Here is a 72,089-nt window from a genome sequence, read left to right as displayed (position 1 = left end):
TCTTATTTTCCCGACCTTAGTGCTTTAAATTATTAATTTTTTCAGTTATATTTGTTGCAATAATCTTTAACTAGCCGAACTCGGTTACTTGTCGAACACGTCGTCATTAAGTTGGTGTGCTTGAGAGGACATCCGCTTTGCCCTGGTACGGCACTGAACACATATCCCTATAGGGGGGTGTGTGTCAAGCTAACCCCGTGGCATGTGGATTCCCTAGGTAACCATGATACTACTTAAGTACGACTGCACTTACTCTCACTTTTGGTAAGCGTGTGGGCAGAAATCGATCTCCATTGCTATTAATAACCCAGGCTAAGTTTGCAGAAGTCCGTTCAAAACCGAAAAGGCGAATTCGCAATTTGTAAGGAACTAAGTCGATGTCCCGCCGGGTCGAACATGTCGGAGTTGGCTACCAGCGGCAAAAGTGGCATGAAAAGGATGATGGTGCTGGCGAAGTAGTCTCGAACTCAAGCTGCCTCAAAGATAAATATTTGGCGAATACTAGCGTGAGCTCTCATCAACCCTAACTTAGGCGTTTTGGGTGAGCTAGTATTTTTCCGGCTGAAGTGGCTCTCATTGAAGAAGCAATAGACATACTGTTCAAGGGGGTTTAAGGTCACTAACGGAGGAAAGTAGATGCTTTTATACTGAGGGCGAACTGAAATTCGAACAGGTGGTGGGTGGAGTCAGTGTGAGCACCACTTATAAATAACATGTGATCAATTCTTCGACAGATGAGCCTGACCTCAGCTCAGCGAACTTTCGCGAAAACCAGTAGTGGTTGCTGTCAAAACTCAGGTGGTATAACAAAGAGCAACGTCTGCAAGGTCCATGTGTATCCCTCCGGCGCGGACGAGCCATTCGCGCAAAGTAGGATAGAGAAATGCCGTCCTAACGCTAAATTTAACCTCAAAAGGTTGTTTAGTTAGATAAGATAGAAAAAATAACAATCATAAAATTACGGTTAATTACAAATTATGATTTTAAACAATTGTAAGTACTTGTGGCAGCTGCTCTAGCCGAGTGGTTAGAGGTGCATAGTGCCACTTCGCTGAACCAAGGTTCGATCCCTGGTCAAATCCGCATCCGTCTGCTTCATTGGCTGTAGAGACGTGTTTAAAACTCCGATGGAGTTAATTATTACAGGCTTTAATGTTACCACAAATGAACCCATTTGGCAGTAATGAATTCCCCTATAGAAGATCCGTTTGTCTATATATATATTTATTACCATCGACAGAATAATCAATAAACGCGTGCGATGCTTACTACAATTGCTATTGTTATAACCATTTATTACTATTAGTTTTATTTTGTCATATTCAACTCTTTAAAAAACAGAAAGCACGGCAAAGAACACCAAAACCGAACAACGAAAAATGCTCATTACTATGCCACATCGAACACAACGCTCTCAAATTTTTATCGAAAACCGCACAACAACAACCAAAGTGTTATTCATACAGAAGCAAATGGTAGTCCACGTAAAATAAAGAAAAATGAAATAAATACAAAACTTATACTGACTCCATAAAAGTAGTCAGTCGTGCGTTCAATGTTTGTATAGACTATATTTTCGTTTTCGTTTTTTTTTTGTTTGCCTGATTTTTGTTATTTCGCGTTGTTATCTATCTAAGCATGTCATAAACGTAAAAAACTTATCAGAAATCATACGAGCACGCGTTTTGTTCGTCTTTTAATCAAAATGAGTTTCAGCTGCTTTTTTTTTTTTTTTTTGTCTGTGCGACGGTGGCTTTGAACTTTTTGCTGCTTGCTTTTACTGGCTACAAAAAATATCTGCCAGCGACTATAGCTGGGCGCAGACAAAAGGACTGGCGATAGACGGACGGACGGACGGACGGACGGGCGTACAAACGAGTGGATCTTAGTACTTTTTAATAACAAACATTGCATTTTAACTACAATACTAGACATTAGTAGGCGATTGTTGTTGTGTTTGTTGTTGTAATTGTTGCTGCTGTTTTGTAGCGCCATAAAAGCAAGCAAAGTAGCCATTTGCTGTTGGCGATACATACTTAGTACTCCCAGTAAGCAACCGCGAAAGCAGTAGTACTCGCCCATTTGTAGCAGAAGAAGCCATTGCAAGTAACTTCGGCGGAGTGGAGCGGTTTTGCGCTGTGCCATCAGCAACATGATTATTGTCATGTCTTCGTATGATTATTACCGACATTTGATTGTCATAATGCTAAGCATAAAATTATATTCACCTTGTACGTGTCGAGAATCTGTAATGTGCGCTGGCAGTGCTGGCCAACAGTGGGTAGGGTAGGCGGAGTGTAGAGGAATGACTCTGGCAAGAAAACTATTGAACAGGTTAGTGGAGGGAAAAACCGGAGGCGTGCCCTGCTTTTCATATATGTATGTATGTATTTCTATACGCTCTCTTTTGCCTTCTTCGTGCAGCGCTGGCATTCGCATTCATAACTTAATTATTGCGTTTTTTCTCGGACGCACGTTTGGTTAGTTTTTCTTGCAACGCATCGAAGCGTTTCCTGCATAGGGAAGTAGGTAAGAGAAATGGCAGTTATATAAGTACATACATATGTAAAAATAAGATTATTAAAATGCTTGCCATAATGGCAAACAACAAAGCATTTTTCAACTAACATATACGCATACATACCTGTGGTCATAAGCAATAACCGCCTAAGTCGACTTAAGAAAAAATTGAGTTTTATATGCTGGCGTATGCTGCAACTACTATTCCATTCTCGCCAGCTAAGCCATTTAAAAGGTTATAGTCCACCATTTTTTGGTTTCTCCATAAGGATGACATTACAATCCAAATGTTTAAAACGTTTTTTGCTCGAACTCAGGTTTTTCGACTTCGGCAGTTATTGCTTATGACCACAGATACACACATATATACATACTTACATTACTTATTTTTGCAAACCCTATTCAAATAGCAATTTCAAAAGCCCTTTGGGGTTGCAAAAGTTCATTGTTTTTCTTTCTTCTATGTTGTTTTTGGTTTATAAAAACCCGTTATTAACGCCTTTTGAGGTATTTCCGCCTCAACAGCATTTCGTTTGGCGGAAGTCAAATACGGCCTAGCTGAGACACGGGCTTTCTTGTCGTTTTTTTTTGCCACACATTGTTATATTATCCAACACTGCGTGTGGTAGAGAGACACGTATTCCCATTTATAAACGCGTTATACCAAAATAATAAACGAAGAGTAGGTTCTAATAATATGGTAGGTCCATATTTTTGTGTTTTTATTTACTTGAAGTTCTCATTTTGGTGTTAGTTTATAACTTTTTCATAGTGTGGCAACTTCCTTTTTGGCTTTATATAATAGTGTCACCTGGTAATAAAAACACATTTTCCCTGCTTTTATTATATGATGTGACTTGAAATTGAAATGGACGGGAGTGTACTCAGTTGCATACATAAATATCTAATAGTGAATATCAAAGCACTTATTTTAGGTTAGATTAAGAGGAAAGCTCCATACTTACTTGGAGCATCGGTGCAGTGGCACAGTGTCCTAAGATGATACCGGTAAGATTCTTACTGCCGATCTGTTAAGTTTCAGAAGTTCTGCTGTCTTTTTCCTATGCGGCCATATTGACCTTGGGGCCTCGCAATTATTTTGTTCAGCTTTAAATTATTTTGTAATGGCTCTAGTGTTTACACATATTTTTCTAATATGAACTGTAGTTTCAAAAACTTTGAAATTGCAAATTTTCGAAGTCCAGAATTTTTGAAAGAAAGCTTTAAAATCCTCGGATTCCAAAATATAAATGCGTATATTGGCGCAGCAGTATTGAATACCAAAATTTTTAGTCGAGATTTAAAAAAAAGAATACTGAAATCACAAACTTACTTTTAATCTTGTTATAAAATAATTGTCATAATAGTTTTTATGTATTTAATTTGTGTTTAGTAGATTCATTGATTCACCACAACTCATTGGGTCCACCTTTGGGGGCTTTTAACATGTCCACAGAGCTTATTTTCGGTCTTCTTAATCTTAACTGCAGAGTAATTTATATTTCTCAAGTAATCCAAGTAAATTTCTAACCCCATCCAGTTCAAAAATATTTCCAAACAACTTAACTGCATTGCTCGACTCCGTCTACACATAAGCGGCTTAGTAACACCTGCCAAGTAGTCGCAGATAGGAATGTGGCGCGCATATCAATGTGCCACACACAACACAGTGGCCTTAAATTATTTCGAAAATAACAAAGAACGCCAAACAAAAATCCAAGATCAACTACCGCTCACTCACCCTGCGGCACTGCAACACTTGAGAGTCTTTGAACATTTCCAGTGAGCTTAAGGGTGCAAAAAGCGAAATTTGTCAGCCCTCGAATACCACTTTTCAGTCAGATAAAAGCAAACTAGACAGCTTGACTTAGCTAAGCTTACCTTTGTGTTGCATGCCTCACCGCTGAACGCGCACCGCCCGCCCTTTTCTGTGCCACCACAAAAGCCATGCGGGCATGCCAGGCATTTTTTGTCTGCAGTCGAGCAAATTTTAAAGAAAAAAATCGGTAGCTAAATAAAATAAATTGTACCAGTAATGCCTCGAAAACGCTTTTGCTGCCCGTCTACTGCCGGCTTGTCGTTGACACTGAATTTGCCGAAAATTAATGCAAATTCCATTGTAAATTCCTGCTTTGCCTTTCGTGTCACCATCGCCGCTCCGCCGCTGGCACTGCTTCCAAATTTCACGTGTGTGATAAAGAGCCGATTTGCATGCCTCTAAATAAATGAAATTCCCAGCGTTGAATGGCGCGTATTTACATTGTTGCTGCTGCCTAGCTTGGTTTATCAACACCTGAAAAATACGCTTTGCAAGCAGGATGGATTGTGGCCATGGAAGGTCAGCTGGGAAGCAGAAACCCATTGCTTTTGAATTTGACTTCAACAACAGCAACAATAATGCTTACTTAAGTACAAAGGCTATGTATGTATCGTCGCCTGGGTAAAAGATTGTCGTATGTTACGCATGTACGTATGACGCTTACGACAATATTTTACCGAGGCGACGGTATGTAGAAGAAGCCAGCTGAAAGCGATTACCGAAGCGATTACCAAACACACTAGCGTCGCAAATTCGATTCGTTAGGGTTGAGAAAACGTTTTGTCTACGATGGCTGTGTTCACTCGCTGTAGCTTGCTACGACTTGAAACTGCCATTCACCTCTAAATCGAGTACGAGCTTCTGTTGTTGTTTAATTTTCTTTATTTCATAAACATTTTTGAATTACAACAACAAGAAAAAAATAAATTATAAATTATTACGCACCTACGAGTAAAGCAAATTGAGAATTTTTTATAAATATGTGCAGCATTTCACCGTAGAAGAAGTTGGAAAAGTCTTGGCAAGCTGCAGAAGAAGCCGAAGAAATTATAGTACTTAAGAAGAATGATCGCAATTTCCATTTATTGCAGTGAATTAAATGCGAATTAGCGTAACATTTAGTATATGTACATTAAAATTTTGTATGCGAGGGTGAAATAGGGGAGCCACAGAGTTATGTTGAAACAGTCGAGGGAGGGTTAGGTAAAAAAAAATTGGTTTGTGTGGCGTTTATTAAATTCACATACATACGTACGTACATTTACACATTAGCAAGTAAAACTAATTTTACGGATTTGCATTAATTTTAATTTGAATATTTTCTAATTTTCTTTTTAGGTAAGAAACAACACCACTTTACATCTCTGGTTATTGAATAAGTTTGAGCAAACGCTGCAAGAACGGTTAACATTTTTTGTAAGTATTTAAGTTAACATCTAAACTATAAAAGAACTTTTCACAGAACATTCAAACATTTTGAAAATAATTCAACAGTTGATTTGGGATTGATAAGCGAAAATGCTTTAGAACCTCGATGGACGTAAATCACTAATTAACTAAAAACGGTTTACGATGGGAGAGGGGTGGGAGTTAATAAACGATTGCACAAGCTCACTAAAAAATAAAAATAAGTTAGAAAAATTTTTAATATACAACAGTTTTGTAAATGGACTAAAACGTAGAAAATAATATTTCTCAGTCCCATAGATTTTGAAATTTTAGCAAAAAGGATATTTAGCTCACCAAAAGCTGCATGCTTCAAGCCCTTATCCATTTATACTAAAATATCGATTCTTAGACATAAGAAAAAGAGATAATTAGGGATAAAAGAGAGAACCGTTTTGAAATGGGACTAGCTTTGCTCTCACCTACAAAATCTTAACAACCACACATACGAAGTTTTTCATTTTCTTGATACGCGGTTTTGTACTTTAAACGATGATATCTGTACATATGTATGTACATACATACGAGCACCAACTAATTTCAATTAAATAAATGGCGTGTCGTCCATTTCCGCTGTAGCGTACGTAGTACATAGGGCGACATCTACCTCTCAACCGACGAGGTTGATGTCTAGACTTTATAGGAATTTTGCAAAGCAAAGGTTTTACAGCTGCTTGGACACACAACATTGCAATTTGATAAAAGCGTGGTAAAAAGGAACCCTACGAACGTAACGTCTCTCTCTCTGGAATCCAGCTAATTCTTGTCTAATCCATGTCTTGTTCTTACTACTTACTTTAGTAATCCTTACTACTTACTTTATTTTATTTATTTTTTAATTCCGAATGGTTTTGTTATTGCATAGGACCATCAGTATATCCGTACGTATGTGTGTACATAGTTATCCAGGTTATTTGAAAAATCGGTCGTTATTCGTCAAACATAGTATAAAACATTCTGCACTGATGATATTGCAACTGCAGCAGCCGCTATAATCCCATATTTGGCTCAATGAAACTTCAAAAAGTTATACAAAATCGCTGGCTAGATGGAAGAGTGGCAAATAAAATACTATGTCCGTATACCAAATAACGAAAGCAAATACCTCGACGTATACTTGAACAGAAGGTTAATCTGGAAAACATATTTACGAAACGAACGACTCCAGGTCAAAAACTCGCAAGTGTACATTCGGTTTGAACCGATATTCTCAGTTATAAATTGACAATAAACTACTCCAGTATTCGAGAGTTATAAAACCGATCTGTAGCATGGGACAATGCAGCAAACTCGAATATTGAAATATTACAAACATTCCAATAAAAACCTACCAAACTGGTTGTAAATCGTCCTTACTAGTATGTACTAGTATAGCTTCATCGTTATCCCAAAGTTCCAACGATATGATGGTGGCTCTTTATAGTTCATTGTTGAAGCTTTATTATCTTGAGACTAACAAATCATAGCAAGAAATATTCCTTTGAATAGTGGCATACCTATCCAAGTGGAGTATAAACAACTCTCATTTGTGTAAATATTCTTAAATACATAACAGTCTAAAATAAAATACTCCACTCTGCCACAGTGCGCGCATGCAACATGCATACGTAGTAGTTATTTGTGGCTCTTCAAAAGTGCAACATTAAATTCCACAGCGGCAAAATGGGGGCGGAGCTTTGTGTTCTCGCGCGGAATCACTGTCAACGCTGTTTTGTTAAGTAGTTCATTGTGGCTGTGCGCTGAGCCGCATAGCAAACAAAATGGCATTTGCAACATGCAACAAATGTGCGGTGGCATGCAAACTGTGCGCAGGCAGGTGGTAAATAAAGATGCCGCAGCTAAACTTGTTCAGCGTTTGTGGCCCACACATACATATGTATGTACATACGTACGTATGTAAATGGGAAGAAGTGCAATTTATTTGTACTTGCATATTTGTAGGTGTGTGCGATTACATTAGGGTAGGGCGGCTTGTACGGAATCAGGAATCGGTTATTAAGTAAAAGTTCAGCAGATGATTGCGCACAGGAATTCTTTAGAAACCAGCAGCATTAATTTATTTTATTTTTTTGAATAATTCGCTAAATATATGTATCTATTTAATATCGAAAATTCGTTATTTATTTCGATTTCACTGCCGGCCTCAGCGTTTTTCCCATTCACATTTTCTTTTTTCCATTTATTTTACATTTCACACACTAAGCGCGCGCGTTTTGCTGAAACTTATGTAAATGAAAAGAAAGGCTCCGCAATTTGTGGCAACATTAGTTGCAACGCAAATACATTGAAAACCTGGTTGTGCGCTTAAAATTCGCCGAGTTGCAGCGCTAACTTTAAAACTAAATAACTAACTTTGTATGCATTTAATTGTATTTGATGGTGCGTATATACATACATACATATGTACATACATCTATAGGTAAGTGCGTGTTTACGTTTTGTTTGTATTTACACGAGCAGGCATTTGTCCTGGCAGTTGGCTGTTGGCTGTTGGCAGTTGGCACTTTGTCGCCATGTTGCAAATGTTGTGCAAAACTCGCATACGCTTCGCTCAGCAACCCAAAATGTAATTAGGTTGTGGCACTACAGAAACAAAACCAAAAATGGAAACTAACAACAAAAAACAAATGAGTAAAATAAAGTATAGTCGAATAGTATTCTGCAAAAGTTTTGTTCGCTCTTTAAAGTTCTTGGCAATTAAAGGCACACATGCACGCAGGCGGCAAGCAAGCAGGCCCACCCACAATTAACAATGAGCAAGCAAGCGAACGCATGTGGCATGCCACAATGAGCACAGGCTCACTAAAACATAGAAAGAAAAAGTTTGTATTTTGGCCGCATGGGTGCAATTGTATTGCCCTTAGTAATTGGTATTTATATTGCGCCTAATTTGTGCGCAAAAATTAAGCTTTTTAAAATTAAATTAAAAAGTTTTTCGTTCTTGGTTTTTATTTTGCTTTGCATCCTCTTGCATTGTAAATACATATATCGCCTGGCTTGACCTTCAGTGTAGTCATAAACTACGTTAATCACCAGCAATTGATTTAAATTGCCTTTTTATTGAATTCCAATGAATAAATTGCAAAAATCACCCAATGCCCGTCAAAGAAAAAAAATATTCAACAAATCATTTAAAAAAATACCGAAACTTTTGCTGGAAATATTTAATTGAGCGCTAGTAACGACGAAATTGAATTTGAAGAGAATAAAAGAGAAATATTTCCCAGAAGGATTGATAAATTTTATTAGCACAGTTAAAGAAGATAATAAAATATCAAAAAAAAATTAAGAAATTCATATTGAAATTCTGCGAATGTTTATGCCGCAAAAATGAGAATCAAAAGCACAGAAAATTATTTGCACACTTGGTTGGTATTTTGCAATACTAGAAATTGATAATTGTCGTGGAAATTTTTTTTATATAATTATGTATGACTTTTAGTTGCAAATGGATACCCTCAAAATTTAAAGCACCATTTATTTATGCTAGTTGGGAGCTAACTCGAAAGCTGCCTAGGACCATAGTGATGCCCTGAAGGGAATTTTGCCAGACATGTTCGTATGTATATGCCTTGTCCTGAAATCCAAGTATATCCTCTAACGAAGTTTCTCCAATTTGTCTAGGTTATGGAAGCAGCATTTCCCCAGAAATTAAAGGCAATTTCTTTGGAATGTGTTGCAGGTGCATAGGAAGTGCTGCATGGAATATTTCTCGTCCTCATCTCTAAAGAAATCGTTATGTGAAAATCCATACCTTGCTGCCGTTAGTATTCCATCAAAATGTCGTGTCAGCGGCCAAATCGAGCTTGATACGGTGCAAGATTTGACCCGCGTCCCTTAATTCTATCACATATCCCTTTCTGTCGGAATACCATTGGTTCCGGGGACCCAGTAGAGATGACTCAAAATATGCTGCGGGAGAGATTGAAGGAATCTTTCATCAATTACACATATTTCCTTTGCCTCTAGTACGCTGTAGTAGCCTAGGAGTTAACGTCCACATATACATATCGCATCTGCAAATACATCTGTCCATACGTACATATGTATATATTTCACTTAATGCTTTTAATCCCTTTCTGTGTATGCTGATGTGCTGCAATTTTAAATTCTACACTATAAAATATTCATAGACTTTTGGCACTCAGCCATTGCTGTGGCAATATTTTATTTAATCATAGTTGAGCGATAGCATTTTTTACACTTTAGACATTTCTGCACTTACCAGTCGGAAAACTTTTTCATTGATCATCAGTTAGAAAAGGTGCGAATGGTCTACATACTTGATAGACCTATGTACATAATATTAGGCAGGTTAATACGGTGAAACAAATTTTACAAAATTCACTTGTCAGTTGAGAATTGCAAATAAGTGCCAATTACACAAACGAAATAATAAGCCAACATCAATAGTTAACGTAGCAACAGCGAAAGTCTTCTATTCCTCAGATGCTTTATTGAGCATGCGCACTCTTTTCAATAGCTCTATGAAACTGTTTGCATTTTTGCAGATATAAATTTTCCAGTTTGGATGCTGGCGTGCAACATTAACCTATAGGTACATAGACATACATACATACATACATACATACATACTTGTGATGAGAAACATACACATGCATATTATTTATGTAGTTGTACGTATGCATGTATTTGCATACTTAAATTTATAGATATTTGCTCGCATTTTGCTATGCATAATTTATTTGCTGTGAGCGACTTTTTATTGCTTTTTTAATGGAGTCACCTTACAACTACATACATACAACTGTCATTCGCTCCCTCTGTCTCACTCAATGCCATGCCTTCAATTTACACCACCCTCGCTGTTCATTGTAAATACGAATTTAATCCTGTTTAAGCCGACGCATTTGCAGTTTGACTCGTTTGTAGCCAACAAAAAAACAAAACAAATAAAATTGAAAAGGAATCGAATTAAATAAAAAATGAATTGTCGCAAACTGAATTGCTGAAACATTCATTTTCAAGCGCCTACACCGCCTCACTCTCGTTATCTATCGTTGTTGTTGGCGACACGCTATGCGCGTTTGCATATTTTAAGGCGTATATGCGTTGTATTTCTACTTTTTTTTTATGCATTCGAATTATTCAAATATTTAACTTAATTTTTTCTGTAACTTTTGGAGCTACGTTTGTTTTTTTTTTTTTGTTTATAAATTTCTATTTTTTGATTTATTTTATCACTGGCTTTGTTTGATTTGTTTGGGGCAGAATATACCTTTTTGTGCAAATTTCTAAGTATTTTCGATTTTTATTTTCAAATTGTTTGATTCGAATTATTGCGGATTTTCTGCCGTCAGCAATATTTATTTGCGCAGTCAATATGACAGGACACACAATGGCGCTTTTCCGCAAAAAAAAAAAACAAAAATACATATGCAAGGCTAAGCCCTTGTTTCGCTCAAATCCGGCGTGTTATTCACCCCGCGGCTATTTAAGCTTTTAGTAAATTGAAAACTAAAATTAGAATTGTATGGCAAATATGTAAATATGTATGTATAAAGCTTTTGTCAGCGTGTATATAAAAAAGAAACGAGATTAAACGCGAATAATGGGCTCAGACAGCATTCAAAACAGCTAAAAAATATCTATTAAACAAAAGGTTTAGAATTCTTCTAGTGTCAGCATTTTATATTAGCGATAGGAAACATTTTTGATTGGACTAAATTGTATAGAAAAATATACGCAGACGCTTTAAAACATTGGCTTCCAAAATATCCAGCAACAAAATAAACGTTTCAATTTCTAAGAATGCTTCAAGAATTTTCATTGTAAACAAGATTATCTTTTCAGAAATTCAGAAATAAATTTTTCTGAAATACGGGTTAATTTTCTCTTCTCGATCTTTTATTGCTGTTTCGTAACATATTTAAATTTTTTTATATTTTTATTGAAGCTACTTTCTACCAACTTCTGTGCTTAACTGCAAAATCAGCTGTCCAACATCGTTCCATTCCATTCATAAAATAACAACAAAAAGTTAAATGAAAAAATATAAAAAAGCGTAACAGCTTACGACGCTGACATGAGCGCATTTTTCATTGTCACGGCAAAGCGATTTTTATGGATTTTGATGCGCCAATTTGAGTTTTAAAGTTTTTTATGAGCTACCAACAAGCACGGCATCAGCAGCTGCAGCAACACGAAAGCAATCGAGCTTGCAATGAAAGTGGAAAAATAGAGACAGGCAGCAGCGGGCGATGAATATGCAAGGAAAAGCCAATAAATTCAGGCAGCCTCCCGTTCTGCCACTCCTCCGCACAGCACCCTAATTGTGAATGCGTTGCACATAACACCCACTCCAGTTTCGGCGCCGACATCTCCACCTTCGCCTACTGACGCGATGGCGCTGGCGATGGCGATGGCGCTGGCGCTGGCGCTGGCGCTGTGACGAATGTTGCATGCTGCATTTAATTTTTTTCGTTCCCTGTTCACCTTTTCCATGCATTTTTTTTTTGGTTTTAATTTTTTTTTTTGCATTTCTTTTTTTACGTTTGCTGCCAACTTGTGTTTGTTGCCTTTTTTGCTGCGTAAAAATTTTCCAGTCTATAGGTTGCAACGCCTGAATGGTTTGCCGTTGCAACATTTCTCTGCGCATAATTTTAAGCGAGTGATTTGCTTCCGTTGAACTTTTTGTTTCAAATTATTTCCGTTTTTTTTTCAACAATTCTCGGTTGCATTTTATTCGCTTTGGTTTTTTTTTTATGTTTGCGTTTGTATTTTTTTTTTTTGTTAGTAGCGGTCAAAGTTGAATACAGCTCGCTGATTATGGCTCGTAGTAAATGGCTAGAAAAAGTCCCTTGTTGAGTTGAATTATCATTGCTGAAGTGCTCGTTGAACTGAACCCTTTTTATGTGGTATTAAAATATTCCGCACTTTTTCATAAAATTAAAACAATAATAATTTAAATATTTTCTGCATCAAAGTGATTTTTTCAGTGTGGTATACATTTACAATTTAATTGTTAGTTTAACAGCGGAAAAGTTTTCTGATGCTTTTCTATTAATTTACATATACAGGACTACAGTAGTCAGAATAAAAACAGGTACACATAAATGCATTTTTTAACGGCTGCCACATTTTTTTTTGTTGTCGCCAGTGAAACCGTCGTATTTATGAGATTTCAACACGAAATCTTGTATCAATTTTTATAAGAATTTACTGCCAACAGGCCGAAATTCTTGATAAGTATTTTATTAGAAAAAACATTTTTCAGTAATTTTATGTTTGTGGATCTTCGTAGATTCGTGCGTGAGTTCGCATTTGTCTGGTCGAGTTTTTCCAAATGTCACAGTCAGCAGTAATTTGCCTGCTAAGCACAAAATCATGTCCTCGGAAGCAGTTCACTAATGCCTCGCTATGTAGGTGGTGTTTAAGCGGCATCAGAAGGCTTTTCAGTGCGGGGTGTGTGGCTCCAACAGATCTGGAGTCTCTTCCAGGTGAGGTTTGATCTCTTGAGTGTACTAACTGTCGTGCCCATAAACTATCTTTAGCGGCTATTTAATTTAAGGGTACTAAAAATTCTTCAAAAATTGCACTTTTTTCTAAAGCAGTTATGGGCAGAGAGAGCTTATACTCTGCTGTAAACTAGTGACAACTGATAGTTAAAAAGTGGGCATAGCCTTTTAAGTTTTCTATAGATTTTATATAGATTCGCGGAGGGCAAAAGTGCTGTCTACTCATCTCTGCTGTTAATATGAAGAAAACGATAGGATTTCAATTACCCTGGTAGCCAAAATCTAAAGGAGTGCATGGCTTAATTATTGTTGGGTACAAAATTTCTGAATGGCTGAATTTCGTTCCGTTTGTGTTTGAATTATTCCTGATGAACTGCCTTGGTAGGGCAGACTGAGCTGGGTTTAACGAACAGAAAGCAGAAATAACAATCTTTTTTGCACATTGCCGGTTGCTCATTGGTAAATGGATTTTTTTTTTTTGTACTCTCAACTGAAAGTGACTTTTTAAGTTAAAAAACAAAAAAAAAATTTAATTATGAACAAAAACGAGTAATTTTTAAGCAAAAAACAAAACCGACTTCAGATTATCGTTAATCTCTTTATGATCCAGAGATCGGATTTAAACCAAATTAGAATGGGACCACCTGTAGGGTAACACCTTTCCTTTAAAAATAAATAATAAAAAAGAATTATAGAAATCGGTTAACGTGGTCCAAAGTTATGCTGTAAAATACATTGCAAAAAAAAAATAATCCGACGAATTGATAAGCTTCCTCCTTTTTGTGAAGTGAAAGCTTATTATTATCTAATTTGATTGCCTCTGTCTGCAAACAATACGAATATTATATGCGACAAAATTGTACAAAAAATAATCATTCACTCGCGAGACAAAAACAAAACGCAAAACGTTTAAATACCTACGTACATATAAAAATGTGAACAAAAGGACGAAACAAAAGAGAGACAACCGATAAAGTCAATTCAATCAATTGAATTGATTAACTCCAAATTTATGACTCACTAAAACACAGCCACATACGCAGCTACTACAATACTTGATATACGTAAGATAAAGTAGCAATAAATGAACTTATTTATTGCCTTCATTTGCTGCGGCGAATATTCATAATTTTTCCGAAGAAAACAGCATTCGAAGATGCGATATTCCGCAGCGCTTTAATTGAGACTTTCATTGGCGATTGGATATGAGATGATGCAGCGGCCATATTAAACAACCTCATCGCACTCATATCTATGTACAGAAAATATCGTGGATATAATATAAAAATATAGTAGCTACCACACGTTTTGAGGTAATGGCAGTTAAAATCCGTAAAAGCAACGTGAGCGTGTAATTTAGATAAGCGGAACGCTGAAGCGATGCCGATGAGAAATGAAAAATTTAAAAAAGCAGAAATGTTTGTATGTAAATTAGGGTGTTCCAAAGATACGTGCGCGGGAAAAATGTTTAAAATGTTAAGCTCTCACCCCTAAGATGTTTTTTAAATGGAATAAACAAATTCCCGTACTCTTTTGTTTAAAAAAAAAGATATTTAGAACTGTCTCAAATCCCATGAAGTTTTCCATGTATTTTATATGGGCAATAAAATGGTAGCGAATTTTTGAAAATCAATCCGCCCTATTATGGTCATTTTTCGACAGCAAAACAACCGTAATCAGTCCAACTCCCGTTACGCTGACCACAGTAGTTGTGCGAGGAACACCTTCCAGCAAAAATACTGTGGCCACTGTAGCGGGTGTTGGACTTACGAGGGCAATTTTTTGACGAAAATATGACATCTACGTAACAGGGCCGAATATTGTTCAATCGAAAAATTTCGTTTCTCTTTAGGAGACTTTCAATAATAATACCCAGTTGTTTATTTCACGTTTTTTTAGTACTAACTCTTTTTTATAGGTTCCTCAAAGCACCCAAAAAATGCAATGGGAGGACCCATAAAAATCGGGGCGTTTTTTTATTCCATTTAGGAAAACTCCTGTGGGGTGTGGAGTTTCACATTTGAAACTTTTTTGTGCCACGCTAATGCATTGAATATATGTATGTATGTACATATGTACACATTTAGTATATATGGGGTTTGCATATTTACTTAGCAAACTGTAATGGTGTGTGTTTATATGTAGTTCGATAAACCAGTTTCGGCCGCTGAAAAATTATGATTAATTTATGTATCTCACAAGCCTGAAATATCTGTAACAGCCAAAAGCGGCTAAAAATTTCCAAACTTACGCATTTTCGTGGTGAATAATATACTCGCTCGTATTTTTTGTGTAAACCATTAAATTTTGATAAATATATTTATTACAGTTTTTGTGATGCGGAGGCTTAAAGCCATAAATTAGCTGTCAATGGGCGAAGAAGCTGGGCCTGCGTTTTTTGCTATATTTTTAAATTTTGGTTTATAGTGTAAGGCAGCTAGTAGTGGCGGAGGCGAGGCGTACTCCCAGTAGTGGCCGCAGGCGTTCCAAGGTAGGTTCATTTGATAGGGGGTATGTATTAAAAAATGGGGGTTTTCTTGGATACATCATTCTTTTTATTATTTAGCAATTTATAGGTATTTATATTTTAACAAGTTCGTATACAAATATTTAAATTTTTTATGAACTATAATTTTACCTCAGAGGCATATGACTGCAATTATTAGCACAAACTGCGAAATTGTATAGCAAGAGCTAATAAAAAGCCGTTTGCCAATATTTATTTTAATAGATATATATGTATGTAGATATAGAGTAGATGGATACGAGTGACTAAGACACGATTTGGCTTAACACGCGTAACGTCTAAATATCTATAAGCAATGAAAAAATTTTCCCATGAGAATTTTAGTTTATTTTTTTCTCCGTTTCTCAACGCCACTGCCGCTTAGGAGATAAGCGTTCAGAATGTGATTTTATAAGAAATATAGAGCAGTGGAAAGATGCGAGTGACCTGACAGAAAATTAACTTCTTTATAGTCCAAACATGTAGTTGCACATACGTACGTACAAACGTATGTGTCTGTCTAAATTTACATACAAACAAATGTACATATATAAACACAAACGTACTCCGCAAGGAAGAGTTAAGTGCCAATGATTGTTGTTTAACTAATAAAATTACCCATAAATAAATGTAATACCTAAAAATTTTCCTTGTTTTTTTTTTTTATATAGTAAATTGTAGTGCTATCTCTAAAACCACTTCAACATTGGCCATAAAAATATTATATTTTAATTGCTTCAGATCATAAACACAAGCATAACCATCTTGTAATCACATTTTGATCATAAAACATATTTGCATTAGAATGAATGAAACTTTCTGTCGTATATACATATCTAAATTCTACTCCGACCTTGATTTCCCCGATTTGCGACGTGTTACAGAAAATACAGACGTTAATTTTGATTAACAATGCAAAAGGACTTTCTTATTTTAATTTAAAAATCTTTCCAATTCTCTCATACAATTACATATTTTGACTGGACGACGATGAGACATTAGCTCATGTGGCGCCATTTTCTTGGACCCTAGCTATTAGTTGATGTAAAAATGTATGTATGTACTATGCTCCCAGGGTGGACGTTCGCATTTAAGTGAAGGATCGTTTCCTTGTTGCTGTCAAGAATGCAGCTTTGGTGGCAGTGTCCTGTAATGGTGGTTGTTAGTCTGAAAATAGCCTTTCTTTACCTTACCAGCTTTACTTTTGTGCAGATTGATGTTCTGCTGCATCTCCTCTCAGCTATTTGTTTGCATTGAAGTTGGTCCGAGAATTGGGCCAGTTCGTACATAAGCTGTGTCCTCTTGTCGTAGATGTTCAAACATATGTTCGGGAACCAAACTAGTTATCCGGCGAGCTCATCAGCGCCTAGCAAATTTCTGTAAACAGCTTTGCTATCCGAAAAGATGGGTACGTGCTTTCCTTACTACCACTACATGATATCTTGCAGCTCCTCTGGATTGCCAGAAATTCCTCTTGGACGATTCTGGAGAAATTGGGTAGTCGAGATGAGAGAGAGAACTGTTCGATGCCTAAGAAAATGCTCCTAACCTCATACCACTGGTCCATATATGAAATATTGGTTTAGGCATATGGAATTTTTTACTGGTTTAATGACATCCAGAATAGAACTTTCAGTATTACGTAGTCCCTAGTTTCTTCTGAAGATCCATTTATATGTATAATGGGCTAAGTAGACCCTTTCCATATGTTCCGCAACATTTTTTTCACTTGGGGTAACACTTAGGCCGCTTCTCGAGGCTCAAATCATACTGATAAATTATTTTTGTAGTTGTTGAAAATTCTCAAGACTTGTCGAAGGGACCAAATACTTTCATTCTTACAGGGTACCCACTTACAATGCTCGAAGCGCAGATTAACTTGCCAACTAAATGCTACCTTATGCTTCGTATCTCGTTCGCCTTTCCTGTTGTTTTTGTCATTAAAGATGAACTATGTGCATAGCCACAGGGATTGACAAAACTCTTTGTCCATTTTAATTTAATGAATTGTTCACTCAGGTCGTCCCTAAGCTGCTGTTGCCTTAAGCAGCTCAATTTCTTCGCAGAGCCTACAATTGTGCATGCAAATGGCTGGGATGGCTGGGCATTTTGTCATCATTACAAGCGAAAAAAAGAAAGAAAACGCACATGCATACGCACGTATGGACACACATTGAAAAGAAGCATTAGCAAAATTATTTTCCCGAAAACGCAAAAAAAAGACTCCTTTCATTTCGCATTCAATTGCTGCTGTGGGCATTCGGGCAGCTACTTCGACTGGCATGCTGTGCATGTGTGAAAATGTCCTTACGACAACATATTTCACGCTCAATTGAATTTCTGCACACATCCATAGCTACCTTGCAGTTTACAACAAAAAAGTTCTCACATGCATCTAAATGTATGTATATTTCTTTGAAAGACTCTGCTACTTCGCCGATAGGGAGCAGGGCGGCCTCTTATAATACATGGCACATTTTTCGCTTTTATTTCCTTTCACTTCTTATGAAAGTACTTTGTTGTAAGGATTCATACAGTGTGTTGAATGCTATTGGACTTTTGTATTAATATTTTGAACAAGAAAATGAATAGTGGCGCAGGTATGCGCTTTTTTCTTGAGGTCCTTTCTGCTGCCGTCATTGTTGCTGCTGCTGCTGCTATTGTGGGTCTCATACATACTTATACTAGCTAAGTATTTTACCTCACTGGTATTTGACCTCATAAATTACACACACACACACACAGAATCATATTTTTGCTGAGCTCAGCAGCGTATTGCACCTCTCCCATTCATTTATTCATTCATTTGCTCGGATGGCATTTGGCATTTTAATGTCTGAAATAGAGATTCATTAATGCACAATGGCTTTGTTGACTTGAGAACATACATATATACTACATACTTACATACATATGTATGTATGTAAATATATGACACACATTAGATTGCATGGTATATATAACCTAGTGTGTTCTCTTATAAGATTGTAAAAAAAGAAAAGGTTCGAGATTTAGCCTGTGGGAAGACACCGAATCAGAGTGTCTGCAGATGCTGAAGCTGTAGCCGAGGTTTTGGAGACTTCTCGTAACTCTGAACGCAGAAAGCGATGAAGTACAGATGATTTGACCTTTTGAAAAGAGCTCTCTGTTTCCCAGGAAGAAGTAGATGCCATTAAAGAAGCTGACCCTATTTTTGGTGCGCGCAAAATTAGTAACGGAGTACCTGATGTTCCTCTTGCACAGGTGGATCTCATGGTAGATCACCGACCGTTCATCGAATGTTAGGATGTACATAAAGTAAGGTCCCTCTAACCCCAGGTCGATCGAAGGAGGTCAAACGAATAATGACTCCCCATGCATACACGCTTCTCTATGTCAATTCCGCTCCATTCTCTAGACTTCATTCATAATTTAATGTTTGCGATATCTATGCCGATTTTTGGGCCTACCATAGAGCAAAAAAACGTTTTGTCTTCATTTAGGATATGGTGAGGGGGGAATTTTCATTGCTCGAAAATATTCTGGATTGTTAAATAAACTTCAGGAGACATTTAAAGGAATCAATGGTTTAAAGGAACATTTTCCAGCAAGGCACCCCTTCCTTTCTGAGCCACGCATATATGTATACTCAAATTCTCTCCCTTCCAGTAATCACTAACTGCCTTTGCTTTTGTGAGCGCCTAAAATTTATTGCATTTTATTTTTGTCGGAAATGCAGTAAAAAGTTGGCAAAAATGCATTTAATTGTTATTTCAGCAATGAATGGGCGGCACGAAAAAGAGCAAAAAAAAAGCAAAGAAAATGAAAAAAAAAAAATTTGAAATTAATGAAAAAGTACAAAACGAAAAACGAGTGCTTACAGGAAATTTAATGAATAAAGGAAAGTAAATATCGCATTAGAAGCATTTAGTGCGAAAAAGTGCAGTAGAAATAATAAAAAAAAAATAACACAGAGAACAATATTAAATAGAAAAATAATAATCACAGCAAGCGCTGCGAAGTAGAAGTCAAGGAATGGATTTTAGAGCAAACGTTGATATAAAGCCATAAATGCATGAAATTGCATTTGCATTTATAAATAAAAAACAAATAGTACGAAAAGTAAAACTTTTGAATTGCAGCAACCGCTTATGAAATGAGTTTTTGTAGTGGCCAACTGGAACTTTTTTATGTAAAGTTACGAAAATTTGCAAAGATGAGAGAATAATTTTGGAAAATACTGCCCGGCTGTGAAAGTAATTTCAGTGGAGAAGAGAAGTCGGTTTTGGACCTAAACATTGCAATTTTTATTTGAAAGGCCTTCTTACTTACGTACCTACCTACTTACCCAACTGAATCGGCGGCATGAATGAAAAACTCTCATATCTACATACCTATGTTTACTTTTGCGAGCGCAAGACATCAATGAAAGCGAATTTCACTGTGCACTCTTTACGCTACTTCGCATTTTCCCTTTTTTGTTGCACAGAAAGTCAGTAAGCAAATAAAAGTAATACTTCCCATGTTGAAGCGCAGCTTAGCTCAGCACAGGCGCTCATTACTATTCTTAAAGCGTCAACAGCACAGAAAATGCCGAGATGGCATGGCCTGAGAAAGAAGGCGCAGGAAAGGAGGCCCACACAAAAAGCCTCAATGCAGCTGAGTGATGGCAGCTACTGAAAATGCAACTGCAGCATAGCTGCACAGCAAGCCCACAGCATTTTTTGCAAAAAAAAACCAAAAAAAAAAGAATTATGGCGCTGCTATTGAAATTATTATGGCTGGGGCTTTGTTGGCGTTGATCCTTTTGTTTGCCCGCTTCGGCGAGCTGCTGAAAGAGACGCAGGCAGCCCGTACAGATGCAGGTTGCACACACATCCTGTCCCATACGCTTTGCTCTCCACAGCTAAAGGTACGCCAGCTCTTCTTCTTTTTTCGTACAAACTTTTATTACTTTATGGCGTTATTCTTCGTATTTTTTCGTCTTTTAATATTTATTTTTTTTTTTAATTTTATTACCGCCATTATGCGCGTGATTATCCAGCAAATCAATGTGCTGCCGCAGCAGAAGCATTGGCGCAACCGGGTAGCTAGCATACATATTTCTTCTTTATCGACTTTTACTGTGCCGGCTACCGATTGCCAGTTTTACCGCTTGTGGCAGCCATCATATTTCAGTCAGGCTGAACTGCTGCTGACCTTTGCGTCCCTTTCAGAAACATTGGTTGGCAGCTACGCTTCAGTTGACAATTGCCACCATGTTTGCTGCGTCATTTTCTTCGCACGCGTGTTTGTGTGTTTGCCAGCGCTTACCTCGGCCTGCAGTTGTTTTTGTGTGTGTGTGTGTTTTTTTTTTGTCCTAATCATTGTCAGTCTTCCTTTGTTCGCTTTGTGCTGCTTCTTGGTGCTACTTTTCCTATTTGCCTTTCTTCAAATGTCTCCGCCTCAAGCCAATGTGTCGCCGCTGTTCACTGCGGTAGGTCATCAACCAAATGAGGAACAACGATGACAACAACATACATATAGTATACACTAACAGCAACAACAACCACAGTATGCATATATCATATGCACAGCACAAAGCGAAATGTGTTACAATTGTTATGGCGCAGCAAAGTCATCATCAGCGCTTTGAATTGTCCAACTTGCCACATAGGGACTGCCAACGAGCTGTGCTAGTGGGCTGTGTTGTTGTGGAAATCGTTTACTACTCGTAGTTTTTCCCATTTTTTATTGCTACACTCCATGTTTGAATGGTTCTTGTTGTTCTTTTAGGTTCTCACTCCGGCATATTTCATTGCATTCGGTTTGAACTATTTGTAAATGAGATTTACTGCATACTCGTTACATGCTGTGCGTATATATCCCCATGGGCACTTCCTACCTTTCGCCACTGCATAGCAAATTTTGCGTTTCTGCCCATTTATAACTCCCTGTGGGTATGTGTGAGTTTGCAATTGTATGCGTGCAATTATTTATAAGCATGTCTGTTCGCTTTTTGTATTATTATTTTATTATAATTTTTTTGTTTTGTTACTCACTCAAACTTCTCTCAAAATGCGCGCAGATGTGCGGCCAGTTGCCGGGAGCTTCGTGAATACGTGCATGTGTATGTATGTAAGTTTTAGCGCTGGGAATCATCTGAGGTAATTGAATTTATGCAAATTTCACTGCTACACACAAAAGGTGAAATTGGAATTGGATGGTAGGTATATATGCCAGCAAAGCATGGAAGATGCGCCTGCCACTTCATTGAGCAAGGTAATCAATGATGCGACCGGATGTTGCACGCATGCGTGTGTGTGTGTGTGTATGTGTGCGCGCATAGCCTGAAGGTGCTCAGAAGCTACTTTAGCATGAAAATTTCAGTGGCACAAATGTGCTTGGAATTTAGTAGTGGATGTGTATAGGAGCATATTCCCGCGTGTATTGACATTTGTTGTAATGAAAATATTTGATGCAAATTTGAGCTGGCAGCTGTGTTGCAAAGAAAGAAGAAAGAAAAATTTTATTCGAAAAATTTTAAATCGGAACGGGTTTATACATAATTTCCTTTGACATTTCGATAAGAAAGTATGTATGTATGATTAATGAGTGTGGCATGAATTTTCTTTTATTGTTTATTCTTATGCAAATGCAGTTAGGAAATGGATTTTCCTTCCACTACTTTCAATACATTTAAAATTAGTAAATCATCCGCTGGAAACTGCTTCTTCAAAAAAATTTAAATCTTGTCAGGAGCTCTAAAAGCAATAGCCACAATCTCGTTTTTGTTTAGCAGCTCAATTAGAAAATATTGCGCCTGGGAGTATGCAACAGTGTCTTTACGGCTGAGTAATTGAAAGCATTTTATATGATATTTGTTGTGTTTGTTCTGACTTCGCCTTTAGGTTAGGTTAGATTCTAGCACAGCGCGGAGCACTCACTCAACCATTTCTTATATTGTCCATTATGTTACCACTAAAGAAGTTTCTACGACCACCAACCAGATGGAATTTGCAATTCTGCATGTCAGGGCTTTTGCGCAGCATTCGTAGAGCCGATTAAAGGTCCTTCTTTGCAGGAAAAGCCCGCAAGTGTATCAGTAAATCTTATATTTTATCTGTTGGAAGAACTAGTATCAAAGGTACCCTACCTAGCCGTTTCAGATCTTTCAGGGTTCTATAATGTTTCTTGGAACCCATATCAACGTGATTTGAAATTAATTCATGGCAACCCCGACAGAAGTCAGTCCTTTCCCGCCCTGGTTCGATCGCACCACAGGCGTTTATTTTTTCCCTCTTAGTCGGTATCACACTGATACGTATCCAGTTAATAACCTCCTACACACATAGCCACATCCTCCAACTCTAACGTCTAACTTTAACCCATCCATGATTATTTTTACTGGATCCCTGCTCCAAAGGCTATCCCATTCACCCCTTAAAGGAATGTATGTAAAGAAGGATTCAACTGGAGCTAGCCTCGGTAGACACCAATCGGTTTTATCAGATGACGTTTCAAAAGTTCGGAAAAGCCCATGCGTCGCGACGTCTTGTGATGGTCGAGCGGAGTAGGATGCTCGTATCCCAAATATTTGCTATTACTACGCTAAGCATAACTTTGAATGCTAAAGATGGGAGTGATCAGAAGTGCCCCGCTGATTCCAGCAAAGGACGCCATTATTATTTATCGTGGATTTTACTAATAAATTCCACCATATAATTAACTCAATACAACAAAATATTGCTATATCCATAAATACTTTACTTTCCTCCTCACATTGGCTCTGTGTTATATCTCACCATATTCCATGCAATCATTCCTAGTAAAAATTACTGAATACCACTAGTTATATATCTAAGCGAATATTTTGAACTTATTCTCTTTCTTGATGATATTTTTTGGTATTTCGTATTTTTCTGCTGTTGATACCGGGAATTCGCAAGTTATATTTTTCTTCATAACTTTTATTTTTCTTCATAAACGTACGTACTTCTCAGTTCTTTTTGGGTACATATTTTTTCAAAGGCAAGCATTAACTAAGGCCTTCTATAGTTAATTGATTCTTATCAGGCGGCCGCAATCGCGCTAATAAAACCCTGAGCAACAGAACAAATACTTATACTATTATAATTCTAATTTAAATCAAATTTTACTTCGCAAAACAGCGAAAAAATATGCTTATAGCTTCCTGTGCCGCGCCGGTTATTTTATGAGATCGCTTACTTAATTAGAATATCAGCGCGTATCTTTTATACATATTAGTGGAGTATACTTATTTTTCATTATCGCCTCTCTACTAGAACTTAAATTCGCTTACTACTAAACTAAAGCATTAAACTAAGTAAAGCATATAATAAACGGCTTGGCATAAATCAATTTGATAGTTTTTTAAGCGCATTGACTTTGCTACTACGTTGTGGGACCACAATAAATCAAAGCGAACGGAGGAAAGACGGAAGAAAGATAAAAAAGGCAAAAGCAGCAAAAATAAAAAGTATTTAAAAGCGGCTGCCGACTTGAGCTTTAACAACAATACAAGCAAAACACAAATGACGAGCGAAAAAAAATAAAGAAAGAAAGAAGCAAATTTGTGAAGAAGGCTTACTTACATACATACGTCTTACTGAAGAGAATGCGCATGCGTAAGGGGGCGGTGCTCAGGCGAAACATAGAGTTGTAAATATGGCTACAATAGGCTGCTGTAAAGTTGCTTTGTATTCCCCCGTTTGGTCGTCGATCAAAGCGTTGTTGAGGCTGAACGGTTGCTCTAAGCATTCACCCAGTGATCCCATAGCAAATTAAGTTGTTGAGCAAAATGACGTGTGGCCGCACCTACCAATCGTACATACATACATACATAGATGGCGGGCGATAGGCAACAAATAACAACAGAAACAATAACAACAAAGCGCAACAAATTAAAAGTAGTAAAACCATAAAATGCAAGTTAGGGGAATAAAATGAAAACCGAAACTACATACAAAATAAATTTTTACGGTAGCTGCAACGCACTTCTTACGCCTTTGGCCTCTTTTGGTTGGTGCTGACAGTTGCAGTGTTTCGCTGTAAATCATAGTAAAATAACCAAAGAAAAAAACTGGGCTATACAATTTTAAAAATAAAAAACGACACTCAACAAACATTTTTATGGCCGAACATGAAAAAAATATTAAAATTGCTCAAAATATTTGTTTTAACTCTTCCGCTCTGTCTGTAATTATTTAAGCAAAATTTTATTCTACATGCCTCGATTTGTACGCCAGCTCTCCGTAATCTGGATTCCATAGAGTAGTCTAATTACTGAGACAGAAGAGCAAGTTAAGCTGACGCTTGCAATTTGTTGCTTAAAAAAATCGCAGGCTATTTGAGAATTGCCCAAATGTATGAAGGAACAAATGAATGAATTTGGTAAAGCAAACAATGTTGCATACTTCTGGGCACGCCATTTGCCAATTTAATAAACAGGAGAAAGCACTGTTGATCAAAATATCAATTGATATAAGCTATATAAAGATCGCCTAGATTGTATAAAATTCACTTTCCGTTTATTATTCCAGCTGTTAATCAATTTTTATTTTGTATTTTCTTTCATTACAGTTCGTTCAAGATTGGCATCACTGCATGGATTTTGAGGATTGCAAAAATGTAAGTTTTAAAGCTTAATAAATAATTAGTTTCAAGGTTTAAATAGTTAAGTTGAAAGCCAAAAAATGTATGACTAAAAAATTTACCCAATAATTAAAAAAAATGTATTACATAAACTTTATTGAAAAAAATTTGGCACTAATAAAATTAAAAAAGTTATTCAAAATATTTTGTTAGGTCAAAATTTTGTAATGGTTAATTTTTTTTTATATAAAATAAAAAAAACCGAATCAGCTTAACTATCTTATCCTTTGGACTTAGAAATTTTGAACTGCGCTCATTGAAAATAACTAAGAACATAGTCTAATGTTAAAGGCAAACTTAAAAAAAATGTGTTCAAAAACCTCTGCAAAAATTTTAATTTTCACTGAGCGTAGTTCCTCACGAGCCAGAAATGGTACTCTTTTGTAAGCATACTCGTATTTATGTGTCATTGTAAATAAATATATGTAATATATGTTACCTGTATTAGCTTTATTATGAATATAACCGTCATAAATCTCATCGCATTATCCATTTACTCTGCAACTCCAACATTCCTCTATGTATGAAAATGTACTTATTTTTTGTTTGTACAAATTACTCATATGCAACCCCTAAACACTATATACTACAATACACTCAAGGATGTTATTTTTACCACTCCTTTGCTCCTCATGGTCCACGCATTCAAATAAAAGTATGTACCTTTTTTAATTATTACCAATACCTACTCCCTTTTTCTTAGTTATGTAAGTACTTTTTCCTGCATAACGGAGATACTCCGAAACAAATTAGCGCCCGTTAAGTGTTGATGTCCTTTTAATTTAAGCGCCTTTTGACAGCCAAACCCACCAACATATTTGTGTATGTAAGTAGTAACACACACGCTGCACCTATCCCAGTTCGATTGGCTCGAATACATTCCGTTCTATGCAACACTGTCATATCACTTCCTTCAGACGTCGACGTTTTCAGCGCAGCTGGCTGGCTCACCACGCGAAATCTGAAGCGCCGGTTGGCCTGCATTTAATTAAGTATTTAAAATTTAACTACCTTTTTATACCAGGAAGGATTGCTGTGCCGCCTTGCATGCCATTTGCACTCACTCTTCCCCCCACTCGCTAACTATGTACACAAATACAAACGTAGAATTTTGCACAAACTCACAGATTGAATGTAAGTACATATCTACATACATTGTTGCTGTAAGCCATCGCAAGTTTATTCCTCTGTATTTGTAGTTTATACAAGGTTGCTCTATTTAATTAGCAAGGAAGTAGTTTCGAGCCAGTACCATTTCCCGCCCATAAGCTTTTACTTCCGCCATGCGCTGCTCTGCGCTTTGTTTAACTTTTTAAAGTTTTTATTATAAAATCGTTTTTTTTTTTTTGGTTTTGCTCGATATCATATGGCAGTGATTGTTGCAAGCCTACCTACTACTATCTATGTTCCATACCCCCTACGCCAGCGTACGGGTCCTAACTACTCTTTTCACTGGCTCTGCGCGCCAACGGTGCCGCAACATTTTATGACTTTCGTCAGTCGCGACTGCATTTAAGTACATACCCTAGTGGGGAAGTGGCAGGGGTAGTTGCAAATAATATGCTGTAATTGTAAAATGTATAGTTTGTATGCTGCAGCGTTGTAGAGAAAAGTAGTATTAATGCATTTGAGAGCCTCAAATATTTAAACTTGGTCGCTTTTTGTGTTTTTTTTTTTTGTTTTTTGAAAAGTCTGTAAAAAGTAAATGTGTAAAATGGCATAAAAGTTTGGCACAAAAAAAGGAGTAGATAATAAAAACATAGACCAACTCAACTGCCGCCGCTTTAATTTTTCTCTTCCCTTTAGGACTTTTAATTAAACTAATTAAAACGTTGTTATGAAGCAGCGAATGGGACTGGGGGTTGTGCAAAGTAATCATTTCAGTCCGCACGCCCATAAATCAGGCAAACAGAGTTGCATTCAAGTCAGACCGCGCTGCATGTACAATTGTATGTATGTATGTATGTATTTTACGATTGTGAGCTATCCATTTTTCTTTGTGCATTTCGTTCAACCATTTCTTGCGCTCTGTTGCTGGGTATCAATTTCATTGCCCCCAAGTTTTTATTTTATTTTTAATTTTTTTTTAATTTTTTGTTTTCCTTTATAAAGCTAATAAACCTTAAGTACGAACGTAGTGCCGTAGAAAAGGTAGTAAGAGCGGTAGTTAGTACTGTGTTAATGTTGCTCATATGAATACTCAAGTGCACTTGCTGTGCCTCGCAAGCGTCATGCTAAGCTAATCAAGCGACGGCAATGGCCAACCAAAAGTCGGCGCTCCGTTTTTGCTTTTAGCGCTGCTCCCTTTCTTCTTTAGTGTTGTTTTTTTTTGTACTTTTTTGCGCAGTTTTTGTTTGCAAAAGGCAATTGACACTTGTGCTGCAGGCACAATTGCAACATAAGTGGCGAATGACGACGTTGCACTGTTAGCGTCACACATATGTGGACAACCATTTGCACGGCTGTTGCAGCTAAGGGATAGAGCACCAGCGGCTGATGCCTGCGAGAGTGTGTGGGTGAAAGCAGAGAAAACGAATGGCGCATTTTTTATAGAAACAGAAATGATTAACTTGAGCGAAGGTTTTTGTTTTCAATTATTTTTTGAAAAAAAAACCCTGAGCCACAACAAAGAAAAGAGAGCACGCAACTTCAAAGGCAATGTTGCCGCCCAAGCCAACTTTAACGGCTAAGCGTTGCCACTGAAGTTGAGGTATGAAATAAAATAAATAGTCAACTTAGGCGACAATGCGCACAGAAGTAAGCAACATTCAGTGCTTAAAAGCAAGCAGATTTCCAAAGTACTCAGGTGTGTTCGTCTCGTCCTTGCAAAGACGTGGCGGTCAACCCTTTTCAAGGCAGGGTGGTCGAGTCATCAACCCCAAAAAGTTGTCTGCAGTGCCATCTATTTTGTGAGATTGAGTGCAACATGAGGTTTGCATATCGGCAGCCGCTTCGAAGTCTGCCACCCAGGGCAGAGCCGTCTTCGATTCGTCACTTTTCTGCGGGCTATGACTTCCGCTCGCTTACCGAAACATGTTTGCATGTGAAAGCAACAACAAAGTTAGCTAGCACGGATAGACGATAGCGAGTTTGGTTGTACCTCATTGAGTTCGTTCGTTTCGCCACTCGCTAACTGTTGGCGAATCGATGACCGCTATTGAGTTCGTTCGTTTGTTTCGCCACTCGCCAGCTGTTGGAGAATTGATAGTTGGGACTTGCATTGGCCAACTAGTTCTGAAATAAATAGACTAAAGCTTCGCGATCCCTCAACAACTAGACTACAGACTTCGATATATCTGGACTCCTGATCCTAACCATCTGTCAGTTTTAGAGGCATCAATAAGAATCCTACAATATGTAAGCTCGGGCTCAGCATTGGAGTTAAGCAAGCGCTCCGATTCAGATCTATCAATTTACGTCTAACTCCACACTGCATCACACCGATAACCACAATTGAAATTGAAATTGAAATTGAATATCTTTTAAGCCTACAAATGTCTTTAACGACCTCGTCGTGCATATGTAGAAACATTAAGTTCCGATAGGCTTAGCTTAGTGTACCGATGGTTCTTTGAAGTCCTGTGACCAGATTTCCCACGTTTTTGTTTAAGAGTTCATTCTACCACACACTAAATGCAAAGTTGATGATGGTGTAACTCCATGGGTCCCCTCTTCTTAGGAGCATCGCTATTGGTTTAAAAGTTTCCTCGAGTCACTCCTGAACTTCTGAAGCTCCAAACTTTACCAGAGAAAAGGTCTGTGGCCAAGGCAAGAGCAATACGGACAAGCCTTATTCAAAATGAAACGAAGGGCACCAATGCCATGCGTGCATCGAATTCGGATTAGGCGGCGCAACAATCCATAGAAACAATACACTTTGCTTTTGCTGATTTCTCAAGAAAATTTTCAAGTCAAACGAATTTAACGACAAAGTTCTCAGCACAGGTCTTTCTGTAGCTTTATTCAATACTTAAATGGCAAAAATGCCGACTCAAAAAACAAAATTACTTTCGAAAACTTTTTTGGCCATCAAGTGCGATTATAGAAATTTGCACCTTATGGAAATAATACAAAAGATAACCAACATCTTTACTCAGTATAAATAGTAAATGTAAGAATAGCTAGCTTCTAATATTTTTGCTCCGTTAACATTACCCCAAAAACCAATTCACCACTGCCACTAGCAATTTTAAATTGAATATATCAAATGTGGCACGTATGCCAATTTCTCATGTGCCGCGCGGCTGTCATAAGTTGCCATAACCCCAAAGTACAAGCTGATTCATTGCTTCGGCCCTTTAAATAAAGTCTGGCAATTTTATTGCCTATATAAAATGAATTTTTTGGCAACATTTTACAAAATGTGCAGCTGTGTGTGTGTGTGTGTGTGCTTGCCGCCCATTTTTCATAGCTGTTGGAGCTGTAGACGCCAGAGTATTTATGCCTAAGTGGCATATATTTCAAGTCAACGACATACATACATACTTCCATATATGTATGCACAAACGCCACATGTATTTGGACTTATCGCAGCACAAAAATACCGCCAGCCGACAAACGTACCCACACACACACACACACACACACACACACACACACGCTTTTTCTTCAACAATACAAAACAATTCAATTTTCAGTCGTATCTGTGTGTATGAAAAAGTTGAAATAAAGAAATAAAGGAGAAAAAGCGGAAAATTGGTGAATCGACCGACTCTCGATGCAACTTGGACGAAAGAAAAGCCAACTCGTAAATGCAATTTATTTATTATTGTGGCATACTCGCAGTCAAAGGCCAAAGAGCAAAACCGCACAGTGCAGCGCTGGAAGGAGGTGTAGCGGCGGAAAGGGCAGATGGCGCAATGTAAAGATAAATACTTTCGGCGAGGAGCTGTCAAAATTATTCCGTTTGGCACAGTTGCAGCTGATTGCGGTGCAAGCCAGCGAACTTGCAACAGAACAATGTGTGTAGGCCCAGCATTTGTATTTGTTTGCTTTCCACTGAGCCATCGATAGTGTGGCACTCGGTCGACTGCTGCATCGATTACTTGCGTTCATTTTTCGGCTTTCGGCTTTCGGTTTTCACCGGCTTTCCCTCGTTCTCTGCGTGCTGACATAATAAAGTATGCATTTGGCCCGTTTTCGCAACAATTGCAAATGAAAATGAAAACGTTGCACAAACAAATGTTGCCACATAACGAGTATTGTAAGCAGTACACAGTACAGTGAATCAAGGCACAAAGAATCGTATAAGCGAGCGTCCAACATAGTGGTGCCCCGCGGTCCACAAGCCTCTGAAGCCAAAAGCTGAAATTAGTCGAGAACGCAGAACGTATACTTAAACGCAGTCTGTATACGCAGAATTTTGTCGATTACTGGAGCCCTCAGTGTTGCTTACTACAGTGTTGCCACTCTTCAATGCCTTTTCATAAACTTACCCTTTCAACCACAATTTTTCGTGCTATAATAGATTGTAACTAAATATAAACTACTTAGTTTTCAACAAAAACCTTATTTAATAGTAAATTTCAAATATTTTAAACATATTTCGAATAGGAACTTATAACTTTTTTACCATCTGCAAAACTGACGAAGTGGCAACCATCTAAAGAAGGAGAAATCAGCTGACACGGAAAAATCTAAATTCCGCAGATTTCTGCGCTACGGGCTACAACTACAGAAAAATTCTGCGGTGTTGAGTTTTCATTTACATGGCGCTTTGGTAAGACAGATCGTGTCAGCTGACTCGGGTTTACGTACCGGTAGGTTTACGTTCTTGACTAATTTCAGCTTTAGCTCACGCAGCCTACTATTTTTTTGCTGCATCTAACTACCCAGTGGGAAAATGTAGTGTATAATAATCGACAAAATAATCAGTAAAACAGCCCACGGCGGTGCGGCATTCAAATTTGTATTACCTAGTAATCGAGGATTGTATGCAGATTAATAAGAATTTTTTGGGACTTTTTGCATTCATTAGATTGCCGATTACACGTTTATCAGTAATAGAATATAAAAATAATAAGAAATGCATTGAATTATTTATCACGCATGTAACGCACTTTTCCGACCGGGTATATGTATACTTACACAAACACATACGCACATACTGGTCGATTGCAAAACAAGAAGCATTGGAAAAAGCACTGCGCGCACACGGGCAGGAAACCCCCGAAAAAAGAATAAAAAATCAGAAAAGGAACTTGGAGCTCGAGCGGAAGGAAAGCAAAGAGAACATGAGAAAGTGGAGAAAATGTCAACACAGCCAAACAAAAAATGTGAAAAATTTGGGTCAATTGAAAATTTATCGACAAAGCCGAATGCCAGCATACATATTTGGACACATATACATATATAAGAGTGTATCCATATGCAACTATGTACATATGTATTTATGTATAGCATTTCAAAGCCTGCTGCACCTTGCCGCTCATAGCCAGTTGGTAGTATGTGTGTATGTAGTACGAGTATTGCCATCATTTATTTGAGCGCCGTACTTATTGCAACAACACAACTAACTAGTGCGCTTTATTACAATGCCTCGGCGTGCTGCTGATATCGACTTCGACTTCGACGACGACGACGACAAGTAGGGCGTAGTTTGGTAATATTATCTTTGGCTGACTCTGTTGGATTAGCAGCAAGGGTAGCAGGGGCATGGCGGCAAGCGGAAGTCAGCTTGTACTGTCGTCATGTGCACCAATTTTCGTGCTGGCAAAAAAATGTTAGGTTTTTGCTTAGTTTTTCTTTTTGGTGATTTTCTTTAAATGTGAACGATCTGCTCTGATTCACCTAGTGGCATAGTCATCGATTGGTTTGCTAGGGCAAAAAAATTAACTACATACCTCATTACTAGGTACACAAGTAAGTGTGCTACATTACTGTTATTATTCGGTTTTCGCAGTGAATTTAAACATTGAAGTGCTTTTTTATCCCAACAAATATGAACTTCTTTAACGTTTAAATTTACTGTAATGTAGCACACTTACTTATGTATCTAGTAATGAGGTATTTTGAAAATTCTGAATAAATGGTTTAAAGTTTTTGGGGGACTTTTGGTAAAATTTGTGGAATTTTGATAATTTTTGTACAAAGTTTGAAAGTTTGTTTGTGGTTACCTCCTTATATTAGGAAGGGGCAATGCTTCCGCGTACCGAATAAAGGCAATCGTTTCCGATGGGCTATTTGACATTGGGTCTGTTCGTTGAGTGCATTAGAGTACCCTAGTGTAAGAAAAAATGTTCGAAGAAGGTTTTCTGATACATGTGCCCTCATCGCGCAGACGTATTCGCTGTCCTCTGTAAAGTGACAGTTAGGAAAAATTATAATTTCGAAAAATACCCAAAAAGTTACGCACCTCGGCTACACTTCGAAAGTTAAAATACCTTAAATTAATTTCATTAAGTTCGATAAGTGCTGCAGAAAGTTATATTATCTCTATTGTTAGGGTTCTCATTCGTAATCGTATTTGTATTCCTCTTCGTATTCTACTTTGTATTCATATTCCTCTTAGAGTGCGTCATCGCCTTTGTCTACGTATTTGTCTGCGTCTTCAGTTTTGTTGTCCTATTCGAGTTCCGGTTAGTATTATCCTTTGTGTTCGTTTCTTAAACTGTCACACTCTTGTATGGCAAAAAAGGCACATTTTCTGCCCTATTGTCAGGGGAGATGGTTGTCCTGAAAATCAGGTGGTTTTTTAAAAAGACAATATTATGAAATGTGTGAGCTAGACAAGGACAAGAAGGCAAAAACAAGCCCTTTTTGTGGGTTGAGTGTAACATCATTTTTTGGAAGAAACGAAATCACAATTAGTTCTCCGGCATTCTCGTTAAAAGGGTACATTCGTATCGTTCTCAAGTCCGTCGAACCAAATAAGTATCCTCTCTATATATCTATTAAATCTTAAGAAAACTAAGTTCCATACCTTTACCAGGTGTTATATTAAGGTCCAGGCGTTACTTCGGTGAATATTTTTGTCTCATGGCCTGTTAGCGAAAACTTTTTGAGTAAAAATCTATAAGTTATGTTTTCGAATTGACTAAATTGGAAATCTTTTTTAATCCACGGTAGGCCAGTAGCCATAATTAAATTGCACAAGTTTCGTTTTTTTTTAAATCGACACAATTTTTCTAAAACCAATACCTACAAACGCCATTTTATATTTCATGCTGCGCTGAAATTTTTTTCGGTACGTTGCCATTTGCATATTTTTAAATCAAATTAAGATTGCATGCAATCGCAAAGGTTTCAAATATTTTCAACTTTAAAAAATTTCTAAAGTAAATCTCCGCTAAGCCGATTCTGTTCGGTCGGTTGTTCTTACAGCCAACGGCCACAGACCACAGCACCACAGCACCACAGCACCACAGAACCCATAAATATGCAAACATAGAAAAAACAAAAACACATGTAAAGTTATAAGAAGCTGCGCAGGCAAGCAAGTTGCAAAAAAACCACTCTCTCTTGTCTATGCTAAGGATAAATATCCTGGCATTTCTTTTGCCAAGCGTGCAATAATCCTTACCTTATGCAGCGCAGTAACTTCCACGAGTGAGCCACACACAGTCGTATGTAACTCTTAGGCACGGTGCACATTAGAGCGATACGACACGCGCGATACCGTATGTCGCCGCAGTGTCGCTGTTGTGCAAGTGAGCACAGTTTCCATCGCTTCCGACCAATTCCCAAATACCCATACCTATATTGCATGTCGATGTCGCTTTCATATCGTATCGCGTATCGTATCGCCTATCGTATCGCTCTAATGTGCTCTGTGCCTTAGTGTACATATGGGCAAATCCCAAAAGGGAATAAACTACAATATAATAATAACAAATACAAACAAAACATATATAAAAGTATAAATATAAACACAACATTATCACGCTGGCATACACTTACAAATACTCGCTGTACTTAAATGCATAGGAAGATATGTAAGAACAAAGCTATTGGCATGCCCAGCAACAACACCAATAGAATTTACGGTGACATATTTACAGCTGTTCCTTACATCTGTATGTATATACATATACAAACATTTGGTGTGTAAGATCAAATATAAAAGGAAGAAGGAGAAAAGAAATCGGAAATACAATACGAACTGATATTTGAGGCAATTAGCTTACCACTGAGAAGAACTGCTGTAATATACGTACATACGTACATAGCTTCCGTCTTTGACTTGACCGGTATAAGGCAAACAACACTCATTGGGCAAGCATATGCATAAATAAATTGATAGCACTGCATGTAAACCGATTATATATCCTATTGTATGTATGTGCCTAGATACATACGCATATCAATAGTTACTTTAAAGCAGACAAGACTCCTGTAGAACCACCAGTACTAGCTAAAAGGAAGTGTAAACGGAGCTTAGAGCAAATGCTAATACTCTGAAAAAAAGTAAGTAGATCAGCAATATTGGAGTGCAAAGATCCTGCAAGTAATTGCCATGAACTGATCGTTTGATTTAAGAAATTTAGAGCAGTTGATATGCTTAAGAATATTATAAGTACCGAGCATCCATAATCATGATTTTTAAATTTAACACTGCGACCCTAAGGCTAACCATTCCAAATAACTTGCATACATTAAGATAAGCAGAAAACATGCCAAGGATGCTGACGAATTTAAATAATCTGGAAAATCTCAACGAAAAAAATATCAAATTACCAACACAATACTACTACCATATATGTATTATGTATGTACATCCCATTGAAACCCCAAAGGCCAAAAAAAGTAGTGAACAGACTTCTTAGATATTTAGTGATTGTAAAAAATGGCCGAAATTCAATCGAATACATACATACATAAGTATATATTTAGGGGAAAACGAAAATCTAAACATATCTAACGTTTATCGGAATCAAATGTTTATGGTGGTGGACAATACCTACATACTTACTAGCATTCGAAGAAATAGTCATGGACATACAAGCATACACATCACCAAAAAAAAAAAATGTACTGTAGCAATGAGAACACCTATTTTGTCATACCCAAGGGCATACATATGTACATGAGGATGTGCCATATCTTTGCTGTTTTTTTGTTCTCCACACCTAAAAATCCTTTATTGGGTGTAGTTTTGTTTACACAGTCATACTGGCGAACTAAATTCTCTCACTCCATTTGAAGACCCTGGTATTTGTTTTTTCGTTTACATTCAACCTCTCGTAAAAGACGGTAATTTTGATCCTCATTACGTGCTCGTGTTTAAAAAAATTTAGTAATATTCCGAAGCTCCTGCGAAATCGTTTATATTAATAAAGTTGTTCATAAAAATGTGTGTCACAACCTAATGTACATATGTATGTACGTACATCTACAAATGCATACATCCGTACGTATGTATGTACATATATAGGCAGGCCCATAGCAGTAAGTCGAGGGCGTTTGTCACACATAAAATTCAATTTCGATTTAAAGATTTTAATCGAAAAAATACCAACTCGTAAAAAAGCAACACATATATTACATACATACATATGTATAAGCATCATGAAATCAGAGAAGGACAAAAGGAAATCCAAGCGCATAACCTGGGAAAGTGAATAGCGCTCTGAGGGGGAGCCAGTGAGTTTTGTAGAAAAAAGGAAGCTGGCTACAAGATGCCCAGATAGTCATTTTGTTGGACGATTGAACAGGTTGAGTGCATACATACATACATACATATGTACATATAAGCATAAGTACATATTAACGAGCGCATGGATAGGTAAACGGAGAGATTACGGACTGCTTGATTACTAGAATTTGTGATTATGCTATATGTCTGTGTATGTACCCAACAGTATGTGGCCTGACGAAGTGTACACATACTTACATATGTACATATGTATTTAAGTAGAAACAGCATTTGCTGGGAATGCATCATTTTTTGAAAAAATATCCTTCATTTAAAAAAATAAATAAAAAGTATTTATTGGAGGTAGAAAATGCAATAATATCAAGCGTTTCTTTTGACATTTTTAGCAAACATAAGTATTATTTATTTTCATACAATAACTTACTCGGTTGCACTTATAAAATGTAAAAGTAGAAATATTTTTCAAGAATCAAATTTTGTATTTTATACATAACTTATACAAATAAATATCCTATTCACAGTACATATTTATGTCTACATACACTTTTAGCGGCATAAAGAAAGCGTAAATATTTATCTAAACACAAAACTACTAACCCACATACCTACTCAAGCTTCGTTTTGTTTTTTATTTCTTATATATATGTATGTATAAGCAGATAAGAAATCGAGATTTGTAGCAAATTGAAAATAGTGAAAGTTTTCTTCATTTGGTAGATTAACCTTAATTGTTTTCCACTCTAAAAATTTTTAACACTCCCACACTTTAATGAGCACAAGCATATGTGTATGTATGTATGTATGTATGTATGCGGTTCTATTACAGGTGCATATGTAAGCTTTCTTCGGTATGTAAACATACAGCTGCTTTCATTAGGAAAACATACAAGTAATAATGTATAAAGTAGGACAAAATAGCTATATTTAGGTATGTATGAACACACATACGTACATTTGTACATATGTATGTCTGTTCATTACTTACATATAATTTCATGCATGTTCGCACATACCAATATGTATGTGTAAGTACACTTATGCTGCAGATAATATTTTCCTAATGGCGCGTGACTTTTCGAGCAAAATGCGCTTTTAGTGAGCAAACAAATGTGCACATAAGGAAATCTTCAAATAGATAAACGAAAAGTTAGTACATTTAAAAGAATCCATTTTAATATTTTTTATGCTAATGACAATATTTTGTTGCCACATTTTCCAATTATGCGTAGCGCAGTAAAATGCAAGTTAACGATTTTGAAATTTTGTGGCACTATACATTCTCTTTCTCATTCATACTATGTACATACATATGTATGTATGACTGTGTTGAACGTGATAAATATTCATTGGATGCTGTTCTTTCGCTGAAAGACAATTAAGAGGGTTTTATTGTAGTTAAATAGGTTCTGAGTCTGCTTAGAAGTTGAGCTAGCTATAGGCAATTTAACGCTTCCATCAATATCCATATCGCTAAAAAGTTATCAGCCAAATGCTTAAAAGGTTGATGGTATAAGTCACTTAATTTACCACATTCATTTTTGAATATAAAGTGACTTTAGTTGAACAACAACTGTACCGACATTTAGTCTGTTCGAAGCATATTTTTGATATTTTAATATCGGTTGTAATTAGTAGATTATTACTATAGGGGAAGAAAGGTACTACACCCATCTTTCTAGGGTTGTGGAGTAGTTGAAAGGACCTTGAAACTTGCACTTGATTGTGCTAGAATTGAATGGGCTACAGAACTGCATAGCCCAAATTTTTCTAAAAATATTATTAACTAATTTACTGGACCCCTTTATTGAATTTTTTTTTATATGTATAAAATTTTAAAATCGTAGTTACACGTAAAATATGCTAAACAAAAATCAGCGAATATTAAACAAACAAAAGGAGAACTTGCACATGCTAAGGATTAAAAGAGTGCGCTATTCAAATGACGATTAGTGTATTTAATATCTTAACTTGTGGCACGTAAACTCCTAGTAAAAATGCGTATCGTAAACGACAAATATTTACACAGAAATACAAAAGAAGAACAAAAAGGCTACAAAATGTCTATTGACAAATACATGCACACCAACATACAAACCCAGTAAGAAATAGAAGCGCGTAATAATGCCTTATCAGTTACTTATTCTTCACCCTGCGTTCGACGTTCGGTAATACTTCACTTCGACGACACATTATTTTAAAATTTTTTTAGTTTTCATTTTGCACCCATTTGTGTTCATTTCGTTACTAAAATCTGAAAGAAAACATGGGTTACCTCATAAAGTGTTTACCTATTTTCCAACTGGGGAGCTAGCGCCAATGTACGATTAAATTTCAACTTACATAAATGTAAGTAAAAGTTTATATATTTTATTTACAAATAAAAGTATATAAATATATGTGTGTAAGTGATAGGAAAAGCAAAGCCAAAACAAAAATAAATACAGCTCATGAATGTCTGTATACTTATAGTTATGTGTGTATGTATGAACTGAAGTACGACGTTAATGATTCTATTAGAGCGTATGTTAGGAATTTTCAATGAGCTACACCATTACAATACAAAAGGAGCGTAAACACTGAAACAGACATAGAAAAGCTGACTTGAAAGCGAGCAACAAAGAAGGAGCCCCACTGAAAAATGTGACCCTAAAGGGCGTCGATGGAAAAAAGTGTGGAAAAAAGTTTGATATGTACATTTAAAGTGGGTATTTAGGCAGTAAAGTGTTACAAGTAGAATGCGGTGTGAAGTGGCACTGCATGCGAAAGTAGAGCAAGGAGGTATATGGGCAATATACTTTGCGTATGTGTATATGTATTAATGTAAATATGTATTGCTAGTAGAAAATGTATTTTGAGCTCCACTTGAAGCACGTGGCATTGTTGCCAAATATTCTGCTTTTTTTTTTTTTGTAGCTATCTTTGTTTGGGGCATTTAAGCGTGCAGCATACAAAACTAAATAGTTGACTGGTAGCAGTTTTACAGCGTGAATTTTAATGAGCGAGCGCTGAGTTATGTGCTGATGAATAAACGAGCTATGTATGCAGTCATATATATCATTGGATATATTGCCTCTATAAGTATGAACGCTTGCGGCACATAAAGCAAGGCGAGCATTTTTGCAGCCTCAAGATAAACAAAATCATTATTGGAAAGTAGGCTAATAGAGGGCAAAAAGAAATTGATCTATTACAATGCGTTGAGCTTGAAAAAATCATAGCTAAGGCAAATCTTTCTCCAAGCATTTTTCCGTATTTTTTGGCTTTGATTTTCGTAAATTACTTAAATGATTTGTACTTGCTGACAGCTACATATCCATCAGTGACTGCCAGCCAGTGCGGCAATTAAACTTTCTGAATTACTAAATATTTAATTTCTTTAAAAGGCAATACGCCTCCCACCAGCAAGTTGGCCGCGCCAGTAAGGCGTTGCTGTGCCTAGCGTTGGTAAATATTTGACATGTAAATCAATCCACGCCCGCTGTTATCAATTTATTTCATTCGCAAGTGCGCATGTATGTATGTACGCTTGCTTTTATGCTAAGCAATAATTAGTTGGGCGTTTCAACGCCTCAATATAGACAACGCAGTTGTGGTATGCAGCGTGCACATGTACGTATGTCTGTATGTCTGTAGGAATGTGTGGGCGTGCGATGTACAATTCGAAAACAATTAAAAATGTTGAGTTTACATTTTACATTTCCAGAAAACAAGAGATTGTGCTTGAAGTGATAATGACGAATGGAGTCGAATTTCCTAATCTAAATGTGCCCCAGGAGTATAGAGTGTGGAAATTGGATTGCCTCGCTGATTATAAAGCAGCTTTAAATGGAGATAATGCAGGGAGGTGTGGGGTAAACTAAATTGTACCAGAAATCGATAAAACGAAATTGGAGCTACAAATGCTTAGAAGAGGGTTGTAGAGTACGCTAGTTGAGAAAAAATTTAATTATATACAAGAAAGACAAAAAAAAAATAAAATGAAACAAATTTCTCGCATTTTACCCACACTTCATCAACCTTATCGTTCCCATCATTCAACGGCAATGTGGCATGCAACCACAAGATGCATTCGCATCAGTTTCCACAGGCCAGATATTCACTAAGCTGTTGGTGGCACTTTTTCGTCAAGCAGCAACACAAATATATGTACGCACACACACACACACACACCCACTTTGATGTGTAGAAATAACCAAATATTTAAACAAATCCATGTGAACAGATCTTTCAACACATTAGTGTCAAAGCGTTCGACATATTTATTGATCCTGTACGCATGTGGCACAGCAGTGAATGTTGCAAGAGCAAACAAAATGGACCAATTTCGATTTTCGAAAAGAAGCATGGAAATAATGAACACATACCAAGTGCACAGTAGAAAACAAAAACTCATAAAGTAAATGCAAACATACATACGTATGTATATAAGTAATTACATGCTAGTACTATAGAAGAAGCAGAGTGACCTGATGAGGCTGAGGCTGCAAAGCATATGCATATACATATGTATATATGTTTGTATTAAGCATCCAAACTACATCGATTGATTGCTGGCAACTCATTTCTGTGTTTTTATAATCATTTGTTTTTGCTTTCGGTGCAGTTGGCAGCTGCGGCTGGCAAGTCACAGTCGAAGCAAACAAAATGCAAATGCGCTTCTTCATAAGTGTAAGCAAAACAACAAGCAAGGGTAGCACTTTGAAAAGAAAAATAAAACAGGCAAGTTGGAATAACAACGCGACTGTGCTGGCAATTAAAGAAATCTAGAAAAAATCATTACTTCTTTGCTTTGATTGCACGTTGTTTTCGTAGCTGCTGCCCATCACTCAGGCATGAGTTTGGCGTTTTCAGTTTTTTAAATTAGTAAAAATCATCTTATTTTTTATTTCGTGTTTTGATGTATAACATTTGGTCAAAAACTATTGCTTAAAATTCGGCGTCGTATTTCGAAATGCATTCGATGTAGGAAATTAAAAAAAGTGTCTACCACAGAGCATTTTAAGCAACTAAGTTAAATTTGACTTTTAGAACAGGTAGCAACCCTCATCAAAAATATTTTGGATAATTTTGGTAATTTCTCATTAAACCTCTCATTAAATTTAACTGAAACATTTAAACTGGGCGCAGCCCTCTTCAAAAATATTTTATAAAAAAAAACCTAAATATTTCATTTAACTTGTTAGCTAAGTTCATTGTAAATTTATTTAGAGGTGGCAACCTTCTTCAAAAACTCGTTTGTATGTATTAAAAAGTTGCGGTTTATTAGTGAAATTTGTTAAAATATAATATATATACAAAACCAATGAAGTGGCAACCCCATTTCTAAAATAGTTTCTCCTTTGTTAGGTACCCAAATTAAATTATTTAGTTTATCTTATTGATTAATTTGATTTAGAATTTCTTATCAGGTGGCAATGTGCATTGAAATACGTTCAGCTGTTTGAGCGCGAAAGAGCAACAAACATACTCACTCACTCACTCACTCACTCATTAAGCAGTAGTAAAAAATATATATTAATAATTGCCAGTCCAGGGCCGGGCGATAAGAAAATAATGTGCCAAACGGCCCATCGCTTCCGAAGCAGTGCCCGCATTTTGTCTCTGGGCAGGCCAATTCGGTTAATCTGATATGTTTCCGGTCCGAAGGGTAGTCTGATATGTTTTTGCTCTATTTAATAGATCTTTTTCCTTCTGAAAGCATAACTAATAATGGCGAAGGCAAGGAAGAAGCATAAAAATAGTTTTCCCGTCTCATTTGGGTATCATCTTCTTACCAGAGAGAATAATTGTTGGTATTTACAATGTGAGAGACGAATTTCTGTTAAATTTTCTTTATTTAATTTCGGAGCGCATTACGCGCAAAATACATAGCCGTGCTAAATCTTCCGAAAGTATGCAATTAAAATGTTAATCAATGTAATTAACAGGCATTTCATTTTAACAAGTATTGAAAAAAAAGACAAAGCAAAAACTGAAATATGTACATGTGTATGTATGTAAGTGCATACATATATCTGTGATTTTACAATAACTACATATGTATGCATTTATGACAATATTACCGAACAATGTTGGCCTATTTTGGGCAAGCGCAGTGACCAACAAAGACTTTATTTTGTATGTAGCCATCTGCCGAAGGGGAATTTTATATGAAAATCTCGTAACTTGTCCTACTCTTAAAATCTCTACATATGTGTAACTACATATATATATCGTACATATGATATTTCCAATTACACGTACAAGCACTTAATTAAAATTTCATGTCATGCCTTCAATTTCAACTCATTCAGAAAATTACTCCCCACAGACCTGCTACCTACTGAGTAGTGGCTGTGGCTGTGGCTGTGGCCATCCCGACAGAATGACGAACCAAAATATATTACGCATATGGCCAGTTGCTGTGGAGCAACAGACACACATGTTTTAAGAGCAAAAAGAAATTGAAGACATATGACAACAATTTGCCTAAAATGCTCTGTGGGGCCTTGTGCGTCTGGTTGTGTTCGTGCGAGTGCTGACAAATTTAAATTCAGCAGTGCCTACAAGCACCGATACATACATAGGAGAGTTATGACTGTACACTTACACCCCCACAAATATACATTTTTGAATTTATGTATGTATGTATGTGCATTTATGCCGCCACTTGCCTCGGCAATATCCTTTTTGGTGTCTGGCGGCCGCTTGAGAGCGCCACTTAGGCAAAATCAAATCCTCGACAACTTTTATACATACATATCTACTCGTATAAATCTGTGCACGCTTGCATACGTACATATGGATATTCTTATATGTGTAGCAAAAAATTGAGGACACAATTTTGAGATATGACATAAAATATCAGTTGTCATTTGATATTCTTGGAAATTGCTACACATTTTCAAATATTCTACGAGTCATCTCCTATTTGTTTTGTATTCGTTGTTGAAATTTGTCACATCACTCAAATGTGTGTGTGTGTGCTTGAGTTAAGATTGGCATGTGGTCTACCATTTTTTTAAGTTTTTATTGCTAAGGTTTAAGTGGTTTTACTCAAGAGCCAAGTTTTTTTTTCACTTTTATTGGTGTAATACTTTGGATATATGTATGTATATGCGTACATAAGTGCATATAAATTTTTCTTTTAACATATAAACATAAGTAGTTTCTTCCCGAAACAGCAATCAATCTGAGCAACATCCACTAACTCTGCTCAACTGAAAATAGTTCAACGTAAAATGAATGATGTGGACTTTAGTTTTTTGATACGTCCGCTTTAATTTGTTTACTTGATTTTATTAGTCTAATAAGAACACAAAGCTATGCACATACCTAAATGGATATTTAACTAACCACTTGCACTAGCTAAACCACTTTCATTGACTTAATTAAATTCAACTCCTTATTGGACAACACACCGCCCAGCACTTCAAGTTGCAAAATGCACAACTAATTGGCCAACTGCTCGTCTCTGGACAGCTGTCAACAACCAGCCCAGCCTCCTAGGCAAGCAACACAATGTCACTCAAATAAAGTAATCTTCATACATACAAACATACATACATACATACCCCCATACAACAATACAAAATTCCTTTAGCCTGAATTGCCACTTCAAGAAACCAACACTCTCAGGCGGTCACACTCGGCCATTCAGCTCACTCAGCTCACTCAGCTCACTCAGCCAACCAGTCACTTCATCATTTATCACTTCATTACGCGCTTAGATTTACTCATCACCCCAGCTGTTTGCCGCTTTCGTTGTCATTAATCATTGTCATGCATCAATTGTCAAATAGTATTCATGTAACCACACATAAATCGCTTATCATTCGCTTACGCATTTTCACTCCCATTACAATTCAAATTCAGATTATAAATTTTGCATATTTAGTATAAGATACTCTCTCGGCAGTTAGTTAGCCATGTACATATGTATGTACATAGGTATTGAAGTAAAAGCAGCAGCAACAACAACAGCTTGTTAGTAATTATCGAAATTTATAATGTAAATATTAACTGAAAACATCGTCGGTATGTGTATGTTTTTAATTAAATCAAAATAATTTCCATAAAAAAAATTTTGTCGGTTGTGAATGTGTAGATTGCGTGCAGCCTCCACGCAACGCACAGCCAACATGCATACACATGTTTATGTATGTATGTATGTAAGAATGTTTATACATTTGTATTTTGGATTAAATATGGATTCGGTGGTGTGGCGCATGAATTGACTTCCTACCTGTTGTCTGCCTAAAATTATAATTTATGCGTATTTAGGTTGTTAATTAGGCATTTAAATAATGTAGTAATCAAAATTTATCCATAAGACAAATAGCGGCAAACGACAAGTTACACGTCAAAGCTTTTGTTCGTACGCTTGTTGGTTCAAAAGACAGAATACATACAACACACCCCATCCCAAATACCAACTAATCAGGGTTAACAACAAAGAGCAGCAACAGCAACAAATTGTCGAATTGGCGATGTTAATTAGGAAAGTTGTCGATTGGAAAAAAAATATTAAATTAATAGGTACATATTAATAAATGTATGCACATACATACATACATACGTTCAAGCTAAATATACTAGTATGTACATATGTATGTATGTATAGTCAATAATTTATTTGAAAAAAAACAGTTTCGAATTTAAAATTTCTAAAATGAAATAAGAAGGATTTAATTTGCCCATCAAAGATGCTGGTTGGCTTGAAAATCGTGTATGACCCGCTGCTTTTGTGAATGTCTACTAATCACCGTGGTTTTCTATTGTTACCAAAATCGTAAAAAACAGTTACCAAAATCCAACGAAAAGTTTTATAAATTATTATAATTTCTAATACAAAGTATTTTTGCAAGAAAATTTAAAAAATAAAAATTAAAATTAAAATTTTCCGAACGTGGGGATCGCTTTTTTACATTTTTAGTCATATCTTCGGCATTTACAATACGACCTTAAAATATTATATATCGATGTTTTTAGCTCGAGGAAAACGATATTTTGTTTCAAAGTTAATTGACTATATCTCAGTTGTTATCACCCTAGTGTACCCTCTAATGCCAGTATATTAAAGCTCTACAAAAAGTATTAAACTTTTGCAAAGAAGTATTTCCACTTTTCCAGTAGAGATATTTAAAAAAATTTGTCCAATGGAGACCCCTAGGTTTGGCAAAAAAAAGAAAACATTTTGGAAATACGGCCAACTTTTTTTATTTGCTTGTATGACAATAATATTTATCTTTAAAGCACCTTAAGAATAAGTGTTATATACTGGGTTTAAGCTAGTTTTTTTATAATATTAATATTAATATTTGTTATAATATTGAGTTACGCAGCAACCATTTCTACTCAGTCAAACAATAGTATCCGCCATGCCCTTCAACCACCACCTCCCTGCCGTAAAAATTGCACACTATTTCCCCAGCGATGCATGAGATACTCGCCTAAGACCAAAAGTTAAAATATGATATATTTAATACAATTTACATATGTATATATCTATGCACAAGTCGCGCTGCATGTGTTTGTATTCGTGTCTGAATATTGGCTTTAAGTATAGTATATCAATGTTTAAAATAAAGGAAAACAATTTTTTTGTTACAAATTTTAAATTTGCAAAAACGAATGCCGTAAATAAAATGCAAATGGCTTGCATACATACAGCCTTATTTTATTAAATAATAGTATATTATAATTTTTTGTTATAATAAATTAGAAGTAAAGCATAGAAACTTGATATCTCTTATGCAATAATTTCAGGAAAAATCCCAGCATGCCAGCCAAATACGCAAGTTATTTAAACTTTGCTTTCAATTTTATTCCTCTTTGTTATTATATGCATGTAGCCTTGAGTTTTTCCTGCAACCAAATCCGAAAAAACACATCTCCAAATATAGATACTTTTTTTGGCACCCGCAACTACTATTTTTACCAAAAACAAAAAGCAAACATTTAACGTTAAATTCACCTTTGGAATTTTCATTTTTTAATTTATCGCTTGCTTGCTGCTTTTCCCGTTTTGTTGCATTTAACACCACTCTTCGCTTGTTTCAGTTCGCCCACTGTACGAAAACAAATCCATTTGCAATTAGAAAGCAATATGTAGAGCAACACACAAACAACAAAAAAAAAAAAAAACAGCTTGCAAAACCTAATTTAAACTTTTATGCAATTAAAATACATACATACATATCTGCTACAAAAACTGCAATTTCATTTAAATAAAAAACAGACATTTTAATGAAAAAAAAGAGAAAACGAAATCAACTTCAAAATTTCTTTCTTTTTCTTCTTTTTACGTTACAGATGTGCATCACACCACCTAATATCAATAGTTATATCCCAGAAGCGTTCAGTTTTCTGGTGAGTGCGAACTAACTTAACTTTTTATACATGCTCATACATTAAAGTGAACAGCAACAACAAAATTATTGCTTAGCTGCTTTGTATTTATTTAGTGCTTTTTACTAATTTGGATGAGGATGGCTTTTATTTATGTGCGGGTACACCACCGGTACAAACATTGTTGCATAACTAACAGCGATGTGGCTGCCTATGTAGGAGATCGGGTGTATCCAATTAGCAAACGCTTTAGAAATATAAATAAATGCTTTAAAGAACATATTTTTTAAAAATTATTCGGATTAAATTAGTTAAGTCCGACCGTACCTCTCGCTGCCGGTTATTCGATGAACTGATTTTGTTTTTTTAGGAATAGTTTTTATTTGCTCAAACAAAGGTCCATTGGCAATAAGATATATTAAAGGCATTCACTAAAGATACCTCGCTTTGTTATATTTTCAATTAAGTCTCATCAATCTTAATGCTTCGACAATTTTTAAAAACAAAGCGATTTTAATACATTATTGCAATATGCCATTTCCACTGAAAAGTCAACTAAAAGTTGTATAATTTAAGTGCTTTTATGCAATAACAATTAGTACGCTGTTTTATTTTATTTACCTATAATTTTTAAATGAGATTAATCCGCAGTTAAAAATCGGTGAAAATAGACTTTAAAAATATGATTTACTAAAAATGTTGCTTTAAATAAGTATTTTGATGCTTGCTTTCTTCTTCATTTACTGCATTTTCCATTATTCTTGCCGCTTTTTGCTTTTTCACTGCAGTATCTGAACGGCAAATGTTTTTTTGTGAGAAGCCTTTTCATCGAAGAAATACACTCTATGGTTTGCCATTGCCTGCCGAGGGGCGTCCGCTGTTAACAACAAACTGTTTGTCTCTGGTTTAGATATCACCCGGACCACGAATCAAACCTAGGCCCTGTGGAGTGATAGTATGCGCCTCTAACCACTCACCCACAGCGGCCGTCAGCATCTGCATAGTCCAACACAAACTTAATTTTAGATGTTTTTGGGACGCTCAAATCGAATTCTTATCGCAAAGTTTATGCCAGAAGTGACTTTTATACACGCGCTATTAATAATAATAATTCTTGTTTTTTTTTGGACTAAACTCGAATTCTTGAAGATTCTCGGTAAGCGACTTCGAGTACCAGTAAAATTGGCAATATCTTCTGTTGGGGTTTCTCTAATCAAATTTGACAAGGATTTTTATTATCTTGCAAGAAACCTTTTTTCAGTTCATACATTTTCAATAACTCTCTTTTCATGTGCTGAATTAGATAGATACAAAATTATTATACTTTTTTATTAGCTTGAGCCGAAGAGAAATATATATGTAAATATTTCCCCGGAAATCAAAGCGTTTTGCATGCCAAGATCGTCAGCACCGATTTGTTGAACCTCACCATATAAAATTATATGGGCTTCAACTAAATTAAGTATCTGATGATCATCTGCTGTTTAGGTTGGACATGTAAGTCGCAAGGCTGGATTTCAAAATTTTAAAATAGAAGTAAAGAGGTTTCTACATTTTTGATTTCATCTCAACTTCTTGATTTCTTCACAACTAACTTAGGTCCTGTATGACCAGTTGCCTCCCTATAATGCTCCACCACCTAGCTTCGAACAATGCAGGCCCAATACATCCTGTAGGTATAATTATGTTTTCACTCTCCGCTTATCTTTTTTCTCTGTCATCGTCCGCATTCGCCCAAGACAAAATGAAAAATTGTAGAATATATAGCGTTCAATGTATGCGTGTGCGAACTGTAGCACTTATTTTTTTTTTCTCGCAGCTAATTGTGCTATAAAAAGTAATGAGTGCAACAGAAAAGCTATAAAATCAAGGAAAATAACAAAACAAAAAATGGCCAGTGCAATAAATACAAAAACAAATTTTTTAACAATGTTTTTATTATATGTGTCCAAGTACATACACACGAGTGCATTTTATGCATTTACATATGTATTTATGTATGTAAGCCCGTAAGCTGTAAGCTATGCAAAAGCAACACTTGCTGGCAATTCGAATAAATTCAGCGCATAGTCGGTTTGCCGCTTGGGTTTCCATTTATGCATATTTGCACCTCACCTTTCATAAACACGTACATACATCTGTATATCTGTAGATACATATGTACCTATGTATGTACGGATGTATGTTTGAATTAATTTTCGCTCCGCGCGTGCCTTTACTGCTTGCTCGTTCTTCTACCAGCTCGCTTACTATTTTATAAAATATGCATTATGCACTTTGTTTTAAAATTTTGACTATGCGAAATTCGCGTAAATAGCAAAGCTGCCGCAATGGTAAGACCGTAGTAAATGTGGCAGGTCTATGGAGAATTGTGCGGACATACACAGAAATTGGGAAAAGCTGCGAAAAGGTTATGTGGATAAAGGGAAATTTAAAGCGGTGGCTGTGAAAGAAAAAAGTAATTGCAAAAAAGTAAAGGTGCTGGTATTTTTAAAGTACCCTCGAAATATAAATATGTATAAATTGTGGACCGATTTTCTCGGTTCCGAAAGAGTTATTAAGAATGCGACCGCTCACCAAATTTCTGTGGGATATCTCGAAAACTGAGGAACTAAATTGCGTTCACACAGACGGTGATGGCTAAATCGACTCAGCTCGCCCTTTTGATTATTTTGGTGTTCTTTTTCGTGCGTATAATATCGGACTAAAGTTATAATACCATTTCATGGTCAGGTCACGAAAGGTTTTAAAGATGGGCGTTTAGGTATTAAAGAACTTTGGTAAGATTTTTCGAAAAGTTGTGTGTGGACCCCGCGCGCGACTGAAGTGAAACTTCTCCTCCCACTAAGTTTCCGCAAAGCTCACCATATCGATCGCTAACCGCCAAAAAGTCGTAAGCGACATTTTTTTTCAACATTTTATTTTTGATGCAGAAACGCATTTAGATGCTCTAGAAACACTTCTGCATCAAAAAGAAAATTTTGAAAAAAAATTTCGCTTACGACTTTTTGGCGTTTAGGGCTCGATATCATATAACTTTTATTTTTTATTTTAGTGACTGTTATCTTAATCTCAGTCTTAGTCTAAATCTTAATCTTAATGGAAATCTTAATCTTTTCAATCTTTTTTTTTAATCCTCATTTTAATCTTAATTTTGGTCTTAATCTGAATGTTAATCTTAAGTTTTTAAATTCTTTCACTTTTGAAAGAAAAAATTTCGATTTCGATTTAAATCGATAACACTTATTGATAGCCATAGTTCTCCTTGACAATACGGAAACACTTACATCCTTCATATCGATAATGAAATTCGATATCGATAAAACATTGATACCGTTGGCAAAAACGACTGACAAGCGACTAGAATCTAATTTTTTTTTTATTTCGTTTCACGTAAAACTCAGAGATTACTATGCATAATTAGAAACGATTAACAAAAACCATTTTCCTTAGCCGCTTTTTTTTTTTTTGAAGCGAACAAAAATTACCAAATTTATTGCTCATAAAAAGTTGCAAACAATTTTCAATATCATAACCGAACATGCCAAAAGATGCATGCGCTTTCGGCAAAATTCCATAGAATGCATACAATATGCGTGCAATATTGCCGAAGTTTGTAATACCATTGTGCAACAGCAACTGCAACCCGAGCAGGGTGTATCTCCTCTAAAGAAACCCTTGGAAGCAAGGCCACCCAAAGCTGGTGGATGGGTTCACTAAATAATATGCGCACAACTTAGACTTCCGAAAAATGTGTTGCCAGCGGTTAACACATGCGAAATATTTGACTTTTTGATGTTAAATTTTTTGCAGTGATGTTCTTTAATATACTTGGCACACACAAGCATACCCAGCCATACACAAGCACACAAGCATACATACCTGACGACAAGGTGCTTGCCGTTCCGCAGAGCAGCTGAAAAAATTTGTTGCCTCAACGGATTTTTCGTAACGAACTTACACTACTTCTATCCTCAACCATTTCTCCGCTCCTGGCTTTTCTTTTTCAACATCGCTTCTTCTTCCTCCCGCGTTCGCCAGCCAGCACTTTGGCGCTCAATAAGCTGTTAAAATATTTATGCGTATGCGTTGAGTGAGCATTGCATACATTGCGGCGTTCAAGCGCACATTTGTGTTCGTATATGGTTGCGCGCGTGTGTGTGTGTGTGTGTGTGTGTGCGTGCGGCAGGTTTACAAGTTGCCGCAAAAATGCAAAATTACCTAAGGCTTGTGGGAGCGCCGAGTTGTTGTTGATATTATACAAAAAGAAATGTTCTTCAATTTCTGTTGCATGCCACAAGAAAGTAAGTTTGCTGGATGTCGCTGCTGCTGTACAAGTTCCTGCTGCTTGTTACCACACACACACACATACGCTTGTTGCCACACATGCAACAACATGCTAACTCAATTTTCATATCATATTAAATTCCTAGTTGTCAGAATTTTAGAGCGGCAACAGCTGCCACATGTATTGCTTCCTTAATAACTGAGCTACATACACTCCAGCACGAGTACTCTAGTTGCTCATACATTTATGCAACACACTTCAGAAAGCAAGTTGCATATTAAATGCTTGTTGCTTTCGTGCAACCAAATGAAAAATTGCAAGTATGTGCAGCATCCGCCGATGGCGAAAGTTGGTTGCCAACAAAATTCTAAGTCGGCGTCAATTTCAACGCGAATTCGCACGCGAATGAAGATGAAGTGCGGTGGGCTGTTGCCACCCGCTCTAGCTAGAGTGCTTGCCACAGAAGGTTTTTACATGCGCATGCACATCTGAGACATCGCTGCGAACAAGAAGACTTTGGCAAACTGTTGAATGGATTTTTTTTTGTTCATCCTTTTTTTTTTGAATATTCCATTTTATGACATAACTGTAAGCCGCATGCTACAGCAACGCTGTCTTTACATCAAATCATTTAAAATCTAATCTAATCTAACTGCTGCACTGAGTACTTAGTAGTTAGTTTCAGGAACTTGCAACTTGACACAGCACCCTGCTGCAGCGCAACTTTTTCGTCAACTACTTAGGCTGCCACAAATTAGAAATTGCTAAGCCAAGTACGTTTCAAAGAAAATCAAGCGAAACAACAATATGTGGCAAGCTGTTCGACAGCACAGCGCCCCACTGCCGGTTGCTGCGCTTATCTTATCTGCAGCAAATACAAGTAGCAAGTTAGCGGCGGGCTGGCGGCGGCCTCCCAACTGCCATGTTGCACAACACAAAATCTGCGGCTACTGTGCAACAGCAATTGCGCCGCCTCCTACAATTGCGCATGCCACATCATTTTGTTTTTTTTTTTTCTTTTTGTCTACTTTCATTCAACTATTTTGCTTTTTAGCTTTCTGTTGCATGCTGCGCCGCTCTGGCATGACAAACTAATAAAGATCGCTGCTGCTGATGCAACAAATGCAGTAAACAAAATTGAAACAAAGTAAATAAACGAAAAAGTGGGAAATCGTTTGTGCAACATTCTTATCTGCGTCGTGTTGCAACCTCATCAGCAAAAGCAACAGCAGCAGCACACTTAGCCTTATTTGGCAATGCAAACAACTGAACATTTCGTTTTTGTTGTTGCTGCTTTACAACTTTTGTCTTTCACCAGCAAAAGTTTATCATAATTTCCTTCGTGCCTCTTTGCTTCATCACCCCCAATGCTGTGTTTGTGGTGCGCGAAAGCTGCGTATGTGCCGCATGATGGGCCAGCAGGTAGGCAAGCATTTAAAAATATTTGTTTTTATGAGAAAAGAAAACGAAAAGCAACAACTGTGCTTGCAACACTTATCGCCACGAACGCATCGCTCGCTGCTCCTCCCTCGACCGGGCCAAACAGCCAAGCAGCCAAGCAGCCGGCCAACCACCCATGCCCTTTGCGTCTGTTTGTGTCTCGGTCGTGCAGCAAACAGTCTACGGTAATTTGCATAAAATGGGTTAAAACGGGTTAAATGCCGTTGCGCTGCGCTGAACTTTGACTCTGCCTCAATTGCCGTGCAGTGCAATAAAGCCACCAACAATCAACAGCAACGATTGATGCCGCTGAAGTATAGGCAATTTAACTGCAAAACCAACAACATGCCACAAATTAATTTCAATTACAACGCGCAGTACACAGACCCAGGCCAGCACACACGCGGACATAAATTTTACGTGTATCTACTCCTTCTTCAACTTCGACGAGTACAACTTTGAAGCTAAATTCTTGATCTCTTCTTTGCTCGTGGTTTTTATTTGCTAGTCTCTCCGCTCTGGGTCGATTATCGCGATCGCGTATTTTTTTTATTTTATTTTTTTTGTTTTTGCTCTTGTACTAATCGAACGCTTAGTACAGTTGGTAGCTTATTTTGTATTTCTTTAAACAACATTTATTTTCATTTGCTAAAGTTCGCCCTCTTCACTTCTTTCTCTTTGCAGTGCTGGAACAATTGCGATCAGCAATTGGGTCCCTTCCCGCTGAACATTAATTCAGCATTGCGCCAAGGCTCGCTCGTGCTGACGAACATTGCCTGGGATCAGGCGATTACGAATGCATCGAAACAGTGTCTGGTCACTTGGGAGGTCTCCGGAGGCGGTCTAATGGGCAATCTATTGACTGATAGTTCTACTGTTGAATTATCCCTTTGGCCAGATACAGTATATCACGTACAAGTTACGTGCAAGCATAAGGTAAGTGCATCCAATAAAAAAAAAAAGAAAACCAACAAAAAACGAAAAAGGGCAATGAAGAAGAGATCATCACAGAAAAGTAAAAAAAAACAATATTGCAATAAAAGAAATAGCAAAACTAAAAACACAACTAGTATATAGATATGCAATTGCTGTGGTGTAGGTCTATGGCCATTTCAGCCACGCTTTGCCTCTGCGGAAGTATGTACCGGCATGCGAGTGTATACCGACATTCACCAGAGCACCAGCATTGCAGTCGTTGATCGCCACCGTGGTGCTTTATGCTGATAGCGTGGCTAAAGCTGATCAGCAACGCCACTAAACTGGTTCTCCGCATCGGCTAGCCGCCGCTCCTTCAAAGGCTCCTTCCCAAGCCAACTTCGCCCCGAAACATGGGGCGACCGACTGCAGCCAGCCGGGTGTGAAAGCCACACTAATTGTCTAATTACATCATTGCAACATAGCTGTTGACAATTGCTGCGCAGCGCCTATGCATAATGCACACAAAGTCCGCCATGGCTTTTAATGTTCAATATTTGCAACGATCTTTTTCCTAAGACACTTTTCGTTGCGATCGCTGCATACGGCGACCAAAAAAAAAATTGCATGATCACATGCGATCGCATCAAACACATATTATATACATACATATACATGTGTTGCTGCAGTTTTCGCCAACTGCAGACGCAAACAGGTAATCACTCTCGGTACCTTGCAAGCTGCAGTTGAAGTGGCTTTGTTACGCTGAAAGCTAGAGCGCTCTTGTGAGTCGCTTTTTAAATCGCACGCAGGCTGAGGAGTTTTATTGGGCTGTAAATGCCCCAGAAACCCAGTGGCAAGGATAAAGGTTGATGGATTGAGGATTGATAAGTGTTAAGCCAATTTGCGAGGCAAGATTTCTGTCTTTTAACTGCCACAAAATTTTGGCGAAAAACCTTTAAAAATTATATGGGAAAAGTGTTACTTCAAGAAATTATTTAACGAGCTATTCGAGAATTGGATTAAGTAGTATGCGCCTTAATTATATAATAAAAAAGTACACAAACTGCTTCCGTGTCTAATGTTGTACACTCTTGTTTTTTTTTGTGAAAAGCATTCGGAAGGGTAGTACACAGTATTTCCCCGATCGTACGTCGAATGAGGCGATTCGGTCACTTTTAAAATTTTCCACCTGGTTGCCGCGCTGCTCTCTCTCGTCGTACGCCTCCTATCCTCGCTTTTCTGCTCAATCATCGCCGCTTGCATTGCGTGCCTGGCTACCAGTGTGATTAGTGGCATCCCCAGGTCCGTGAAAAGACACGCAATTATAAATGATTTGCTACATTCTTTCGTGTTGCGCGTGCAACGCTGCAATGCTGACGCAAATTGTCGAACAGACAACAACAGCGATTCTCTTTGGTTGTTTCTTTCAATATTTGTACACTAATTGACAGCGTGCAACAAGGCGAGCAACGCAAAATATTGATCGATTGGCATGTTGGAACTTGCAACTGGCGCGCGGCAGTGGTGGTGGCACATGTGAGCGGCTGCAAAATGAGCTGGAAAAAATGATGTGTGTGCAACACATAACACATGCGTGTACCGCCGGCAACATACCCACATGAAACATGCAACATGCAACAGGCAACAGGCAATAAGCGCTCGTTGTCGTTGCATTGCATTTGTAAATTAATTTGTTAACATTTTTACAAGCAGTCAAGCTGACAGGCAAACAAAAAACGCAAGCGAAGGCAAAGACGAAGACGAAGACAAGCCAGTGAGTCCTTTGTGTGTGTGTGTGTGTGTGTAGCACGGCCGCACGTGCAATACCACAAAAATTGGCGCAATTATTTTGATTTTCTATAGAGATTTCGACTCCTTCCTTCCCTGAAACAATCTTTTTCCAATTTTCGTAATTTTACTAATTTTAAACCTTTCTGTTTTCCTTTGTTTTCGCTCTCGTTCCCAGGAGACTGGCGGCATGCGACGTTCGTACAAACTGATCGTCGACACGCACAAGCTGAGCGACAGCACTGTTACCGGCATGCAAGCAATCACCCTGGAAACGGGCAACATGGCCAGCAAGGAGGGCATGATGCCGCATTTGTATGGCGCAGCCGGCGCGACGGACATAGGCGCCAACTCGGGCGAAACGGACTCGCGCATGCGCATACTGAAAGACAGCTCCAAGGATTTCCTCAGCCCCTACAATCCAAATGCCAACTTTGCATCATCCAGCCGCTCCAGCAGCAGCAGCAGTACTGCAACAACGTCATCCACCACATCGGACGCCACAAAGCCCGCTACCACCACACGCAGCCAAACGTCAAACGAACAACCCGCCCATCACAATTCCGTGTTGCGCGTCAAGCTGGCGAGCGAGCGGCCAGCGGATTACCTCACAGCAAACCGCGTCACCGCCATGATTGGCTCCGCGCTGCTCTTCATCATGATGTTCATGATCTACGCGGTGCTGCGGCGGAAAGTGGGGCACAAGCAGGCGCCCGCCGGTGCTCGCGCTCTCGACAAAGAGGTGCTCATACACAACGAGCTGCTGCCAAGCCAAGTGCCCCAGCTAGCTAAGCAAGGCGCAGCGACGGCGGCAGCTGCAGCAGCGCCTAAAAATACAACGACGTTGGCGGTGAGCTGCGGTGGACTGGCCGCAGCGGCGTCGAACTCGCAGACGTTGCATGTGTAAAGTGATCGCGCGCGGGCAAGCGGCGCATGAGCGAATGCCATGCACAATGGATGCTGTAAATATTAATTATGTATGTAGTAATATAAATATTTACAATTAGGCTTTTGCTAATTCATAATTCACTAAGCTAATTTAAATTTATTAATCAAATAGATGTGATGTGATGTACTAAATGCTAAAGAGAACGTTTTGATTTCTATATATTTCGCCTCTGTATGTGTACATAGATAGCTTAAGCTCAGCGTTACAACCAATTAGGTATATTGATTAGCTTAGCGCCCGATTTCTGTTGTATGTGTATAAGGCTTTGCTCTACTTGGCGAAGAGCGAGGAACTTGAAGCGCGTGTATAGCAATATTAGCGGTTAAGAGTACGTACATATAAATATATCTGCGAGCGGTAGCCGATTGGCGGGCAGTTTGGAGCGCGCGCAGAGTGCGGCAGGCGTTGGAAGTTTGGCAGCTGTGGAAGACAAAATTGTTTAGTGCAAAAAAAAACGCACGAGTCTAGCCAAAAATTCAAACCCCGCTGCAGCGTTGCCACCTCCGCCAATTTGGTAGTAGCTTTTAAGCTTAGTGAACTATTAGACTAAGTACTTTATACCCACACACACTCAAATACACATGTATATGTGTGTGTTCTTGGTTTTATGGATATTATTTTTGTAAATCGCAACTTATAATGACGAGTCCAAATGTTAACGTCCAGTTTAGTTGTCGTCATTTAGTGTTTTGTGTCCACAAAAAAAAAATTGAGCGAAAGTATGAGTCTCAAAATGTTTGTATGAATGTTTTTTGTTTGATGCCTAAACAGCGCAATTGCATGTGTGTTGAGTAGTTATGTATATTATAGGATGTTTCTAGTCTCACTTATGTTTTAATAATTTTTTTTTTTATTTTGGTTTAGTTAAACCTGACGGAGTTTGAAAACTACACGTCCAAATCACTCAATTCTTTAGAAAATCGATGATTAATTTTTTTTGCATTTATCCAGACCTAATATCCATTTTTATAGCTCAATAAAAATAAATAAATGGACAGACCAACACCAGTGAACATTTGTTTGGAATTCCTTTTCTTACTATCGCTTTAAGGCAGATATCAAAGTTCCACATTTTTTTAATGTTAATAACAAAAGGAATAAATGAGAAGAAATAATATTGGGTAGTCGAAAAACTTCGTGACGTTTTATACATCCGAATCCAAAAGAACCTAACAAAAATATGTTTCATTTTCATCAAATCTCTCGCTGTCCATTCATGAGCTAACCAAGGTGATCGAGTTTTCTATTTTTGGTCAATCTGAGGTTCGGACATCTTCATCAACGAGACTTCCAGAACGAAAGGAAAGCAATTACATTTATCAGCATTTTCTGACATGAATCTCCCCATTAATGTACCTACTCTCAAACCACAATTAATTTTGACTAAAACAATTGAAGTCAATATTTTTTAAGGAACGCAAAATGGAACTTTGATTCGACGTTATCGATGAAATTGGTACTACCACGGATATGAATCCGCACGTAATGTTGCCAAATCCATACGCGTTTTTTCGACTATCCAATATTTGAAATATTTGGGAAGAACACTTTTCTGCTTTTAATAATTTCATTAGCTAAATTTTTTCCTGAAAATTTCCACGTCTATAGGCTAGCAGCCTTATTCATAAAAAATTAAGTAGCCTTACAAAAGGTTTATAAATAAAAAAATGTATGAAAGCATCAATTTATTTAGCTTTTTAAACCTACTTTATTTCCTCTGAATAAGGCCATAGGTATTTATCTGAAATTAAAAATGTTTCTTTTTTAGAGAGTTAAAGTTTTTCGATTATATTTTTGTTTTTCATTTGCAACCTCTATTGTAAAAAAAAAATATTTCGATGAATGCGTTTTTACTAGCTTTTTTAACGTTGCACCTGCGCAGAATTAAATCTTGCAATCAACTTTTTACCAACTTTTCGATGTGCTATAGACTTGTAACTTCAAACTTATCTCAGAATCCGATGAAAATGAGAAATATTGAAAACGAATTAATCCGCTAGGTGGCGCAGATGTCAAGATATTTGAATAGTCAGTATTCATGCTCCGATATGGTTCATATTTGGCATACATATTACTTAAAGCGAAAAAAAAATAAATAACTCCACAAAAAATTTAGCCGTTAGGTGGTACAGGTCGATTTAATCCTCCCTTTTTTTTTAGCACAAATAATAAAAGCTTGCCCTTAAAATTAAATTTTTTTAAATTACTTGTTTCATTTACTTTTGTACAACTATTTGCCTTATCATTTGAAATATTTATACCCCAAATTAAACATTACTTAGAATATGTATGTAGCAAATATGCTCCAATTTGTAAAAATGTGAAATGCAAATGAAGAAAATCAAAAATATCTTCCAAACAAAGCGAAAATCCCTAAAGTAAAGCAGCAGTAAGTAAGGTAAAAAAATAAAACAACAACAACAAAATTGTGAACTGATAACAAATCAAAGAAATTTCGAGGTTAAAATAAAGAATTGAGAAAAAGCCCAGAAACAAAGTTATGTATGTATAAATATTCGTAAAAAATGTAGATTTAAAAATTAAGCATAGTCCTTAATTCAAGGCAAGGAAATTGTGTAAATAATTAGCGCATATGCAAAACAAAGAAAGTGAAAAAGGAACGGTCAAAAGCAGACTTTGTAAATATTTAGCATTTGAAAGCAAAAAATTTTTAAACAAAATTAGTGCTTATTTACAAAAATAGAATTATGTACAGTAAAAATGTATGTAATTAATGCTTAAGTTTAGCGACTAAGTAAGTGGCAAGTTTGTATGCGTATGTGTGTGACAAATTCAAAAGTCTACAAAATGTGCAGGTCAACGAGAAAAACAAAAATCGCATATTTCTCAAAAGAATTTGAACAGAAAGCACAGTGTGTTAGTAATACAATTTAAAACTAAAATAGAAAACAACAAAAAATTATGTTTCTGAGTTAATAAATTAAGTAAATTAAATAGAATACAAATAAAATGAAAATTAATAAAAGCAAAAAAACTACAAAAATATAAAAAAAAAACCTGCGTGTGTTTTGAAGGAAACAAGCAATCGTAACGTCGCTTAAAGTACAAAACCGCGTACGTGAGGTTGCATAAACTATTTTCTAGAGAGTTAAAACACTTATATTTCAAAATGGTTTCCCTTTTTATAAAACAATCGCATTTCTGGCTGATTTATTTCAGGACGAGTGGATAAAGGCTGAGCCAAGAGCTTTTGTGAGCAAATCCAATTTTTGGCAGCAAATGTCAGTTACGCGGTTTTGTAATTTTAGCGACTATAAAACCTCTACAACAAACAATATAACGGGTGATTTTTTTGAGGTTAGGATTTTCATGCATTAGTATTTGACAGATCACGTGGGATTTCAGACATGGTGTCAAAGAGAAAGATGCTCAGTATGCTTTGACATTTCATCATGAATAGACTTACTAACGAGCAACGCTTGCAAATCATTGAATTTTATTACCAAAATCAGTGTTCGGTTCGCTTTACGTCCGATTTATGGTCTACATAATCGACCAAGTGAGCAAACAATTAATGCGATTGTGACCAAGTTTCGCACTCAGTTTACTTTATTGGACATTAAACCAACCACACGAATGCGTACAGTGCGTACAGAAGAGAATATTGCGTCTGTTTCTGAGAGTGTTGCTGAAGACCGTGAAATGTCGATTCGTCGCCGTTCGCAGCAATTGGGTTTGCGAAACACATTTCGAACCGAACACTGATTTTGGTAATAAAATTCAATGATTTGCAAGCGTTGCTCGTTAGTAAGTCTATTCATGATGAAATGTCAAAGCATACTGAGCATCTTTCTCTTTGACACCATGTCTGAAATCCCACGTGATCTGTCAAATACTAATGCATGAAAATCCTAACCTCAAAAAAATCACCCGTTACTAAAGATAAAATATGTATGTATGTATATACATTTACCCCTCAACTCCGTGTAACTCGCTAATTTGACTGCTCATCTATATACATATTACGATACATACATACATATCGTCATCTGAAATGCAAAAAGGTCGTCACTGAAAAACAGGAAAAAGTAGTGACTAAATTTTTTTTCATAAAACGATGTGTGGAGCTGTAATTGGATGAAATCCATCATATCAATGAAAAAGTGAATTTTGAATTTTTTGTAAGTTACGACTTTTGTTTTTCAGGTGACGATATGTATGTATGTATATTCAAGGGAGCTCCGCCAAACACGTTTCTCCTTCTTTCATACATTTCATCGTATTGTTCCTTTCTCTCTGCTTTGTCGCTTCTTATTTGACAACTAAATTCAATAATTCCCCAGGCAAATTTCGGTGCCGATGATGGCATTGAAATTATTTAGAAATGAGTTATTTCGTTCCGAAAGCTGCGCATAGCGACCTACATATACAGTGGCGGTTAAAAATGGAAGAATGGTGTTTCGTTTTTAATATTTACAATGTTTTTTAAGCTAGATTTTTTTGATATTTTTTTAATATGGGTCATGCTTTAGCAAAAACTATATAAATAACACTTTCAAAATTTATACAGAATTTGGAAAAATTTCACACATTTTTATCTAAATTTCGAGCTTTTTACGCAGATTTTGTTTTTAATTTTCGGGGTATGCAGTTAACAGGATTAAAAAATTTAGTAAAATTAGTGCAAGTTTTGAGCGGATAAAAAACCGAATTGATTTTTAAAAACTTTTTTTGCTGAGGGCTTTTTGGTTTTTTTTTTTTTATATTTAATTAAGCGAAATTTAAGAAAACAGGCGTTGACCTTTTTTTCGCAAAAGATCTTGCGCATATTCTTCCACAAAAATTTCATGTTTATATGGAAAAAAGTTCAAAAACGCCGTAACTTTACTAAAATTTTATAATCTTGTTAAGTGCAGACCCAAAGAATTTTAAAAAATCCTGATTAAAAAGCTCGAAATTTAGATAAAAACTTGTGAATTTTTTCTAAATTCTGTATAAAGTTTGAAAGTGAGATTTATATAGTTTTGTTTAAGCATGAACCGCATTTTTATAAAAAATATAAAAAAAAATAATAGCCTGAAAAACATTGTAAATATTAAATACGAAACACCATTCATCCACTTTTGACCGCCACTGTACATACATACATACATACCTACGTAAATGTCGATATTTGATGAAAGAGCTTTTTCTGAACGACGAACGAGTTAGGAATGGGAACGTACTATAAGTGCGTAGACACCATTCTTGAAAAAAAATCAATTTTTTTGTAAGATCTTAATTAGTGTTGCTCCCAAAAACTTTTTGTTAGGAGTCCCTCGATATTCAACGTATGGAAAGTTTAAAAAAAATCTCGGGCTTGCTCCTTTGAAATGGTCAATCCTGATCTCATTAAAAACCTTCTCTTATTTGGATCGAAACATAAAATGTTGCCAACAGCCTCTTCTCTTTGCAGAGTCGCACAAGTTGTCCTTTTACCCGTGCTTGGTTCTTCTATTATACTCATTGTTGCCATTGCTTTCGTTGTCCACTCGTTCGTATCGGGTCGAAATATAATTTTTACGGAGCGTCATCTTCCAAACATACGACTGCTTCAAGCGAGTGTCATCATTGTCTCTTACTATTTTCATGTGATTATAAAGCTCTTATAGCCTATATATAGCCCCATATTCCTTGGTATACATTGCCAATGCAAACAGGGCATAGGTCTTGCATAGAATTATTTGCTCCAGAGCCTTTCATCTGTGTTGGCCGTGTCCACATTTCGGAGCCATATAAGGGCGATTCCACCATCAGGGGTGGGACATTTGCACAGAAAATATGGTCTTTCTTGTTTAAAGTTAAGTATAAAGTACTCAACAATTCTAAATTTTAATAAAGCTACACCTAACTGACTATTAAATATGTGAGCTTTTACAAAATACGAAAATATTCCAGCTTACTTTTATATGGAAAAAACCATGGGTGCGTCAAAAAAAGAACCTGCTTTTGGGAGCAGATATACATATTTTACGGAAACTCTGCTAATTTATTTCACTTTTCTGTGCGAACTTAGTGTCTTATAATAAAACGAAGAACCACGAATACAAAAAAAGCGAAAACAACTACAAAAATCATTTCTTTATTATAAAAAATCACAGGTGGGAGAACCTTTGTCACGGGTGGGACAAGTGCGAATTAATTTTTATATGAATAGGAGCTTTTAGTTTGGTCCAAATCAAGTAGGGGCTCAAATCACTCACATTTTATCTTAGGATAGTGCATTTTATATGAAAGAAAATGCCTAGCACCATCAGCCAAAAAAAAAATTAAAAATCAAAGCAATTTCCTATCATCTTGAAAATTTCACTTTTACTTACCTAAACTTAATGGGCTATTAAACTGCATACATAGAAATTTTTTGAAATTCTGAACAAAAAGTTTAAAATTTTTTGGTGTAATTATTAAAGTTTGCTGAATTTTTATAATTTTTGTACGAAGTTTGAAATGTGGATTTATGTAGTTCTGGTTATGTAATGTGCTAGACTTTTATAAAAAAAAACTATAAACACTAAATAAACAAAAGAAAAACCAAAATTGGTCAAAATGTCACTTAACTTAATCAGATGACCACGAGGGTATATAGACCACCTCAACAAACAATCAAAGCTTATCAGCCCTGTAAACCTACCTCTGACAACTGTCCCACCCGTAGATGACATTCAAAAAATTTACTTAGAACTTGATTTCAAAACGTAAAAAGGGTAATTTGTTATTTTTTTTACAAATTTCTTAAACGTTTTATAACAAAATAATTTTTGCAGCTTGATCTGCAGGCCAATATCCTTTCTGGTGTGAATGCTGTATCCTAGATAGGTAAAGACAAAGATACATTGCCAGGAGATCCTCTGGTTTTATTTCTTTTGCCACCTTTGTCCCCTTCTACAAGCTGGAGAAGGCTACGCTGATGATCCTGAAGTTTGGGCCGATGATGTCAATATCACCTGCAATCATCGCGTTATAAATATACATTAGTGACGCTGCGATTCAAACAGGGATTGCATACTACGCTTTCCAGCATCAGATTGAATAAAGTGAGGCCCCGCATTTGGTCCTGAACTACGTAGAGGGGTCCTCAAATAGTGACCAAATAGAGCTAAAAGTTATGATCGCTCCTATTTTGACGCAGTTACAGTTGCAAGGCTATACTCGATTCTTGCGTCCCCATTCACGGATTGCAGGACAGATACGCAACCCACGTAAGATATGCGGTAATCAACTAGTTTGGAGTCTTTGGTCCCGGCACAAAGATATGGAGATCGGAGGGTTCACTACAATCTATTCGGTCTAAGGACTCACTCAGCAGCGTCTGTTCATCAGTGTTTGCGACTGCAAGCGTGCGTTAATTTTGGAGCAAGTGGCAGATCACATACTTAAATATGCATTTTTATGAAAACCCAATAACGACAGGTTGTACACATTTGCTACGACCAGAAAATAGATCACAACAGTCGCAATAGATATTGAGGTAACCTGAATTAAAACTATAATACAAGTATCTAACTTGAAAACTGTACAAAAGCCTGTGTACCGAGCATATCTAACTAATTTAAATAGTGCATAACTATGCATGTACATAAGTATATTATCAAGAGGAGCTCTGGACCGATGGGATTTCAATACTTGCGGAAAATTATATTGGCGAAAGATCCAAACTAGAAATCGCGCCATGTCATTAATATTAGGCCAGCAAGCGGGTCTTTTAGGTTCTCTCCGGATTTTAGATGGTCTTATTTATTAATAACAACACTGCGCTAGACACTCATTACTTTTTCAAATCAGAAATTCTTAAAGTCAGCATACTTGTGGGTTTTTTTTCAACACCTTAATATGCACCGATTAACTAGGTTTGACGAATGCATGGTGAATTTCCTGCAAAATTGCGGATATTTTAATAAATTTTCCAACAAATGTTCAGCCTTCTAATCAGATTTGTTTTTCAGCAAAAGTTGAAAATTAATTAATTTTCCTGATTTTTGCACAAAGTTTAGAAATTTATTTATATGTTTTTTGTCTAACTATTAACAATATTTTTGTAAAAAATCAGCGGAAAAAATTGCAATTGCAAGTTTGCAAAAAATTTTAAAAATTCCCTATGTTCACACATTTGTGGTTGATCTTTTGTGTGATTGAATGTAAGTATGAACCAACATATGTATGTACATGCAATCCTTATTACGCAAACAGTTATTTCAAATTTTAATTAATCTTAATCAGAGGTTCCCAAACTTTTTTTCTCGTACACCCCTTTCACAACTTTACTGGTTTCTGTTGACCCCCTGCTGCTCATTTCTAACATATAACCAAAGCTCATCAAAAAATGTGAAGTTAGATATAACGATGTAAATTTGCATCGCGTATGAGTTCCAAAACTAAATTCGGAGTGGCAAAAATAAAAATAAAATATTTTCTAGACGTCTAATTATTAAAAAAAAATGATTACACACTTGCAAGTTTAAAAAAACAGAAGCCATCAAAGTACGATCTCCCTCTGAGGAGTTATATTTTTTAATGCACTTCATAAACTCCTCACGTGTTCGGCTCAGTGATAAATTTGCATGTGGCGTATTTGTAAAATAGTTTACTTGTGTTCATGCCATAATTTTTTTTTAAGCAAAACTTAAAACAAAAGATCGCTAAGCTTTTCACGCCAAAATTTAAATTCAGAAACTGACAATAGATAAAATACCGAATCTAGAAAAATTTATGATAAAAAACCAAGCAAGCAAGAAGCACAAGAAGTGTTCCACCGTCTCGTCTTCTTCAAGGCAGGATGGGCAAATGGTCAGGTGTTTGTGCCACGTGAAGTGAGCAGTCAGCAGTCGAACAAGTTATCTACAGTCCCGTCTGCACAGTGAGAGCAAAAAAACTAGATAGACCGTCTGAGATTGCAAGCAACAAGAGTTTTGCCCACCTGCATCCACTCGATGTCTCCCAGTCATTGCAGATGGTGGCTTCGCTGGTCGAAGTGAGGATGGCTAAAACTGGTTGCGGATCGAGGAATGCCTGGTCGAAACCAACTATGGCCAAATGGTCAGATGTCTCACTGCCAGGTGCTACTGAGTAACCTCGCACCCAGAGTAAAACAAGCTCGTTATGTTTACCACCATAATTTAGTAGAGACTTGCATTGCCGAACTAGTTTGGGAGTAGCCTTAAGTGCGGCTTGTTTGTCACAGCAGACACGTAAACTCCTTCCATCCACCTATGTTCCACCACGTTGTCCATGGTTTTGAGGATTGCAATTACCGCAGCCTGGAAGACCGATGCATATTCGCCAAGAGAAAGGTGGGGCTTATACCGATTAACTTCGAAAAAGACGCCAGATCCTGACCCGCAGTCAGTTTTGGAGCCATCGCTGAAGATTCGACAGCTCAGGGAACTCAAAATAATATAGAATCTCTTCAAAAAAAAGCTACTATCCTGTAGCATTGAAAGACACAAGTGCACAAATCTCTGCCGCCAGCGATTTTCGTCTCGCCTCACTCAGTGTTATACCAACATCCGTTTCTTTTTAATCTGCAGGTGCCCTTCAAGGCTTCCCCACGCATGAAGACACAGAGTGACGGTAAGTGCAGCACTCAAAAAAGTTAAGGTTAAATAAAGAGGCTATCAAGAAGCTAAATACATTTTCTTAGACCCCCCTTACAAATCGTGGACCCCCATATGTTTTGCATGCCAACGTAGACCCCCATTGGGTCCACCTGGACCACTTTGGGAATCACTGATCTAAATCATAATAAATCGATGCTCCAAAAAACTGAGATTAATTTAACTAAATAAAACCACTTTGATTTTATTTTAAACTAATCACTGGCGCTGGTGAGGGTGAGGGTATAACGACTGTACGCTGTTCAATGAAAATTGTTTACCCCTAATAATTCGTTTATATGTAAATGATATGGTTTAATGAGCTTCAAAAGCATTAATTTAATTCTAAATACTTTTGGTTTCTTTGAGAAGCGTTCCAAAAAACGCATACGCCGAGTTTCCGCCGTATTAAATTAAATTTTAATTTATTGGCATTTTCAAATTGCAAAAAAAAATTAAATAAACAGTTTTGCGCTGAGCTAAAAAATTGAGCGAATAAATATTTTTGTTTTAGTCACATATTATTTTCAAACTATTTTTTTAGTGCATACTAAGTAAACATGTGTATGTAAATATATACATATAAGCTAGTTGACATGATTTCTATCCATTTATGGCATAGATATGTATACTCGTACAAAATTGAAAGCTACAGCGTGTAGGTAAGTGAAGTGGAGAAAGTGAACAAATCTCAATAATCTCAATCAAACACATCAGAAGAAGGAAAAAAGTTCGGCCTACACATAAATACATATGCATATGTACATACGTGTGTATATATATATGTATGTACATAAGTACCTGCCAAGGATTATTTTGCTTCATTATGCATTCTAAATATTTGTATAAACATGCATACATGTTTCTGAAATATATATATTTTTTTTTGAAGCAGGTGATTTATTTATTTCCACACTGATACTCCTAAAAAAATCTATTGCATATTTAAATGCTTACATAAGCGAGCATAATAAACAGGTATTTTCATGAGAAGGGATCAGTGTATAAATTAAATTAAAGCAAAAAAAACATTATAATTAGTAGTTATTATAAATTAATATTATGCTTAAAAAAATTAAATAAATAATGTGTAATTAAAGTAAACCAGTTACAAATACAAGCAAAACAACATAAATTAAGAGAAAAACAAACCGATGTGCGAAAAAATAAGTAAATATATATATAGATAAACAATAGCTGCAAAGAGAAAATGTGTGCACAGAATGTTAGTACATTAATACGAAATTGAAATCAAAAATAAAAAATAAAAATAAAAAATTGATTAATACAAAAAAAATTCAAACTAATTTTCTTTTTTCTTATTACTTTCGTTGGAACATATAGTTAACTGGATCAAAATCAGTTAAAGCTGAGCTCCGGAAAATTACGTTAACATCATTTATCACATTATGGAGATTAACTGATTAATTCACATTAGAAGTGCATTCCAAAACGTCAAAATACAGTCTCTTTTAATTCTAACCAGCACTAGAAGAAAAAGTCTAAATTTTAGTGTCTTTTTCTAGATATTATTAAATAATGTAATTAATAAAGTTAGTGTATTCGCAACGAAAATTAAATGTTTTTGTATACATTGATATAATAAAGGACCATTTGGGGTACTTATTAGATGCTTCGTTTTCCTTTTCATTTAGGTCCTTATTTTTAAATGGGTTTTTGTGTTAAATAACAACATTACCAAGATCTTTTATCTTACTTTTCAAAATAGGTAACTAAATATTTGACGAGCAAAGACCCACCTACTCTGAACTGCGCGGTAAATAGCCCAGATTTGAATTGAGTCCTGTTCGGTTACTCTCAGAAATAACGGTTCAAACTCGTATAAACTCACTGTCGGCAAGGATTTCGGCTATTATGAAGTCCTGTGGCGGTGCAGACTAAATTCCAAGTTTCCTTTTTATAATTTATTTTACAGTTTTCAATACTTTGCTTTGTGAACCAGTGATGCCAACCGGGAGAGATCACCCCGACATTGGTGGAAATTGAATTTCTCGGGGGAATCGGGGAATGGCTTTAATATTTGGGAGAATCCGCTATATCAAAGATTTTTATTTGAAAAGTCCTATTGATAATACATTTTTTTGTTTTTAATTTTAATTTTATAACTTGTAATAACAATTTCTCATTACGGTGTTACGGATTTAAAATATAACGTAATTGCCTCATGCAACCGTTTGGATATTAAAGAAATTACAACCGCGCATAGCGACACTTTTCACTTGACGTTTATATTGGAAGCTATCATTTCTTCGAGCAGTCTATTAAAAGTAAGTATTTATTAATACATAGAGAATTTTTTCCAAAATTATTAAAAAAAACTGCAATCAGAAAGAGGCTGGGCATACATAGATACTTGGAGGCAAGTTTACTTAGAAAACAATCATTTGAATATAAGACCTCTCTTGAATTTAGTGCGACTTATAGACAATTACATATGTACGTGATAGATATGCTTTACGAAATATACTCAAAAGTATTGGTTATATATATTTTTAAAACAAGAATGTAATAATAATAATAATTAATGATATTTGTTTTTTTTTTTTTTTATAAAAATGAGAATGAGGTTCCTTAAATAGCGAAAGTTATTTTCGGGGAATACCATTGAAAAAAGGGGAATTAATAGAGTTGGCATCCCTGTCGTCAACCAGCACTCAATGTGTTACTCATACGCCATGTTGTACAAAATCCATTTTTGACATTTTATACTAATCCAAAACTATTCCATCATCAATTCGATATTTGGTATTTTATTTGTAGTATTTTTTCATATACTTATACCATCTTTATCTGGCCACTACTGTATGTCGGCTGGTTGAGCCATATTTGTTTACATAAAAGGAAATACATTTACATACCTGCCTATGACGTTGGCTTAAAGCACTTTGGTTCGAGTAAAGGTCCAACGACGGCTTTTTGGACTTGATATGCGGATTTCAAGTATTATATAAAGATACATACTTACATAGATACATAAGTATGTACCTAGTCCGTCGTTAAATATCGCAGAGTTTTTTTCTGTTTGTAAGTTCTAGGAATATCGCAGAATGCATTTGTGTTTCTTAGGTTCTAAAAACTGAAGTACTTTGAAGTAGTTACTAAAAATAAAAAAGCAAGGCAAAATAAAAAAAAAATTGTGGTCATAGTACAATTCGTTTAGGCCTCAAGTTCATATAATATAATATTTTGGCGCTTTTTCTTAGGGGGTGGCGGCATTAAACTTCCGACTTTTCTTTTTTTTTTTGGACCACCCACTGGTGTATCCACTGAGTGGGATACTAATCTTACGCTTAATAATTTCGCAAGTTTTTCCTAATTTGAATGCAAGCTATTCCAATTTTCGTTAAAAAAAAAATTAAAAAAAAAAAACTACTTGCACCACTACCAGTGTTATTCTGACAATTTGCCCCAATATTGTTGATTTGAGTATAGCATGTTTATTTTCATCATCACCACACTTCTGAGAGCCGGCAGTGATTAAAGTCTCATTAAGTTAGTGAAATTAAAATTAAAAATTCAAAGCCGTAAAATAAAAGCAATAACTACGCGTAATTTGAAAATTATTCTAGGCAAAACTTATTTAGTTTGAAATCTGAGTATTAAAGTAATTTACATAAATTAAATAATCATACTTAAAGTTCGCCTACCATTGGCTTGGAGCAGCAACAACATAGACATCAACAGAAAAGAAAAGAAATTGAACAAAAACGCGGAAAAAATAAAAAATTGTGAGTAAAAAAAATGCGAAATGCGTTGCTAATGAATGCGAATTTAGTCAAAAGAAAATAATCTAAAAATAAACAAACCGCAGAAGAAACGCAATACATCCATAATCACTAACACATTTGACTCAAATGTTCTTGCACTTGTATGGCGCTGCCGGAATAAACAAGAAAACACCCCTCGATCGGTGGCGCTGATGGTGAGTGCTGCGAGAATGCTGTTGAAGGCGATAACAACAGACAGGACTGGCAGCAACAGCATCAGCAGCAACGACGACAGCAGCACGACCAGGGCATTGCCACAGTGATTTAAATAGGAAAAAAGCAAAAACGAAAAAAAAAACAATATTGAATAATGCAAATGAAAACGAAATTTTTGAAAAGCCATCAACGCCAACAACAACAACAAACATATAAAAATATAAAGTCTGGCTAGCCGCTCTTTGGACAGGAAGCTGCAAGATGGACTTCTGTTATGCCGGCTGCAACAGCTTTCACCTCTCAGCTCAAAAGTGAGCTTGTCGCGGCTGTGTCGGCTGCGATTATGGCAGTGGTAGTGGCAGCTTGTTGGTGGCATTCATTAAATTTTTTTTAAAACGCAATGGAAATTTCAAATTCCAATTCTAAATTAGTAGCTGCGAGGCGAAAGCACTACTGGTAAATAAATAAAATAATAACAATATTCATAGAGTACCTAAATGTATTAATTTAACACATTTAAGCAATGGCGGGAACAAAATTACATACATATATATACATATGTATATGTTTTCTGTGATATTAGGGAGGTAGGGAAGTAGGATCTGAGAAATCGTCTTAAAGCTATGCGGCCTCTTAGTCTCTAATAGCCGCCGAGATCTCGACTGGGATAATTTTGGTGAAATTCGGATATCGAGAGTCTCACGATCCTATGCGCAGAAGGAGCTATTTTATTTAAACTCAGGTCATTTACTGTATCCCGAAAATAACAGATCAGCTGAGATCTCTTCGTACCTAGAATTCTGAATTGGATACCAGTCGCTGAAAAGGTGAGAAGTTAAAAGGCAAAGAGGCCTCTCTCCTTGTTAGTGCCACTGACAAAAATGCTCTGGAATTCCTGAGACTTGGTAAGAAATGCGTCCATAATAATGCCTGGCAAGACTATCCTTTCTTTGACTTCTGTAAAATTTACGCAAAATAAACTTAAGTCTGTTAGTGCTCCCTAATGTTGGAGGCTTTTTAGGCTGCGCACAAAAGCTCACTTAACAGCCATGATGTGTAAACCTCTCATCTTAGCTTTCAGATAACACGCCTGGACGACCACGCGCTGTCTATGTAATTCTGTAGATGTCAGATAGAGTAAGCATGCCGTAAATTAATACTAAATAAATGTTTAGCAATTTTCTCAAGGAATTTTAACGTACTAGAAAGCAGAAAGTCGGTGTAGTACTAAGTATTCAGTTAAGAAGTCATTTGAAAAATACGTAAGAGTCGGTACATCACGAGCCTGAATCATATTTAGCCCACGCATAGATATCAGAAGTGATAACTCAATTACCGACTAACACCTTAACGCTTTTCAATTTCTAAATACTTTCAAAATTTTTAACAGACGGACTTTATTCTAGATACTCTAATTAGAAAATAAATTATAAATTTATCACCGCAAGGTAACTCGGCTCCCCTATCTGTCAACCTAAATTTTGTGGTTTTAGTTTTAGTTTGTGCTAGAATTTTATTATACTGAACTGCAGTGCAACGCGGATGTGTTTTGCGTTTATAAAAAGCTTGAAATGTGATTATTTTAACACGGGGAAATAATACTAATGGTATGTACTAAATATTGTGGTTTTAAATAATTTCTGTGTTTTTGTTCTTTTATTTTGTGTATGAATTGTCTGCTCCAACTGACTCCTGTTTGATAAAATTGCTATTTTCAGGCGTCATCAAAGTAAAAAATTAACAAATATTTAACGTTTGTATGGATCGGAAGTCCGTTTTTTTTAACTGAGACATACATGCTTTTACCACAGATTCGGATTCTGCGGCCAAAAATACGTAACTTTTGTCAGAAACGTTTCTCTGGAATGGACATCCGTTTAAAATAATGAACTTTCGGGCGAAACCGGAAGTCGGTAATCGGACCAAAAGATAAAGCATCCCCTACTTGGTAGTTCGAATTTGTCCATTTTCCAATAAAAACTTTTTCCTCCATTTTAGAAGAGTGGGAAGAGCGCTGAGGCAGAATATATTCAGTAATGAATGAGTTGCAATATTTTTATTCCGGGAAAAGTGATTAAGAAGTCTCCTAATAACTGGCTTGCGGTTGTCTTCACCTTTGTACACCTGGCTACGGAATTCATAGGCCCATCATCAGTTAGCCCATTGTGCTCCGTTAAGCGATATTACTTACTACCTCAATTGAGAAAGAAGCGCACATTACGGGGCAAGTTGGGAAGGTAATAAAGAGGCTAAATAATTCATACCACAAATAAATCGTTCATCCTGAAGCACCACTTTACCCTGCGAGGCACGAAGTAAGAAATGTTACAGGAATTCTTACTGGCCTCTGCCGGGTAATGAAGCTCTTGCTTATATGTAGATGGATTTCGTGATTTCGTTAATTTTTTCAACCTTCAATCCGGGGACTTAGTTTTCCCTTCTAAAAATGGTTGCTGCCATTCTTGTTTTTATAAAATTCAAAGTACATACTTTAATTTAGCCATTGCGCTACCCTTAAATTTACTGGATGCATCGAACAGGTAAAATTTTTCACATCTACATCTCTCTGAGACCACTTCAACTGCACCCACTTAATGAAAGGCTATATATTGTATGTATGTATGTATATATCTCCTCATCGCAATTAAATAATGTGAGCCCTCTGTCCGCCTGATTGTTTTTATTATCCTTGCTGATACGCGAGTATAGTTGTTTGGGGGTTGTTATCTCTGCTATGTCTACTGTTAGCAACTAAATAAAGCAGAGCTAAAGCTTTACACTAAAACAGTCGGGTTTGGCGTATTTTTCTTTAATTTAAATTTTTGCATTTTTAATTCACAAAAGAAT

The 72,089-nt window shown here is 36.5% G+C and overlaps 1 protein-coding gene across 2 annotated transcripts; it reads left to right on the top strand.

Moving 5' to 3' along the window:
- Window positions 1-24,442: 24,442 nt before the first annotated feature.
- Window positions 24,443-57,830, top strand: LOC108365773 (uncharacterized). Of its 2 annotated transcripts, XM_017619918.1 has the most exons (6): window positions 24,443-24,447; window positions 24,545-24,548; window positions 25,329-25,378; window positions 46,290-46,346; window positions 52,738-52,989; window positions 54,938-57,830. In XM_017619918.1, the coding sequence occupies exons 3-6, from the start codon at window positions 25,355-25,357 to the stop codon at window positions 55,664-55,666; spliced, it is 1,062 nt and encodes a 353-aa protein (XP_017475407.1). In that variant the 5' UTR covers window positions 24,443-24,447; window positions 24,545-24,548; window positions 25,329-25,354; the 3' UTR covers window positions 55,667-57,830. The 2 variants fall into 2 exon arrangements, with proteins under 2 accessions (XP_017475407.1, XP_017475408.1); XM_017619919.1 differs by lacking the exon at window positions 46,290-46,346.
- Window positions 57,831-72,089: the final 14,259 nt, after the last annotated feature.

This window comes from Rhagoletis zephyria, unplaced genomic scaffold, assembly GCF_001687245.7.
Source record: "Rhagoletis zephyria isolate East Lansing unplaced genomic scaffold, Rhagoletis_zephyria_1.1 Rzeph_scaffold_01995, whole genome shotgun sequence".
Taxonomy (NCBI): Eukaryota; Metazoa; Arthropoda; class Insecta; order Diptera; family Tephritidae; genus Rhagoletis; species Rhagoletis zephyria.
Note: the sequence above shows the minus strand (reverse complement) of the source record. Positions and strands in the feature narration are given on the sequence as shown.

Excerpts from the sequence above, each read along its gene's own strand:
- LOC108365773 (XM_017619918.1), top strand. The coding sequence starts at position 25,355 with ATGGATTTTGAGGATTGCAAAAAT. Across the intron at positions 25,379-46,289 it reads ATTTTGAGGATTGCAAAAAT|ATGTGCATCACACCACCTAA; the intron begins GTAAGTTTTAAA and ends TTTACGTTACAG. Across the intron at positions 52,990-54,937 it reads AAGTTACGTGCAAGCATAAG|GAGACTGGCGGCATGCGACG; the intron begins GTAAGTGCATCC and ends TCTCGTTCCCAG.